The sequence below is a fragment of the Lotus japonicus genome, chromosome 2 (assembly GCF_012489685.1).
Source record: "Lotus japonicus ecotype B-129 chromosome 2, LjGifu_v1.2".
In the NCBI taxonomy this organism is placed as follows: Eukaryota; Viridiplantae; Streptophyta; class Magnoliopsida; order Fabales; family Fabaceae; genus Lotus; species Lotus japonicus.
This window is the reverse complement of record NC_080042.1, coordinates 53068524-53140612: the sequence shown is the minus strand read 5'-3', so window position 1 is coordinate 53140612 and position 72089 is coordinate 53068524. Positions and strand designations below refer to the sequence as shown.

General features: G+C 37.5%; 4 protein-coding genes, 2 long non-coding RNA genes and 2 pseudogenes across 6 annotated transcripts; 5 read left to right on the top strand and 3 right to left on the bottom strand.

Annotated features, from left to right (window-relative positions):
• Window positions 1-2871: 2871 nt before the first annotated feature.
• Window positions 2872-6122, top strand: LOC130738321 (uncharacterized). Its single transcript, XR_009019332.1, has 3 exons — window positions 2872-3058; window positions 4080-4310; window positions 5088-6122. It is a non-coding gene; the product is annotated as an uncharacterized LOC130738321 (long non-coding RNA).
• Window positions 6123-7908: 1786 nt separating this feature from the next.
• On the top strand, window positions 7909-9582 carry LOC130736622 (putative pentatricopeptide repeat-containing protein At1g12700, mitochondrial; annotated as a pseudogene).
• Window positions 9583-9738: 156 nt separating this feature from the next.
• Window positions 9739-12252, bottom strand: LOC130738319 (uncharacterized). The gene is made up of 2 exons (XR_009019331.1): window positions 11576-12252; window positions 9739-10049 (listed from the first exon to the last, which is right to left on the bottom strand). It is a non-coding gene; the product is annotated as an uncharacterized LOC130738319 (long non-coding RNA).
• Window positions 12253-33232: 20980 nt separating this feature from the next.
• On the top strand, window positions 33233-36010 carry LOC130738316 (pentatricopeptide repeat-containing protein At1g12300, mitochondrial-like). The gene has a single exon (XM_057590288.1). The coding sequence runs from the start codon at window positions 33295-33297 to the stop codon at window positions 34933-34935; it is 1641 nt and encodes a 546-aa protein (XP_057446271.1). The 5' UTR covers window positions 33233-33294; the 3' UTR covers window positions 34936-36010.
• Window positions 36011-40860: 4850 nt separating this feature from the next.
• Window positions 40861-41271, bottom strand: LOC130736621 (protein MAIN-LIKE 2-like). Its single transcript, XM_057588431.1, has one exon. It carries the CDS (start codon window positions 41269-41271, stop codon window positions 40861-40863), a length of 411 nt encoding a protein of 136 aa, XP_057444414.1.
• A 1075-nt stretch (window positions 41272-42346) lies between these two features.
• Window positions 42347-43650, top strand: LOC130736620 (uncharacterized). The gene is made up of 5 exons (XM_057588430.1): window positions 42347-42496; window positions 42651-42855; window positions 42946-43032; window positions 43378-43406; window positions 43498-43650. The coding sequence occupies exons 1-5, from the start codon at window positions 42347-42349 to the stop codon at window positions 43648-43650; spliced, it is 624 nt and encodes a 207-aa protein (XP_057444413.1).
• A 6873-nt stretch (window positions 43651-50523) lies between these two features.
• Window positions 50524-63494, bottom strand: LOC130738317 (1-aminocyclopropane-1-carboxylate oxidase homolog 1-like; annotated as a pseudogene).
• Window positions 63495-67157: 3663 nt separating this feature from the next.
• Window positions 67158-70524, top strand: LOC130736619 (pentatricopeptide repeat-containing protein At1g12300, mitochondrial-like). The gene is made up of 3 exons (XM_057588429.1): window positions 67158-68174; window positions 68212-68828; window positions 70404-70524. Exons 1-3 carry the CDS (start codon window positions 67158-67160, stop codon window positions 70522-70524), a joined length of 1755 nt encoding a protein of 584 aa, XP_057444412.1.
• Window positions 70525-72089: the final 1565 nt, after the last annotated feature.

Sequence of the window (72089 nt, the reverse complement as noted above, 5' to 3'; positions counted from 1 at the left end):
TGAGGCTTATTAGAGAAGGTAGTACTCCCTTTCAAGATCCTACTCTCTATCGGTCCACTGTAGGCGCCCTACAATATGTCACTATCACGAGACCAGAACTGAGTTTTTCTTTAATAAAGTCTGCCAGTTCATGGCACAGCCTCAAGAGAGTCACTGGCTGGCAGTGAAGCGCATTTTGAGGTATCTCAAAGGGACACAACATTGTGGTTTGATTCTGAAGCCTGCTCCATGCAGCATTCCATTGTCCTTAATTGGTTATTGTGACGCAGACTGAGCTACTGATCCAAATGATCGCAGGTCTACTTCAGGAGCTTGTATCTTCCTTGGTCCCAATCTAATTACTTGGTGGTCAAGGAAGCAAACTGTTGTTGCTCGCAGCAGTTGTGAGGCTGAATACAGGAGTTTAGCACATGCTACAGCAGATATGCTATGGATTCAGTCTCTTCTACAAGAGCTTAAAGTTGCAACTACTGTCCCTACTGTGCTGTGTGACAATTTAAGTACAGTCATGCTTGCACATAACCCGGTTCAGCACTCTCGGACTAAACATATGGAGTTGGATTTGTTCTTTGTTCGTGAGAAGGTCCTAGCAAACCAGCTGTTAGTAAAACATATTTCTGCACCAGACCAGCTTGCTGATGTTCTCACCAAACCCCTCAGCTCCACTTTGTTCAAGGATTTGAGAGACAAACTGACTGTGACAGATCTGCACAGTTCAGTTTGTGGGGGGAGTATTAGAGATAATTAGTTCAGGGTTATTTTTGTAATATTCTATATTTTATATTTTATGTTTTACTTATCTAGCCTTGCCTATGTGGCGGCTACACTTAAGTGACAATCTAGGGTTTACTTGCTTGCTGTGCAAGCACTTGCTGTCCTAGGTCTCTATATATAGAGAGCCTCCCTATTGTATCTTTTCACGTGAAAATAATATAAGTTATTCTACGTTTTTCAACACTTGGAAGCTTCTTGATGAGATGCATGTTAGAGGTCAACCAGCCAATATAATCACCTACAGTTCTTTATTGGACGCTTTATGCAAAAGCCAACATGTTGACCAAGCCATTGCACTAATCAAGAAAATTAAAGACCAGGGTATTCAGCCCGATGTGTGGACGTACAATATACTTCTGGGTGGACTGTGCAAAGGTGGAAGATTGAAGGATGCACAAGAGATTTTTCAGGATCTTTTGAGAAAAGGCTATCATATAGATGTCCATACATATACCTGTTGGTAAATCCGCAAGTGTACGGAATCCACCCGGTTTTAATTATCGAACCACAGGGATTGTGAGTGACTAAATTCAGTTTAAGTCTTGAGTATGAAGGTTTGCTTTATTGAAATAGAGATATGTCGATGTAGTAAAGATTAAATAAACAAAAACTCAGAAAAGAACATGCTTTGGGTTCTTGTTCAACTAGTCAATTTAAGTACATCATCCTATGCACATGTTCTCATGGATCTCTCCTTGATGATATAGCCTATGTACTTACTAGTTGATTCCTCACAAAAGCAATTCTCTCATACTAAAAGCTAAGCCCAATTCCTTGTGTACTTAGTCATTTATATGAGGTTTTAGATCATGCAATTTCAGGCCATCAAACCCCAACCCTTCCTCTATTCCTAGTAGCAAGTATAGAAGGGGTAATCCCAAATCGGTTCCCTAATCTATAACAAACTTCCGTTCTGATTATAGAAAAGCATAAAGCAAGCATGCATACAAGCTTAGATTGAAATTCAGAAAATGGGATTCAAGGGAAGAAGAAGAACATGTGGGAAAGAACTTAAGATTATAACTTAAACATGAAAAGTATTACATGAAAACCAAAGCATAAGAAGAGAGATTAGCGAAGCATGGCAAGAGCCATGCTTGGCTAAGAACCTTGAACACAAGCTTGGAAGCCTTCTCTCACTCTCCTAGATGATCCTCTACCTCTGAGTTTATGTAGAAATGAAAGTAGTATCAAAGATTACAAAGGAAAATGACTAAAATCCTATTTATAGGCAAAATAAGCGAGGCTGGGCTGTTCTGGGCGCTCAGGCGCCAATTCAGAGCGCCTGAGCGCCAATTCCATCTTGAAAACATGCTCTTTGGAGCTAATTGGCGCCTACCCAGCCCTGCCAACGCCTAGGCGCTCCAGCTCGCTTGAAAAGGACTTTTTGGCTTCTGAAACTCCTCTTTTCAATCCTCTTTAAGTTCTCCATCAATTCCATGCTTCTTGGCCTTCTTTCTCCTTCAGTTTCTGCTCTCCAAACCTAACCAACAAGTCAAGGAAGATTCTAGAAGCTCCAAGAGCTCATTAGCACAAGAGGTCCTTCATAAAACAAAAGAAAATCATGCAAGTCCTAAACTTAACTTAAAATGCAAGAAAGCTCCCTATAAAACTACAAAATTACCAAAACAAAACAAAGACTCAAGAAAAGATAAAAATGCATGAGAATGCATGAAACACTACATGAGACACAAGAAAAAGACTCAAAACCTACCAGTAAAAACCCTAAAAACATCATATAAACCCGGGTCATCAATACCATTATGATCAATGGGCTTTGTAAAGAAGGTTTGTTTGATGAAGCGTTGGCCTTACTGTCAAAAATGGAAAATGAGGGTTGTATTCCTAATGCTATAACTTTTGAAATAATTATTCATTCACTCTTTGAAAAAGGTGAGAATGACAAGGCTGAGAAACTTCTTCGTGAAATGATTGCTAGAGACCTATTGTAAGAGTAAAACTGGGTAAGATACTTTCTAGTTACACATTTTTTATTTTGATGACAATCATCAAATCTATTTTATTGTCTTTCATTTTATAGATACACACAAACAGGATCATGGACTACACAATGGGCTCACTAGCACCTTAGTTTTTATTTTAAGTCATGTGGTGTTAGATTCGTTTTGATATTGTAACAATAACAATGGCTTATTTGCCTTTTTGAGTCTTCACATGAGTATCCATTTTGAAGGGGGAGCTTTATTGCGATGGTAGGAGTTGCTGCGGTTTCTGATTATGGAGGCCAAATGTTCAAGTAGAATAAACCAATTGCAGATGCAAGGTATGGAGGCTGCTTACAATAGATGCACATTGGGTACCATCATTCTCTAGACCTAGGTGTTGCGGGATCTTTTATTCTGTATCAGAGTTTTCATTAATCTTAAGTAATAGATTCAAAATATTTGTACTTTTAACTTCATGTGACCCTGTTTCCTACACATTTATTGTTTTGAATTTTCAGCAGCTGTGCTATGATGATAGATGCCTTATATTCCCTTCATAAGTGAAATGGGAAGCTTATAAACACCTGCTGAGTTGTTCCAACTTTTTTAATTGTCCTCTAAAAAGGGGCCTTTGAACGTTTGACTGGTTCATGGCATTAGAGTTTCCCACACGTGGAAGTTGTAATGGGTTTTGTGATTTATTATATTTACGGAATTTGAGCATACAACTGGAATGATATAAAAATTGTGTATTGAAAGTATTATCAGGCTTGTCAGGCAAACTGGTGTTTAGGCATTTAATCTATAAGTTGGTCATGACTTGTGAATGGATTGTTATATTATCACTATTTGCAACATAACTTATGACAGAGAACAGCTTATCTTCAGCTTCCTCAGAGACATCAGCAGTCTGAGTCTGCTCTTTTTGTTGCTTTCTTTCACTCCTGCACTTCTATAATGTAATAAATACCGAGAACAAGTGTTATGAAAGAAATGGAGAAAAAAGAAGGAGGTTATGCAGCCAAGGCCTCATAAATGCAATGATATCTGTTGCTGAATATATTCAAGAGTTCTGCAGCAATGCACTAAAATTAATTTTGCTACTGAGCAAAGTTGGTTTTACAATTTTACAATCAAAAGTCAAAACTACTCACAAGTTGCATTTACCAATTGCATACCAAGAAAATCAGATTTTAATTGTAGTTACACAAGCTAAGCTAATCTTTTTGACCTTTAGAAAAGTCTCAAACTTTAGCAGTCTGCAACATAGAGAATGTCATAAATATCATAACATCGGATTGCAAATAGGAACTGATTATCTTTTCCCTCCTAATATTGTTAAACATTATTTACTTGCAGAGACATAATGATCCGGTACTCAAACTGGGGATAATTCTGTTTGAATTTCTCTGTGAAGCATTAGGCCTCAATGCCAGCTACCTTAAGGACTTGTGCAACAAGAGTTTTCTTAATTTTCCTGAGCCAGAACTTCCCTGAGCTCATTCTGACAGTAGCTTCCATGGAAACCAGTGGGTTGATGTCAAACGCATTCCTGGTGCTTTTGTCTTTAAACTGGGTGACATGATGCAAGTAAGTTCATCCATTTTCTGGTAGAGTTGATACATTTCATAAGAGAAGCTTTTGAGCTCCTGAGAAGACAAACATAAAATGAACAACCAGTATTCAAATTATGATGCTACACTTGACATTCAAAAATATGTCTTGTACGTAAGATAATTTTACTCAAAATTGTGGCTCTCAACTGCAACATCTGCTTGACGGCTGATAGGGCACTGTGTTAACAGTGAGCGTGAACAGTGCCTGCAGTAGAAGTTGCAGCCAGCAGTAGCAGTTAGAGGTTGTTTTTATTTAAATTGGGACAGTTATTATTTGCTAGTTGTGTGCTTGTAACTGTCTAGGGGTGGTTATTAAATAGGGGTTGTGTTTGTTTATTTGTTTCATTCAGAAGTTGTGGGTTATGGTGGGAGAGGTCTGGACTCTCGAATTCCAGAACTAGGAGAGGCTGGCTCTCGAAAACCAGTGCTTGTACAATTATTCTATAATATAATTCTATTCCTATCAACGGCTTGCTGGTATTTCTTATTTTTCATGTGAAGTTCCAACCAAACATAAATGTTATCTAACTTTACCCATTTTATGTTTTATAGAAATTTGTTTTGTGGATTATAACCAGGCCTAGAACAAGGAACTACTTATTGCTGGAAAAAATAAGTTGTTTGTAATGTTATTGCTCGAAAGTATTTGCAGCTTTTATAATAGGGATAGATAGCATTTTCTAGTAACTTAATGTGTCAACAAAATTTTACAGCTAATCACAACCAGTATGTTTCTCTGCATTAACCACAGAGTTCCGGCTCGAAAATCTGGTCCACTATTTTCAGTTGCTTGCTTTTTCCGGCAACATCTTCCACCTGAGAATTCAAACTATATGGACCTATAAAGGAGTTGGTGACTCAAGAGAGGACCATTGAAAAATAGATACTGCAAGGCTATTTGGAAATGTCTGGTTCATTCTAAAGTGGTGGCTCTAGCGTGGAGGATTGCTCATAGGAGACTACCGATTGCGGACAACTAGATAAAAAGAGGTGTGGCACTTGGTCAAAACAGGGAGGGCCATTGCTACTTCTGCAAACGACATATGGAGGATGCGGCTCATGTGTTCTTTGGTTGTGTTTTTTCCTATATAGCGTCTGGATGGTATGCTATTCTTGGCTGGGGGTGAAAACTGTGCTCCCTTCGGAATGTAGCTCTCATTTCTTGCATCGTGAGTCTTGGGGGAGAAATAAAAGTCAGCGAGCGATTTGGAGTGTTATTTGGTTTGCTGGAATTTGGAGCATTTGGCTTCATAGAAATGCTGTGGTCTTTAAGGGGGAGCAGGTGAATGCAGAATCTGTTATGGACATGATTAAATTGAGGTCTTGGGTTTGACTTAAATGAAATCCTTGGTAAAGAGGTTTAACTGCTCATTTTATGATTGGGAAAAAGAACCATGGATTGGGTTATCTAATACATGATGGGAGCATGAAAAAGGCATGGTATTTACTGCTATAACTTGCTGTATTGTCTGCTATGGCATGTTCTGTGAGACAAAGTGATGCAGTTATTAAAGCTGAACTACTGGAGGTGACTTATTGCTTTGAGGATTGACTAGATTTATATTAAATATGGCAGGTCCCTTATGAGCTTTAATCATATTTTGTGCCTCATGGTGGATCTTTGAATCTACTTGTACAAGATATATATGTTTTTGATAGAGTATGCTTTCTTATTGGGTGGGTTTTGGTTTGTTTGTATCACCATCCTGCCCAATCTGTTCTGTATCTTTATATACTTGGGTTCTAGCACCCCTTGTGCTAGCTTCTTAATTCATTTGACTTTTCAAAAAAAAAAGTATCACAGCAGTTACCTGCAGAATATCTCCAATGTTTACAACAAGAGCTCTCAGTATGCTTTGTAATGCCCATGGTAAGTAGAGTAGGTATCTTTGACTTGTTTTGAATATTCTGCCATAATGATGTCAGCAAACAAAAGAAAAGGTTATCTGCATATGAAATTCAAAAGTGACCATTGACTAAATACCAGTTAACAAGTATGAAGTACAGAAAATTTGCATAATGTTCAATTACTAGAATCCTGCTAGGACTGACAATAGAATAGCCCTGATTTAAGTAACATGCTAAACTTTCTTAATCAATGAAAACATTGTATTACCCCCTTAAGGGGGAGGAGCCTTAACTCATGTACTAACTTGTCTGACATATAAATATTTCAAGGACTTGGTATATGGTTTGAAGAATTTGAAGAATGATAAATAAGTATTATTTTTCTTTTCAGGGAAAGAAACTAGCATTTCAGGACAAAGCTTTGGGTTTTAAGAAACCAATGACTGTTTTGACAATAACAACAATATTCAAAGGCTTTTTCCATTGGATGGGATGGGACCGACTATATGGATCAAATGGCACCATTTCTAATGTTCCATCGTGAATCTTTGCTATTAACAGATCATTTAACTCCAAATCCTACAAAATCATTTGGCCTATAAACAATCAAATGAATAATGTGAATTAAAAGGAATTTTTCACAAAGAAAAAATCAGTGTTTATCATAAAACAGCCAAGAATTGTAATTTTCTCAATTCTTAATTGAATGAACCACTTAAAAAAAACTTTAATTTTCTCAATTTGCTGAAAAAACAGATAAACACCAAAATCACCTTCAAGCTGGACCATGTGCAAGTTTTAGTACCAAAGCTTTTATTAGAAACATTACCTGCATACTGCTGGAATATCCTGTGTGTTTGCAGGATCAAAATTTGCAGCACAATTGCAATAGTGTGAGTTAAAACTTAAAAGGGTTTCCTTGCATCAATTTTATAATTTTATATTAAATTACTTATCTATCTTAAAATCATTTTTTAACAGCGTAAACAAACCAGGCCTATTACTAAAAGAGAGTATTGAAATATAGGAAACAAATAAAACATGTTTAATTTCGATGCACTTTTTTACACTGGCATCCAATCATTCAATTCCACATATTATAAAAAACAATTACATTCTTTTCTATCGTAATTAAATTAAGGGTTTCTTCAGTACAATCTCGAAGGCAGTAGACTAAAATTTATAACATGCAACCGTAAATAGTCAAATGATAGAATAAGAAAACGTAAAATGACTCGAAACTTACAAATTGGGTAAAGATAATACCCATACCATATGAAATCCCGTGACATGAAAGAAGCCCCTTAAGCTAAAGACTTAACATGACTTCCAATCATTCAATGTGCGGGTAAAAATTAACATCGATACCATGTGAAATCCAGGTACATTTTCTATGTTTGGAGGATCAAGATTTGAAGCAATGTTGCAATAGTGTGAATAATTTTTTGAAATAGTAAAGAAACTAGGCCTACAATGTCAGGTGAAAAAAGAGTGAAAATTGAAATATAAAAAACCAACAAAACAACCAAACAAAGTTAAGAGATATATTGAGTGAGAAAATGATGGAGAAGAAACAAAGAATAACCGGCCTTTGGCGAAAATTAGGTTTGGCACCCCACCTATTGAGTTTGGCACCTCACTTTATTCATTATGGGATTTAAAGTTCCATATCAATACGAAATTTAAAATTCCGTATTTATTTTAGTATGCAATGAATGGTTGAACATTGCCACATATGCTTAAATACAGTACGATTTTCTAAGTTCCGTATTGAATACGGAACTTTAAATCCCGTATTGAATAAAGTGAGGTTCCAAACCCAATAGATGGGGGGTGGCAAACCCAACTCCCACCTTTGGCCCTCCAATTTATCAAAAAAAAAAATGAAGAATAACCAAATTCGTATCTCATAGCGAGAGAACTTTTGTTCAAAACTGAGAAAATGCACCGCCCCATTCCTTCAATTTGGCCATTTTTAAGGTTTAGGAGCTTTCTCTTACTTTCTCACTCTCACTCTCACTCTCACTCTCGCTTTCATTCTTCCTTTCACAATTCTGATGATGTCGTCTCACACTTCAATCGCTTGCTCCGAATGCGTCCTACCCCTTCCATTGTCGAATTCGGTAAGGTTTTATTTTCCCTCGTTAAGATGAAACATTACACCACCGCTATATCCCTTTCTCGCCAAATGGAAATCACTGGAATTACGCCAAGCCTTGTCACTCACAATATCCTCATCAATTGCCACTGCTACCTAGGTCAAACCACTTTCGCATTTTCTGTATTGGCCAACATTCTCAAGAGAGGTTTTCACCCAAATACCATCACCTTCACTACTCTCATCAAAGGTCTCTGTCTTCACGGCAAGGTTCAGAGAGCTCTGAAATTTCATGATGACACGGTAGCCCAGGGGTTTCGGTTGGATCATGTCACTTACGGGACCTTGATCAATGGCCTATGTAAAATGGGGGAAACAAGAGCTGCTCTGGAGTTGCTTAGGCGGATTGAAGGGCGAATGGTTAGGCCTGATGTGGTAATGTACAGCGCAATCATTGATAGCCTGTGTAAAGATAAACTTGTAAGTCATGCTTGCAATTTATATTCTGAAATGCTTGCAAAGAGAATATCTCCTAATGTTAGCTGTGATGATGAAACAAGGTGTGAAACCTGATGTTGTTACTTATAGTTCCTTGATGGATGGGTATTGCCTAGTTAATGAAGTGAATAAAGCCCAAGATGTATTCAATGCTATGGCTCGGAGGGGAGCGACTCCTAATGTTCAGAGCTACTCTATTATGATTAATGGTTTGTGTAAGATTAAAATGGTGGATGAAGCCTTGAATCTCCTTGCAGAAATGGATTGCAAAAATATTAGTCCTAATGCAGTAACCGACAATTCTCTTATTAATGGTTTATGAAAATCAGGGAAAATCTCTCATGCTTGGGAGCTTGTTGATCACATGCATCATAGAGGTCTACCTCCCGATGCAATCACTTACAATTCTTTATTGGATGCTTTATGCAAAAACAATAATGTTGACAAAGCCATTGCACTTGTCAAGAAAATTAAAGATCAGGGTATTCGACCGAATGTGCGCACATACACAATACTTCTGGATGGACTATGTAAAGAAGGAAGACTTAAGAACGCACAAGAGGTTTTTAAGGATCTTTTGAGTAAAGGCTATCATCTAATTGTCCAGACGTATACTATTATGATCAATGGGCTTTGTAAAGAAGGCTTGTTTGATGAATCGCTGGAATTACTGTCGAAAATGGAAGATGACGGTTACATTCCTAATGCTATAACTTTTGAAACAATTATTCAGTCACTCTTTAAAAAAGGCGAGAATGACAAGGCAGAAAAACTTCTTCGTGAAAAGGTTGCTAGAGGCCTGCTGTATGTAACGCCCCGATTTCTCGAGTGTTACACAGTAACTAATTAACCAATTTTCGTAAAGAGTTTTCGTCGATTCACTTATTAATCTTGAATTAATGATAAAAGTTCAATTTTACAAAATTCTCGAAATTTAACCATTTCAAACTTGCGGAAATAAACATCAACCTAAACCTCAAAATTTATTAATCATTGAAAAGAGTATGAAATAAATATCCGGAAGAAAACTTCAAAGTAAATTACATCAAGTTAAACTATCTCAACTAAAATAAAGTAATGGTTCAATACTTCCAAAACTCGGTACTCTCAACCCAAAAGAAAAATGGATGTCTCACAACCCAACCATATCCTTGGCCCCTTCCTCTTTATCTTCTTCCTCTTCATCAGAAGTGTAGTCGTCATCTGTAGTGGCTCGTCACGTAGCATCAACTCCTAAGAATGAGTCGTCGCCATTATCTTCACGACCATCTACCCCCCCCAAATAAACACATAGCAAACAAGCAGGGTCAGGTCCAACAAAAAGAATGATAATGACAAAATCAACAACAACATATATAATATAAGTACATTATATGTCTTTTATGGGAAAGAGTCAGTTACTAACGGAATCTCACTTCACACAACCCACCAAAACTTCCATGGCCATCTTCGTGCTTCCGCAGAGGCACGGTTATCACGGTGACCGCAGTCAACCAAATCACGTGGAGCCGCAATGATCCACAAAAGTTCACGGTGACCGCAGTCAACCAAATCACGTGAAGCCACACCGGCCCACAAGGTTCACGGGAGACCGCAGTCAACCCAAATAACTCCCTCGCGTGCAAGGTACCATCGTTCTCATGGACCATAGTCTACCTGACCTATGTCCAAATTATTCACATTTACTTGCAAGCGAGTTATAAATTCATTCTCTTGGTGTTTAAGGCTCTAATGTCAATCCTAGAGTCTTATGAGTTAATATCGTATCAGATTACAACGTCAAGAAATAACAGTCACACTAGGAGGAATTACAGCTGGGTGAGCGACCTCCTAAAAAAGTCACAACTAAACTTCATGCAAAGCATAGAAATAATCAGGGCCTCCCAAATTCACAAATTATTTACAAATTCCAGAGGCTCAGTTTACAGATATCATCATATAAAAATCTCACAAATGTCCCTAATCACATGTTACTAACATTTCCAACAATTTCTCAAATTTAGTGTTTCTGGACAACAGGTGCAGCGTGTACTAAAACTGGTCTACAGACCGCAATACTTAGCCACAAATTTCACATGATACATGACTGGAAAGATAAGTCGAAACTCTACACTTTTATAGTTTATCACTTTTCCATTTGAGATCCAGAATTAGGTGATATTAGGCCTTAAAGCTTGCTGTCCGGTACAGGAAGAACAGCAGGTGCAACAGTCACTAAGATCGACCTCCAGACCTCATTACTAGACCAAAAATTATGTTCTTTATATGCATAGAAAGCCAATTCGAAAATCTACAATTTTCCAGTTTATCCCTTTTTCATTTGAGACCCCGAATTAGGTGATATTAAGCTCCGAAACTCGCTGTCCAGTACAGGAAACTGGCAGAGATACTTTTGCCTTCAAATTAATTTTTCAACCATTCAAGTCCCAGAGTTTTAAACCATATTCCAGCAGCAAGAACCACATATCATATATCATATATCATGCTTAAATTTCCAGAACCAAGATAACCATCAATTCTAGCACAAAAGGCAGATCTAAGCATATAAATCTTCAATCATTTTAATCAAGCAAAGTCATAGAAGAAACGGTAGTTGTAGTGATGATTAATGGAGAATCATGGCATCAACATTTCATCTCAAATCAGAAGCAAAACATCAAGATCTCAAGGCAAAAAAAACAGCAAGCATCATGAACACAAAACTCTTGCAAAAGCAATCATGTTCGTGGCTTTTCTCATAGTAAAACATGGCAAATACCCTAGGCAATCTACCCAATCCTAGGACCAGCCCTTACCTTGGGTTAATGGCCTGAAAAGAAAGAAAAGATGAAGATTCAAGATCAAAAAGCTTGCTGTCCACGTCCTTCTTCTCCCCCTCTTCGCGGTTCCCTTTCCTCTCGCAGCTCCTCCTTCACGCGCAAGGTGTTATGGGTGGTGATGGTGGCCGGCGGTGGCTTGGATGGTGGTGGTTCTTGGAGCAAGATGAAGGAGATGGGGGTGTGTTTACGTGATTAGCTTCTGTTTTTCTGAAGTGTGAAAGAAAGAAAGAAAATTTGGTTTTTCTCTCCCTTTTTCTCACAAAACTGGCGGTCAAGGGGAAAATAGTGGGCTAGGGTTGTGGTTTTGGGTTTAATGCTGTTTTAAGTCAGAGGGGACAGGGCTTAATTGGTACTAATCACTCTTTACTGCAGAAGAAAATCAAAATCTCCCTCCCTTTTCTCCTTGCAAGGCTGCGGCATCACCACTAATGGGCTAGGATTTTCATAACCCTAGCTCCTTCCTTCTCATCCAAGTCACTTGGCCCACTTAGCCTCTTCTTAATCTCCTGATCATGACCTCATAAGTTCACTAACCGACCCAAATAACGCATTAACCAAGGCTTAAGCCCAAAGTTTTAAGTTAGAGCTCGTAAGGTCTGGGCAGCTGGACCTTTGCTCACTAAAACGGGGATATCTGAAGCTACAGATATCGGATTGACTCGAAACCACTTGGAGAATTTTCTAGACTTAAAGGGCTACAACTCTCATGAAGGAAGTGTTCCCAAATGAAGTCATTAAGACCCTCTAAAAATTCACCCAAGTTGACAGTTCTAATCTGCCAGCTATCAAACATTAACTAAAACTTCAATTTTATTCGAACTTCCATAAAATTGTTCCAAATTGAACTTAGGGCCTTACACTGTAAGAGTAAAACTAGGTAAAATACTTTCTAGTTACACTTTTTTTTTATGACAAGCATCCAATCTATTTTATTTTACTTCATTTTATAGATACATGCAAAATGATCATCGACTTCAAATTGGGCTCACTAGCACCTTAGTCTGATTTGAAGTCATGTGGTGTTAGGTTCATTTTGATATTGTAACAATAACAAACTGATTTCTTTTTTAGAGCCTTCACATACTATCCTTTTTGAAGGGGTAGATTTTTGGCAATGGTTGGAGTTTCTGCGGTGTGACTACGAGGCCACGTGTTTAAGTCCTTGAATCAACTATTTGCAGATGCAATGCAACGTATGGAGGCTGCTTACAATAGATTCACATTGGGTCTCATCATTCTCTAGACCTCAGCATTGTGGGAGCTTTATAGCACTGAGATATAACAATCCTTTTTTTTCACTCAATGTATTATTAATCTGCTTCATCTACTCTAATAGTTTTTTCCAGTCAGCAGTCCTTGTTAGTGCTTCAGATGAAAAAAAAAAACTGACGCAGACATGATTATTTGGAAAGCTTTATCTTTTATAGTTGATTCTGTTTACCCTAAATTAGATAATAGAGCTTGAATTTTTATTTTCTTCTTTTCTGTATATTTCTTGTAGTTATTTTATAGAAATGAAACCCAAAGAGTAAACAAGAAATATATTGCGTTATATAACAGTTTAGACGGTAGACTATATGCTGATGAGCAAAGTGCTGTCATCATCAGGTGTAGACCCTATACTGCTATACCAGCTCCTTTATGGTTATTAGTTGTGGCGAAGTTATGGATAACGATTATGTTTATTTAGATCACATGATTCAATGGTAAATGTTGTTTGGGGGTGAGGTTCTAAGTCATTATATCCATAAAATTATATCCCGTATCAGAGTTTTCATTAACGTTAAGTATATGACTCTGTTTCTTACACATTTATCGTTTTGAATTTTCAGCAGCTGTGCTATCAGGATAGGTGTCTTATATTCCCTTCATATGTATAATGGGATGCTTATAAACACCTGCTTGGCTGTTCCAGCTCTTGCAATTTTCTATGTAACTTAAAGTGTCGACATTTATACAACTAATCACAAATAATAAGTTTCTCTAACCATAGTGTTCTGCCCAAAACATTTGTCCACGAGTTTCAGTAGATCGCTTTTTCAGGAAACATCTACCACTTGATAATTCAAGACTATATAGACGTATGAAGGAGTTGCTGATGCAATAGAGTCCTCCAGTTTATAAGGAAACATCAGTATCTATGTGAAGGAATAAATGGTACTTCAGCACTAGAACACTTCAGGTCGTAAAGCACGGGTAGCTGCAAGGAATCTTAATTTTCTTGAATGTGAAAGTGAGAGACTCAGGTATGTCCTGTTTGCAAACTCTTCAATCTTGGTTGAGTGATTCCGAGCGCTTATTTTGCATGCAATAACTTCACTCTCAAACTACTTTATTTTCAAACTATACACATAAAGTTTCAGCATAACATTTGGACTTTTCTATGAAAGTTGGTTGTTTTGTTAAGCTCTAAGCTTAAAATTCTCATTTAGGTATGATGTTGTGGCCTACTAGTTATTACGTTAAACTATCTCATTTTTTGTATTTGGAGTTAAAATAAACGTTTAAATTGGCTAAGGTATGTAGTTTACTTGTTTAGTAAGCTACATAATAACTACGTTGAATCATCTTTTCATAGTTTTTCTGGATTGTTTGATAAGTAACATGATATTGCTTGTTGCTGCCTATTTAAAATTCACTAGTAAGCCCACTCCAATAGAATCAGGAGACCTCTTTTATAGTAGCTTCCCTGCAGATTGGTGGGTTTTCTTCTGATAACAATTCCTTTATTGGACCCATAATTGTCCATGTACCCTGTGATGACATGCTTACAAAGAAGCTCGCTATGGAAATTCTAGGGCCTTTATGCCTTGATAAAACCTGGTGATAAACACTGCTAAACTGGTCATTTGTTATAAGCTGCACCAATGAAAGTGAGATTCATAGATAATCATCAAAAGTTGTGTATGTGAGCATTTATTTTTGCTACATCATAACATTAGATTGAAGCAGAAATTTGACATGACGTATTTTGACATTCTTACGGGTAAATAAAACTAACTAATTACTTAATGCTAATTAATAGAAGTGCTGAAAATATTTAAGGTCACTTAGTTGTATCATGCCTTATAAAAAGTTTCTGATTTTTTTGTCATTGCTTCAGGATAAAGATCAAGTGAGCATTCATTCTCTTCCTACTGCAAAAAGATATTTTTCTAGCTTTTTAGTAAGTCACTTTCAGATAAATTTTCTGAGGTAGGTTCAATGACGTGCAAAATTTTGTCTAGTAAATTGTCATTGTTGGATATTTCATGTTCGGCTTCTTCAACATTGTCATGAGTTTTCAGCAAGGTAGTCAGGATCGGGATCTGGATCGTAAGATCCTACGATCTGCAATGGCAATTTCGATCTGGATCGTGACCAGGATCGTAAATCTAGTGGATCGCATTAGGATCGGGATCTTTGAGGTAGGATCTTCGGATCTCGATCTGATCCTACTTTTAATGGATCAGATTTTAATTGAGTTTTTTTTTTTTAATTTTTTCTGGTTTGACCCACTAGTTTACCCAATAGTCAATACCCATTTACCCACCCATTCCAAACCCTAGTCCTAACAGTGAAACGACTGAAGAAGTGAAGAATGAAGACTTGAGTCACCATCACCTACTCACCTTCACCGCGCGTTCACGCCCCTGGTCGCCGGCGCCGCTGCCTCTTCTTAGCATTTGTGATCTCACGTACATTCATTGATGTTGTCAAACTTAGGTCATTGCCAACGTGCTTTTCTTTCCAATGGTTTTCTTTCTTTTTTGTTGTTATTTGGCCTATGTGCCTCTTGTTACAGGTCCTGTTTTTCTCTACTGGTAGGTCAGTGGAGGGGCGGGGTAGCTAGTTTTTGGTTGGAGGTCTCCTCCCAAGTCTTTGTTTATTACTTCTGTTTCTGGTGGTATCTTTGTACTGATTTATGACCATTTTATCTATATAATTTGAACTTAAAAAAAAATTATGGATATATCATTATGTCTTTACTCATATTTTAATAAACATAAGAACTTGTGTTTCTTATGGTTAATCATGAATCATTTTTGTTCTATATGTGACTTTTTGTATATGTATATTTTATCAAATACATATTAGCGTTTCTTGTAGGATCTTACGATCCGATCCCGATCCTCCGATCCCGATCCTCCGATCTTCGATCTTTTCTCCCCCTCTCGATCCTACGTAGGATCCCGATCCTGACTACCTTGGTTTTCAGAGAAGACACACCCCTAAGCTTTTGACAGTTTTAGCACTTGATGAGCTTGAAGGTTTCTTGACGTTATGGTTTGAAGACAATAAGAATATGGTGCTTGCTGTGGTACCTTAAGCCAGATTAAGGCGTGGTACCCAAAATGAGTTCGTTCGATAATAAAGACTCAATATACCGATTCAAAGTTTGATTTTATTCTATCGTATTAATGCAGCGTTGCATTCTTAGGAACGTGAGATTTGCGAATTATGTTTTATGAGCTCATTCATCCATCTACTATGGTCATTTTACGCGCATCTTCATCACCATCATTCGTTTCCACCACTCATTGATTTTTCATTAAAATATGAATTTCATAAGATAAAGTTAACTGATAAGTAAAATAAAATCTAAAGATGCAGTATTTACCTTGAATAACATGATAATAATATATTAAATTACTTAATACGGGTACCATACCCAAAGAAAATTATGGGTACCACAGAATTTACCTGAAATATTTGGTGGTGTTTATTTTCCCTTGCCTTCACTTAAAATCTGTTTGCTTCTTCTTTCTAATCCCTTTCTGCTACTTGAACCAAAAGTGATTTTTTTTCTTCACTATGTTTCTTTTGTTTGACTTTGGGAACATCCTTGCACTTTTAGAGAGATGGCTCAGAACCATCTTGCCTTATGTCACTGTTATGAGGTTCCATAGAAACATTTTTTTTTCACTGTGGTGATTTTTTCTATCTTCCATCTGATAGTTCTTAACCGTCTTCATAACACGCACGGTGTAATAATTTGGATCTATTTGTGCCTAAAATTATATACAATTAATAAATTGCAAATAAAGTGTGTAAACGGTTGTAGTTCTTGAAACTAAAGTTATTCTTCAAATGTAGGGTAAATAGCCAAGTTGGTCCCTGAATGTGTCCCCCGACTTCAACTTCATCCCTAAACTTTAAAAATGATGCCCGTGGTCCCCGGATGTGTCAAATCTCCCTCATCAGTAGTCCCTGGAGTTAAAATCGTTGACGGACGTTAATGGAATGCTGACGTGAATTTTTTTAAAAAAATATAAGCTTATGTGGCATTTGTACCAAGAAAATATAAAATAAAATAAGTTAAGTAATTAAATAAACAACTTTAGTAACTAAACAAACTCTAACCCTAAATTATCTTCATCACCCACACGTACTAGGACCAGGCCATAGGGGTGGAAATAAGTCGGGCAGCCCAACAGGGGCTCGTGGCTTGGCTCGTCAGAGGCTTGCCTTGGCTTGGCTCGTTTATTAAAAAAGCTAGGCTTAGGATTTTTAAAAGGTTTAATTAACTAAAAAGGCCAAGCCAAAGCTATCATAAAAGCCTATTTGGCTTGATAAGCCGGCTTGTTTATTTATTATTTTTATTATAATTATAAATAAATATTATATAATAATATACTATATTTTTTTCTTAAAAACAATATTGTATAAAACATAAAGCCCTAAGGCCCTAATCTAGATTAGAAGCTTTTCAGAATTTTAGCACAGCACAGGAGGCACAACAACAATAGGCAAGCACGCAGGCCGGCGGCCACAACCAGCCACCAGCCACCACTGTGGCGCCCAAAGTCCGCCTGTTCTCCACAACTGTGAGTCATGACCACCACCGTTTTAGATAAATAGGCTTTTAAGTAGGCTTGTAGGCCAAGTCAGGCTAAGCCAAGCCAGGCCTTAAAATTTGGCTTGTTGACAGGCCACAAGCCAGGCTTGAGCCATGAAAACACAATGCAGGCCAGGCTTGGGCCACACAAAGCTTGGCTTGACTTGGCTTATTTCCACCCCTACCAGGCCACCATCTTTATCACCCACACCCTGTGCAAATTATCTTCCTGGTCTGTCGTGTGCAATTCTTGTTTTGCTCTTGTGCAGAAGAAGGTTTTGTGATGGGTGATAGTCACCTTTGGTCCTCTGTTGGTTTGAATATTCTAAATTGAGTACAATAATTCCAATTAGGATAAAGTTTGAGAATTTGAGGAAATGGAAGATGAAATTCAGAGGTGCGAAGAAGGAAGCTTCACCTAATCAGATTTGAGAATTTGGGATTTTCCCCTAATTTTTAGGGTTCTTCTTCATATAGACTAAATCAAGGACTAAATTGAAAACTTTAAAACTTTCCCAACATTTAAATGTCACATAAGCATCAGCCTTTACAAAAAAAATTGAGGTCAGACTTCTGTTAACGTTCGTCTACCTTTTTTAACCCAGGGACTGCTGATGAGGGAGATTTGGCACATCCTGGGACCACGAGCGTCATTCTTAAAGTTTAGGGACGAAGTTGAAGTCGATGAACACATTCAAGGACCAACTTGGGACGAAGTGTATGAAACTCTACGCGTGTATCCACACTGAGACTGCTATCAACTCTTGATCCCTTTTGTGTGTATTTTGTAACAATTGAGAAAATAATGTGTATTAAAGAAGAACCAGACGAATTAAATTCTTTTCCTTTCCCTTGTTTCCAACGTGCAAAGGGATGAATGTTATTATTGTATTTCAGAATAGGGTTAATCATCAAATTGGTCTCTGTGTTTGTAAGGCTGTTTGAGATCGGTCCCTCCCTGAAAAAAATTGTGTTTATGGCCCCGACGATTGCATCATGTTTGTGTTTAGTCCTCGCCGGAAGGTGGAGCTCCGGCGAGCTTGATGAGTGGCATATTGAAGTTGACATGGACCGCTGACTCGATTAATGAGCAATTACCTGGAATTAATTTTTTTTATTCAAAAAAACATAAGAGTTTTAATACATTTTAAACCAACAAATTATCTTAATCATAAATCACACCCCAAATTAAATTAAACCCCCAAAATCTAAATCAATTCCCAAATCCCAAATATCTAAGAACAGAACCCGTTTCATGTTCTTCTCCTTCCTCTGAACATTTTCTCCCCCTTCGATTCTCACCTCCTTCTTCTTCTTCCTTTGATTTTCGTTTTCTTCTCCTTCCTCTGAACATAACCCAATTCACCTTCTCTGAAGTGTTCTTCTTCATCATCTCCTTGTTCGACTCCTATAAGACTTAGGTATATTAAGGATTTAATTAAATAGTTATTTATCGGCTTAAGGGCGAAAAGCGCTATTAAGCTTAAGTTGATGTGTTGTTTGTATCTTGTGTGTTTATATAAATGATTGAATTACTAATATTATTATTAATTTCTTCCTAAAATAAAGAAGAAAACCAATTAAAAAACAAAAAGAAAAGAAAAGATTAAAGTTGAACAAAGAAAGAAAAAAAAGGGGGTCACGTGTTTGGCTAATATATGTATATGTGTGTAACTTTATATAATATCTAGTTAATATTTTGTTCCTTGATCACTTAAACTTACTCAAAGTGATCCTATATTATATCATAGAGTCCCTAATAATTTTTAGGATGATGATTCATCTCTCTAATATTTCTCTATAGCTCTATGAGTTAAATCCTACACTACTAAAATCATCTCATTACATATATATTCACCTTCATCACTAGTATATTATATAACTTCAATTTTTCCCTTGCGAGGCACGGTCACAAGTGTCATTAAGCATGACACTTCAATTCCCATGCTGAATCATTTTCCTATTTAAGCATGACAATGCAATTCAAGTGCTGAATCAATTGCCATTCTCTTGACAATCCCATATCCCAACAGCTCATGCTTTTGTCTTTATCTCGTAGACATCCAGTTCTTGGGATTTCTTCATCATTAAATTTCACTATTTTATTAGATTTGAAAGCCTATAAAAGGCAAGCCATGTAATGAGTTAGGATATCAATTTGTCATCAGTTAAAGGGCTGAGGAGGGAAACTACATGTCCTTGTCCAAAAACAATTAGTTTAGGCCGTGAGCTTGGTTTCATTTTGACCATACAAAAACTGAGAGCTTGTTTTATCGGAACAAAGAATGGAAGGAAAGCGAGTTGGTACAAGGGGCGATGACGTGATTGGTTCAAAGTCGCAACTTAGGAAAGAAAGTGGCTAAGGTGATGGCACTTCTCTTCGGCTATTATATTGTTTGATTTTATGTGCTATATGCTTGTTTTGAAGGTAACTTACTTGCTAGTTAAGGCTTTAGGTGTTGGGAATCGACATATATTTATTATTGATGATTGTGATTGACTGAGGCTTATGCCAATGCTATTTGCTGAAGCTTCAGCCGATTTGTTGTGGTTCCTGTCAAACTGGATTGTATGTTATTTTATGTCAAATTCTTGATATCTATGCATATGCTTCTCCTGGATTATACTGACTAGAACTGATGCATTTGTTATGCAATTGCGGAGTGTGGGTAACACTGGGTTATGTCATGGTGATGGCAGTTTTTGAGAGTGTTGTTGGGCAAACTGTGACAATAGGTCTGAGCCATTGCCGTGTTGAGAATCAAGGCTTTTCCCGAGGATGTCACTTGGGGTTATTGGGTATCTTTATTTTGATAGGTTTTGAAAATAAGAGAATAAAGAGAGCTGGTATTTTTGTAAATTAATGACATAATGTATTAACTCATGAAAGAACCTTTTACTTAATAAGAGAATAATTTCAAAGGAAACTTAGGTTGTGGAAAAGAGTTTGAAAACGGGAATTGCCGACGGTGCGGGTTTAACAAGGTTGTGAACCTAAGTGTGGACATCGGGAGGATGATCTGCCGTGTCGGGAAGGTCACAGAGTGTGGATGGAACTCCTGATTGTTAAGTGTTGGTTCGGTCATAAAGAGATGAGCCGTTATGACGAGAGGTCACTGAGTGCGAGTAGTATTCTCTTCGCTCTTTGAGTAGATTCTTTGGCCATCGTGAGGGTGAGCCAGTGTAACTTCAAAGGTCACTGAGTGCGAGCAGCAATCTTTTGCTCGTTGAGCAGTTTGTTTGGCCATCGAGAAGGTGAGACAGGGTGACTTGAAAAGTTACTAAGTGCGGCTAGCACATCTTTCTTGTTGAGGTCTTAGGGTCGAGGGATCGACGTTTACCTTAGGATGTTGTAGAGACAATGTACTCTAGCTTGACACGCGTATCCGGTGAGGACAACTCGTTGTTTGGCTAACCATATTGCATTCATGCATACATTTTGTGGGGAGCGTGAGGCTTTCCGAAGGACGATATCAGATCAGACTTCAAAGAAGCGAGATGCTTCAAGGAGCGAGATGCTTAGGAGGAGCGAGATGCTTCAGTGGAGCGTGCTGCTTCAGCGGAGCGAGATGCTTCGAGTGACATTTTCTCCGGATCATATTTTGAGCATGACATTGCATGTCATATCATGCACTTAACTACTTTGATGATTTGATGTCATATGATTTGGGATATGTCCTTTGGAGCGTTTGTCATGGACAACCCTCATATTTTACGTAACTCACGTGATCGATAGATCTGCGTGAGTGAGCGTGAAACTTATAAGTATGTGATTATGTGTATATTGTTTGACCTACTATTATTTATATACCTATATTCTGGAAGTTGACCCTCGCACGCCATTGTATGTATTGCTTGTGTTTGGGCGGCCGAGCGAATGTCAGGCGATGGGTGACGACATTATCAAGTACCAAGCTTTGGGGAAGTCGCAGTGGTGCTGCTGATGTGGAGGATCCATGATGATTTTATGAAGTACCATGGCTTTGTATCAGAGTTCGGTGGAGTGCATTGTGAGTCGTTCGTGAGATTGATTACATTTTTTTTATGTCAGAACCCTGTTGCAGAACTTATTAGAGATTGATTGTTCGACCGGCGGGGAGACTCACTCAGAGGAGAAGTAGAGTCTTGTATAAGGCTAGAACCTTTTGGGTAGAAAGCTTACCGTTGTTGGTTGAAGCTTGTAGGATGATCAAATGAGTTTTTGTTCTTTTTTTTATTCAAGGAACAGGCGGATGTCAGGCGTAGAACTATGTACGTGTTTTATTGGTATTATGGTTTTGGGTTGGTACTTGAGGGTGAGCCGAGTTTTCTTGTATGGTTCGAACCTAACCTAGAGACCTTCTTTTTGTGTTGGCTCAGGAACGGTTGAGCATTAGTTTACCCTTATGTTTTTCAAATTGAAGGAAATATTTGTAATCAAGATTTTATTAATAGAATGGAATTATTCAGTCCATTTACTCCTTCAGTTGTCAAGTTTTTTTAATTCCGCAAAATTCACGCACATTTTTGGGAAAGGTTACTAAATTAACCCTCGTGAAATCGGGGCGTTACAATGTGGTATCAGAGCTTTGGTTTAGATTACCAGAGCTTGTTGGGAAATAGGTCTTCTGTGCTAGGTTGTGTGAACTATGTAATTGATTGATTGGGTGTTGATCGATTGACTGAGTGTTGATTGAATGATTGTCCCGTATGAAGCAAGATTACTTCTAATATGTGAATTGTTTCCTATGGAAACAATGTGTGTTGTTATAGGCGATTGTCTGTGAAAGAGGTATATGGGACATGTTCCCTTGACTGTTGCTTATGTGTTTTTTTTAGCAGTTATACATGGTTTAGGGAACTTGATAAGCTTAGAAGCTTGTTTTTATACGGATGCGTTAGTAAGGAACGAATCCTAGTGGAGTGTCTTATGAGCTCCAAAAGTGAGATGTTGAGGACGTATAACTTTTGATGTGGAATTTTTAAAGATTGAATAAGTTGGATTTAATCTCAGGTTATATGCTTGGTGATAATAAGTTGAGAAGATTTGACTTTGACTTAAAGGTTGTAAGATGAGTTTAAGAGATGAATTGATGTTAAGTACTTGATTTCTATGTGGAGAAATTGTAGTGCTAAGAGATGGGTTTTCGCTTGAGAAGTGTTGAATAGTTAAATGACAGTACAGGTCCAAACTTGATGAAGGCTTAGATTCTAAACTTATGAATTCTTTGTGTAAGACTTACACTATGTCAGGTTTTGGTCGAGAGGCTAAGTGTGAATGAATCCTTGAGATTGATTTTGGAGGAAACGTGTTAAGGTTAGAAAGTGATATTTACTAAGTTGAATTGGAATCTTAGGGTTAAGATTGACCTTGTGAGTAGAGAATCATGTTCGAATAAGAGATTTCGTGGCTGTAGTTGTGACGATAAGAGTTGAATCTTTGAAGATTGAAGATCTAAGGATGAAATGTCAAATGAAATTCCTTGAGGTACAGTATAAGAGTGATTCTGAAGTGCTTTGAGTTGTGCAGAGTGTTAGAACTTGAGATAAGTCAGTGATTCGATTGTGACTAAGTGGAAAGTTAATTTTATAGTTTCAATTGGGATGATATTCTCGAGCTTTCTCTGACTCCGAGTTTCGAGGGCGAAACTCCATTTTAGGGGGTAGTATTGTAAGACCCAGGTATATTAAGGATTTAATTAAATAGTTACTTATCGGCTTAAGGGCGAAAAGCGCTATTAAGCTTAAGTTGATGTGTTGTTTGTATCTTGTGTGTTTATATAAATAATTGGATTACTAATATTATTATTAATTTCTTCCTAAAATAAAAGAAGAAAACCAATTAAAAAGAAAAAGAAAAGAAAAGATAAGGGCTTGTTTGGTTTTTTGGTGCTTAACAACAAAGAGAGGAAAAAAAACAAAAACCCACAACCCCTACTGCATAACTGTCACAAACCCCATAGAGTCTGCCATAAGAAGATACTCCATTCCAGGAGGGGATATTAAAAACGGAAAATAATAAAGAAAATATGTTTGCTTGAGTTTTTGAAAATGTTTTCACATAAAATATTTTCCAAAATGAGCTCAAATATGAAAACGTGAAAATCTCATTTTCACCGTTTCCACCGTTTCTTGTTGAAATTCTGGAAAATGAAAACAGCTTGTACACGGTGGCATTTTTGCAAATACTTGGAAACACATTCTTTTTTCTCGCACAGGTCGCAGGTTCTACTTCAATTGGTGGCACGGATTATATAATATTTATAATTTGGTTCAATCAAAAAAAAAAAAGATTATAATTTGGATTGAGTACATATATTCTTATAAAATAAAACTATACTAGATTTTTCACCCGTGCGTTGCACGGGGAGCATATATCAATTAATTCATACTTTATAAACAAATAAATAAGTATAAATCAGCACAATAATATGACGACGGCTTTTAAAAAGACATAAATTTACACCAATTGACCAAAATATTTAAACGGTTGCCATAAATAGAAGAACATACACCTGTATAGATTAAATCATGCACTAAATGATATAAAAATTGATAATAAACCATCAAATAAGAACAACTCCATTATGAAAAGAATTTGAGGTTCTACACAGTTTCGCAATGAATGATATAAAAAATTGATAATAAATCAGCAAAATGATGTCTAGTTGATCCAAGCTATTCTCAAGAAAAACTCCTCTATTTTTTCTTGGACTTGGGCATTGTAAATGGAAAGGAATTAATTACTCCAACTTACAATTAAAAATCAAACACATAAATCCCATTATATATTGTATAATAACATGAAATTCGATTTAAAAAAAGCATTTACTGAAGACGAAGATAGATAGACGTATTCAATCTACTACAACAATTTAACAATTAAGTTTAAACCTGCAACTATAAATATTAAAATAATGATAAACTAATCTGCCATCCCAAAACATACTAAGAGATTTGGGTATTGAACTATTGGGAAATGGAATTTATATCATAATTGAATAGTTGGAAATATGAAAGTTTATTAATTTAAAAATAAAAACCCACTATCATAGCGAGAACCCACGGCTGATAAAATCCCACTATCAAATATTAATTGGAAATAGCATTAGATAAGAAGCCCAATGATTTAAAATTTAATTCATGACTCAACACAACTATTTTAAATTTGAATTAATACAACGTAGGAAAAATAACAAATAAACAACTTTTTGTAAAAACTTTATTTAAGAACAGATTTTGATATATAACTCAACTTTTTGTAAAAACTTTATTTAAGAACAGATTTTGATATATAACTCTTAAAACAAAGATATCTAATGGAATTAATACTCAGATTGATACATAAATCAAATAAAAAATGGGTATTCGAACCATTGCATCAAACAAAATGCTGAACATAATATCAATTGAAACATTCATTACATCCAGGTACCCAACTCATAGAGCAACTTGAAATAAAAAACAAAGAATAATAGAAAACCTAAATCAAGGATCTTAAAAGGGAAACCATGGCTCAAAGCACCAACAAAATACATCAAAAACTAAAACCAATATCAATAACCAAACTATCTTTCACATTTCCCCCCTTGACAATCTTCAATGGCTTCTTGCTTGCTAATTCAGTTGCAATGGCTTCAGAGGAGGAGAATCATGATCCTCAGCCTGAAGGGGTCCTGAGAGTTGCCATTGTCAGGGACAACAACTTTGATATTTCCATCAACTTCAACTTCCTTATCCTGAGTCTGCAAACATAAGGGAAAAAAATTAATAGGTATATAATGTCTTGCAAAAATTAAGTAATTTGAAAACATAAGTAATTATAGGACCTGCTCGTTTTTCTTAGCAGAAATTCCATTCTTTTTTTAAGCTGAGGATCCATTCTTGTCACCAACTGATTTCATTTTATAATTAACTTTAACCTCCTTATTCTTATCTAAAAAAAACCTTTAACAGGACAGGTAAGTTCGCATTTGGAGATGAACATCCCTGCTATTTTAATCTGGTTAAAAGCAAGAGGAAAAACACAAAATCTAATTAGTAAAAAAAGAACATACCTCCTATTCAAAGTATTGCAGATATATTAATTAAGCCATAAGAAGAAAAAGTAACAGATTGAAGAATGAATTACCAATCAACTCCAAATCAAATTTTCCCTCATAGATCGTATAACTGATCAGCCATATGAAATTTACCCGTCTTTTCGAATACCCATTCTCTACATTTCTTCAATGCAACCACTTGCACTTAAGGTGATACATCCAATAGTGCCTGAGACAGAATACGTAAAAATAATCTCAGCCCACACTCATTTAAAACATACAAACAGATAAAAACACATACTTTTTCATGTTCTTGTAGATAATAAATTTAAGAAACCTCAACCAAATGATTATAGAGAAGACATTAAAAGAATGGGTTTTGCATTAAGCCCATGCGGAGATTTAATTGAGGGGATTAACCAACTAACCAATACAAACATGAGGTTTGAGGATGCCAAGGATATTGCTTCCAATTAAAACACTTGCTAGTAGTAGATTTGGAGTCTTTCACCAAATTCAAGCTTTGAGCATCCTACAGCAACAAAAAAAAAAGTTAAACCTTATATATTGAAAAATATCATATATATGCAGGTTGGAAATTAAATTACTCATCTACTGCGACCACCAAACAAATAGCAAAGAAGGATTTGATAGACCACCAACGATAATCAACCTAATGAGATAAACAAATCCAAAGAGAATTCATGGAAAATACTTGAAAAAAGCTCAACATGTGTATTGATCTTCCTATGCATTCTTTGTAGTGAGAATGATGAATGCTTCAAGGGAATATGATCATGAATTTACAAACAACAACTAAAACTTTCAAAGCATGTCACTATCTTCCTCTTCAGAGATATCGTCCTTTGCTTTGAGGAAACAAATATGTTCCACAACTTTTCTACACAAAATTGAAACAGAATTCATATTTATGACAACAGAAAATTGGGGAATTTGAAGCTAATGATAATAATAATGAAGAATACCTTTTCTTCTGAGAACTGAGATTAGAGTTGAATTATCTTCCCTTCATCTGGGTCGTCCAAATCGATAGTGGTTACGCTGTCTTCTTCTCACAAACACGATCTTCTCAGGTTCATCATTAAAGCCCTCGAACAATGAAAAACGCAGGCTACAAAATCCATAGAAGAGACCATAGATTAGAATAGGAATTCAGATAACAATCCATTACAAACTGGCAAGACTCCCAAGACTAAAAAAGTTTTCATCAAACATTCAGAAAAATATCAGTAAAAATATAGAGATAAAAAAAAGGAATCAACCTAACTCAGAAGATAAAGAAATCCTATGACAGCCATCAACACATGGTCTCGAGAAACTCTGGGTTAGGGCCTTGGGTTCTCGGAGTCTCGGACTACGGGAACAGGAACGAAGATGGAATCAACGGAGCGGCGCTGAGATCGATTTGCTATTTCTATCCCTGCAAGTGAATCGATTTATCAGATTTGTTCTCTCAAGATTCAATTTCATTCGGGACAAAGATGGAGAAGAGAGTCTGGGAGAGATGTTGAGAAAGAAACATAGAAGAAGCTGCTGAGTAATAGGCTTCAGCCATCAATGGTTAGGTGGAGGTTAGTGGGGATGCACAATTTTAATTTTAACGTGATGGAGGCTGCTGAGTAAATGAAGCCGTGCGATTGGGCAACAAAACGGCTCAAGTCTCTGGAAGATTGCAAGGCCTAGGGAAATTTCAAATGATGGAATATGAACAACCAGATAAGAGGAGTAAGCGTGTTATGTTTAATTGCAGGGAATAAAGAGGAGAGAGGGTAAGAGATCAGAATTTGAAATGAGGGTATTGAAATGTGATAAGAGATTTGATTGGATGAGGCATAGGCTTTGTTAAAGAAAAGATTTAAATGAAGGAATTTGCAATTCAAATTCAATTGGTTTAGTAAATCATTAAATGAAGTTTAAAAAAAAAGAGGGTCTTAATTTTGTATTTCAAATTTGAAATTTGAAAGAAAAGTAGGTAGGCATTAGTAATTGAAATTCTAGGTATTGCAGATTATTAATTGGTCTTGGAGAAAGAAATAGGAAGATTGGTATTTTCACACATGCTTTAGAAGTGATAGTGGGTATGAAATCATTTGATTGGCTACGATTGTTGTAAAAAAACTCGTGGAACGTGCGCATAGGAGAAGATGGAAGAACATTAGAGGATGGATGGATTTAATGAGGCTTTGGGTGGGAGAGAGAAAAATAAAAATGAGATAGTGGGAGAGAGAAATGTGGTGAAAGAATGAATAAAAACTAATAAAATAATAGAGAAGGGAATAAAATATTGCTGTTTATTCAGGGTGGGGAATAAAATATTTCCAAATATTTGAGGAGCTGACACATCAGCTAATCACTTCTTTGAGTGATTATGTTTTAATATAAGTATTGATTGATTCATTGATTATAATTAAGGTACAGATTTATACCAAGAAAAAAAGGTACAGATAAAATTTGATTGATAAAAAAAATGCCATGAAAGGCTTTATCGAGAATGGGGGAGTAATTTTATGTATTTTAAGAAACAAACAAAATAGTGGGAGAGAGAATGAGTTCTTAATAATGAAGGAAGATAGTGGAAGAGAGAATGGTGAGTGGAGCATGATAAAAAAACAGAAAAAAGAAGGAAATGCCACGTGTAGAGTAAAAAGGAGATAAGAGCTTGTAGAAGGCCATGTGGAATACCACTAAGTCTAAGATTGCATGAGAGAGCAGAATGCTTGTGGTTGCGACACATCAGCATTTGGTCCTTTGAACCTTTGCTCTTTTAATAGTATTATTGATATCATCTCGTAAATATCAGAGATGAAAAATGTTAAATATATACTAATAAAAAATGTTAAAAATCATTTCTGAACAATCAATAAAAAAATTGAAATTCATATAAATTATAGTGATGGTATAGATGAAGCTAAATCTATCATTCAACTAATTTGAAAATAAAAGAAAATATCAATATACATTTAATATTATCTATATGAATTTTAAAATCGATGCTTATGTTTAATCATCAATTTTTGTTATGCATGTCTTTTTTCAATATTTATTTTATAACTTCATTGATCAAAATATGAATGTACCATAAATTGGTGGAAAATAATATTCAAATTATTATATATACAAAGATTTTATAAAAATAATTAGGATACTCAAAATTATAAACTATGACAGACCTTAGTGAGTGTATTTTACTCAAAATTATTTCATTGAAAATAGTTGAATCAAACACATTTTCATTTTTTTCATTTTCAGAAAATGGAAAACATGAAATTAAACCAAACACGTTTTCTAAATGTTAAAAACTTGAAAATGAAAACTATTTTTAGAAAATGAAAACCGGAAATGAAAATAGGAAATGTTTTCTCAAACCAAACAGGCCCTAAAAGTTGAACAAAGAAAGAAAAAAAAGGGGGTTACGAGTTTGGCTAATATATGTATATGTGTGTAACTTTATATAATATCTAGCTAGTTAATATTTTGTTTCTTGATCACTTAAACTTGTTCAAAGTGATCTTATATTATATCAAAGAGTCCCTAATAATTTTTAGGATGATGATTCATCTCTCTAATATTTTTCTATAGCTCTAAGAGTTAAATCCTACACCACCAAAATCATCTCATTACATATATATTCACCTTCATCACTAGTATATTATATAACTTCAATTTTTGCCTTGCGTGGCACGGTCACAGAGTGTCATTAAGCATGACACTTCAATTCCCATGCTGAATCATTTTCCTATTTAAGCATGACAATGCAATTCAAGTGCTGAATCAATTGCCATTCTCTTGACAATCCTACACGTATGTAACTATCCCAACAGCTCATGCTTTTGTCTTTATCTCGTAGACATCCAGTCCTTGGGATTTCTTCATCATTAAATTTCACTATTTTATTAGATTTGAAAGCCTATAAAAGGCAAGCCAGGTAATGAGTTAGGATATCAATTTGCCATCAGTTAAAGGGCTGAGGAGGGAAAATACATGTCCTTATCCAAAAACAATTATTTTTGGCCGTGAGCTTGGTTTCTTCATTTTGACCATACAAAGACTGAGAGCTTGTTTTATCGAAACAAAGAATGAAAGGAAAGCGAGCCGGTACAAGGGGTGATGACGTGATTGGATCAAAGTCGCAACTTAGGAAAGAAAGTGACCAAGGTGAGGGCACGTCGCTTCAGCTATTATATTGTTTGATTTTATGTGCTATATGCTTGTTTTGAAGGTAACTTACTTGCTAGTTAAGGCTTTAGGTGTTGGGAATTCGACATATATTTATTATTGATGATTGTGATTGACTGAGGCTTATGCCATTGCTATTTGCTGAGGCTTCAACCGATTTGTTGTGGTTCCTGTCAAACTGGATTGTATGTTATGTTATGCCAAATTCTTGATACCTATGCATATGCTTCTCCTGGATTATACTGACTAGAACTGATGCATTTGTTATGCAATTGCGGAGTGTGGGTAACACTGGGTTATGTCATGGTGATGACAGTTTTTGAGAGTGTTGTTGGGCAAGCTGTGACAATAGGTCTGAACCATTGCCGCGTTGAGAATCAAGGCTTTTCCCGGGGATGTCACTTGGGGTTATTGGGAATCTTTATTTTGATAGGTTTTGAAAATAAGAGAATAAAGAGAGCTGGTATTTTTGTAAATTAATGACATAATGTATTAACTCATGAAAGAACCTTTTACTTAATAAGAGAATAATTTCAAAGGAAACTTAGGTTGTGGAAAAGAGTTTGAAAACGAGAATTACCGACGGTGCGGGTTTAACAAGGTTGTGAACCTAAGTGTGGACATCGGGAGGATGATTTGCTGTGTCGGGAGGTCACAGAGTGCGGATGGAACTCCTGATTGTTAAGTGTTGGTTCGGTCATAAAGAGATGAGCCGTTGTGACGAGAGGTCACTGAGTGCGAGTAGTACTCTCTTCGCTCTTTGAGTAGTTTCTTTGGCCATCGTGAGGGTGTGCCAGTGTAACTTCAAAGGTCACTGAGTGCGAGCAGCAATCTTTTGCTCGTTGAGCAGTTTGTTTGGCCATCGAGAAGGTGAGCCAGGGTGACTTGAAAAGTTACTAAGTGCGGCTAGCACATCTTTCTTGTTGAGGTCTTTGGGTCGAGGGATAGACGTTTACCTTAAGATGTTGTAGAGACAATGTACTCTAGCTTGACAGGTGTATCCGGTGAGGACGACTCGTTGTTTGGCTAACCATACTGCATTCATGCATACATTTTGTGGGGAGCGTGAGGCTTTCCGAAGGACGATATCAGATCGGACTTCAAAGAAGCGAGATGCTTCAAGAAGTGAGATGCTTAAGAGGAGCGAGATGCTTTAGTGGAGCGTGCTGCTTCAGCGGAGCGAGATGCTTCGGGTCATCGTGATGGTGACATTTTATCCGGGTCATATTTTGAGCATGACATTGCATGTCATATCATGCACTTAACTACTTTGATGATTTGATGTCATATGATTTGGGATATGTCCTTTTGTGAATTAGTTGATTTGTTATGGATATTGGAGGGGTTTGTCATGGACAACCCTCATATTTTACGTAAGTCACGTGATCGATAGATTTGCGTGAGTGAGCGTGAAACTTATAAGTATGTGATTATGTGTATATTGTGTGACCTACTATTATTTATATACCTATATTTTGGAAGTTTACCCTCGCACGCCATTGTATGTATTGCTTGTGTTTGGGCGGCCGAGCGACTGCCAGGCGATGGGCGACGACATTATCAAGTACCAAGCTTTGGGGAAGTCGCAATGGTGCTTCTGATTTGGAGGATCCATGATGATCTGATGAAGTACCATGACTTTGTATTAGAGTTCGGTGGAGTGCATTGTGAGTCGTTCGTGGGATTGATTACATGTTTTTTTATGTCAGAACCCTGTTGTAGAACTTATTAGAGATTGATTGTTCGACCGACGAGGAGACTCACTCAGAGGAGAAGTAGAGTCTTGTATAAGGCTAGAACCTTCTGGGTAGAAAGCTTACCGTTGTTGGTTGAAACTTGTAGGATGATCATATTAGTTTTTGTTCTTTTTTTATTCAAGGAACAGGCGGATGTCAGGCGTAGAACTATGTACGTGTCTTAGTGGTATTATGGTTTTGGGTTGGTACTTGAGGGTGATCCGAGTTTTCTTGTATGGTTCGAACCTAACCTAGAGACCTTCTTTTTGTGTTGGCTCAGGAGCGGTTGAGCATTAGTTTACCCTTATGTTTTTCAAATTGATGGAAATATTTGTAATCAAGATTTTATTAATAGAATGGAATTATTCAGTCCATTTACTCCTTCAGTTGTCAAGTTTTTTTAATTCCGCAAAATTCACCCACATTTTTGGGAAAGGTTACTAAAGTGACCCTCGAGAAATCGGGGCGTTACAACTCCGAGCATCTTCTTCTTCCTTTTCTGCTTCTTGTTTTTTTCAACTCTTCTGGTTCTTCTTCTTCGCAATTTCTGTCGCTCGCTGGGTTTTTGTTTGGAACACATTTTGTTTGGGTGTTCAGCATCATGAAGAATGACTGCTTTGGGTGGGTTGTGTTTCTGGTTAGGGTGTGTAGGGTTTGGGTGGCTCGCGGGTTTGAGATTTGTTTGGGTTTTGGCTGGGTTTAGGGTTAGTTTTGTACTAATACTTTTACAAATTGGTAGAGGTTGAGATGGACTTGGATTTTCATAGATGTATTCAGCATCATGAAAGAGGTTGGGAATCGATTTTGATTTTGGGGGTTTAATTTAATTTGGGATGTGATTTATGATTAAGAGAATTTGTTAGTTTAAAATGTATTAAAATTCTTATGTTTTTTTGAATAAAAAAATTTAATTCTACGTAATTGCTCATTAATCCAGTCAGCGGTCCACATCAGCTCCGATATGCCACTCATCAAGCTCGTCGGAGCTCCACCTTCCGGCAAGGACTAAACACAAACATGATGCAATCATGGAGACCATAAACACAATTTTTTCCGGGAGGGACCAATCTCAAACATCCTTATAAAGACAGAGATCAATTTGATGATTAACCCTTTAAAGCTGAGGTGTTCTTATAGAGTATTTATGATAGAATTACATCCTAAACCTGAAGCATCACACTTGTATGAGTTCATCAAACAACACACCTCTTCTATTAAAATAATATTCCATATAATTATTTATTTGATCAAATTAAATTCTCTTGATTTAATTCTCAAATAATATAATTATTTAACAAAGATTGAGACACTCGTTTGTGTGTAACATTATAGGTTTAATACTAAACTGATAGTAAATTAATCTAATTAATTTACTAATGAAGGTTGGCGTCTAGCAACACTTCTTAACATCCAGATAGTATGAAGTAACATATTATTGTCAAACTATAATAAGTTGCCACAATGATTAGAGAAACTCTTCTTTATTCATGTTAATACATTGGCCAAGGTCTTTACTAGAGCTCAAACTCATTACCAAGAGTTGATGAATTCCATCTTGATTAATCATTAATTCTACAAGCATTTAATCATACCCAATATTCATTCAAGTAACGTCCTAGGATATTACAGTCCGAAATAAAAATTTTAATAAATAACTTGTTAATTATTAGGATAGTCTCAGGTCAAAGGAAATTATTTCATTTTTTTTGAAAACTAGTCAATTGAATTAAGCTAGACGTTTATTCCATGACTAATTGACTATATCATCATCTAAATTAAATTTAAAAAATATATAGCTGTTGGTTATTCCTTAATTTATGTTAGAATATAGTACTCGTCCATGTCTGTTTGTAACCCCAAAACTAATCAATGTACAGTCAAAACCTACAAAGTAAGAAACGAAGCTGTCCGCAAAACTGAGAAATGCGGCGCTCCATTCCTCCAATGTCGCCATTGTTAAAGTTCAGGAGCTTTCCGTTTCTTTCTCACTCTCACTCTCACTCTCGCTTTCATTCTTCCTTTCAGAATGCTGATGATGCCGTCTCACACTTCAACCGCATGCTCCAAATGCAACCTACCCCTTCCATCATCGAATTCAACAAGATTTTAACTTCTCTTGTTAAGACCAAGAAGCATTACCCCACCGCCATTTCACTTTCTCACCAAATGGAACTTAAGGGAATTGCGCCAAACATTGTTACTCTCAGCATCTTGATCAATTGTTACTGCAATCTAGGTCGAATCACCTCTGCATTTTCTGTATTGGCCAACATTCTCAAGAGAGGTTTTCAGCCTGATACCATCACCTTCACTACTCTTATCAAAGGTCTCTGTCTTCGCGGCAAGGTTCAGCGAGCCCTCCAATTTCATGACGATGTGATAGCACAGGGATTTCGGTTGGATCAAGTCAGTTACGGAACCTTGATCAATGGCCTATGTAAAATAGGGGAAACAAGTGCTGCTTTGGAGTTGCTTAGGCGGATTCAAGGGCGAGGGATTAAACCTGATGTGGTAATGTACAGCATCATCATTGATAGCCTGTGTAAAGATAAACTTGTAAGTGATGCTTGCAATTTATATTCTGAAATGATTGTCAAGGGAATATCTCCTGATGTTGTCACGTACAATGCTTTAATATATGGCTTTTGCATTGTTGGTCAATTGAAACAAGCAATTGGGTTGCTAGATGAAATGGTATTGAAAAACATAGACCCAGATGTTTATACTTATAATATATTGGTCGATGCTTTAGGTAAGGAAGGGAAGGTGAGAGAAGCTAAGAACATGTTAGCTGTGATGATTAAACAAGGTGTGAAACCTGATGTTGTTACTTATAGTTCCTTGATGGATGGGTATTGCCTAGTTAATGAAGTGAATAAAGCCCAAGATGTATTCAATGCTATGGCTCAGAGGGGAGTGACTCCTAATGTTCAGAGCTACAGTATTATGATCAACGGATTATGTAAGATTAAAATGGTGGATGGAGCGCTAAATCTCCTTGCAGAAATGGATTCCAAAAAGATTATTCCTGATATAGTGACTTACAATTCTCTTATTGATGGTTTATGCAAATCGGGGAGAGTCTCTCATGCTTGGAAGCTTCTTGATCAGATGCATGTTAGAGGTCAACCAGCCAATATAATCACCTACAGTTCTTTATTGGACGCTTTATGCAAAAGCCATCATGTTGACCAAGCAATTGCACTAATCAAGAAAATTAAAGACCTGGGTATTCAGCCTGATGTGTGGACGTACAATATACTTCTGGGTGGACTGTGCGAAGGTGGAAGATTGAAGGATGCACAAGAGATTTTTCAGGATCTTTTGAGAAAAGGCTATCATATAGATGTCCTTACTTATACTGTTATGATCAATGGGCTTTGTAAAGAAGGCTTGTTTGATGAAGCGTTGGCCTTACTGTCAAAAATGGAAAATGAGGGATGTATTCCAAATGCTATAACTTTTGAAACAATTATTTATTCACTCTTTGAAAACGGTGAGAATGACAAGGCTGAGAAACTTCTTCGTGAAATGATTGCTAGAGGTCTACTGGAAAAAATTTAGATACACATGGAAAAGGATGATGGACTACACAATGGGCTCACTTTCTCCATAGCTAAAAACCATGTGTTCTTACTTGTTAGGTACATTTTGATATTGTAACAATAACAATGATTGATTTGTTCATTATGAGTATTGACATAACTATCCTTTTGGTAAGAGAAGCTTTGTTGCAGTGGTTTGAGTTGCTTTAGTGTGACTAGGAGGCCACATATTCAATAGAACCAACCAATCCCAAATGCAATGTAAGGAGGCTGCCTATATAGACGCACAAATAACCATCATTGTTTTTCCTCAATGTACTGTCAATGTACTTCATCGACTTTATGAGGTTTTTTTCAGTCAGTGCTCATTGTTAATGCTTCTGATTGAAAACAAAGCTCAAACAGGCATGATTATTTGGAACCAGAAATGATTATAGTTGATTTTATTCCCCAAATTAGATACTAGAAGTTAGAACTTGATATTTCTTTTGCAGTATATTTCTTGTATATATTTTATAGAATGGGAACAAAAAAAGTAAACATCAAGTTTATTGTTTTAGTAATAGTGTCGACTATTGACTGATGAAAAAAGTGCTGCCATCATCTGATGTAAATCCTGATGCGGCTATAACAGCTCTCATATGGTGCATAAAGATTGTTCATTCAAATCACACAATTCAATGGTAAAATTAATTTGGGGGGAGGTTCTAATTAATTTATTATATCCATAAAATACGTCCCGTACCAGGTTTTCATTAAGACCAAACTGACAGTTTGGCGATAGTGAAAATAAGCCATTTGGAAATGGATTAGATTCCATATATTTGTACTTTTTAAAGGTATCTGAATCAGAATTTGTAGCATTATGCATTTTGTCCCTTTTCTTTATTTTACCTGTTTTAAACTTGCTATTTTCTTACTAAGCTGCATAACAGTATATCAGAATCACTGGCTGAAGCTTCCTTCCGTCCACTATACTTATGATAATTAGCAAGTAAATTTAAGTTCTTGACTTGGAGGGCCTAGATGGCTTATTATTGCATGGATTGGCAGCATTTGTTTTAAAAAGAAGGGTCTTCCAGAGATATGCTCTTAAATCTTTAGCCATTGGTAACTAATCCAATGATTACTATTATAACATATTTGTGCCCTGTTTCTTGTATAATGTATTGTTGTGAATTTCAGAAGCTCTGCTATAAAGATAGATATCTTATATTCGCTTCATGCTTGGCTCATGCTTTGGTAATTAATTCAGCTGCTCTCTATCATACTCCTGAATCATATTATTCACATTTGTCATCATTGCATACCTATAATGAAAACAAAAGTTGCAATTCTACACAAATGACCCTTGCCATTTTCTGTTTAACTGCAAAGTCAGATTGCTCATGTTATTTCTTCTCATGAAGCAATTATATGACCAAATACACACTTAGTAAATATGGTTTTATCTGAAACATATGAAAAGAACCATTAAAATTGGTTAAATTTTGTATTTAATCATTATAAGGTATTGATAGTTGTTCACAAATGTTTCCCCCCACCCCCGCTCATTATGCTTCTTCAACTTACATTTATTTAGCTTGAATTGAAAGTAAAGATTTATGCTTCTTTTATTTTTTGGTTTTGGATATTGTTTTCTGATTTCCGGTTTTTGGTCATGGTTATTCCTCTTTATCATGGTCTTTAGCACTGATTTAGATTTTTCATTTGTTCTTGTTTGTCAATGCTCCCAAATCATGTATGCCTCATTGGGCCTTGATGTCGACTAGACTTCAAGAGGTATTAGGTTGAGAGTTTGACAGGAAATGAATTCTGATTGTTTGGTTGTGTACAATAGTGTAACAAATATAGTAGAGAGGGAGTAAACAGGAAGTTATACTGGAGGCTAGCTCTAATAAATACTAATAAAGTAGTATTTTACCATAAAATAGTGAAGCATGTTGCTTTTGGTCACAGGTTTCAGTTGTTTCCATGGCAATAATTCTCGCCATCTAATTTCTCCAAGATCGCATGCACTGAGAAAGTCATCAGAACTGAAGTAGACACAACTCCTGGTGACATTCTCTCCGCCGAAGCCGCAACCCCGTGGTCGTCCTAGGAAAAATCATTCGGTGAAGAGTGGTTCTGATGGACCTCTTGTAGGCCTCGAGGGCGTCCTAAGAAATCAGAGAGCTTGGAAAGTTCAGGTATGCCTCCTCCCGTCGCCGCTCCTGCTCCCTCTTCTGGCGGCTACTTTACTCGCGCTACGAAGGCCTGGTTATTGGGAAAGTCTGTGGGTCCTGTTTCTGGGAAGCGATAAGGAGGCTATTCGTGGTTTGGCAGAGGAGCTTAGAGAGAATTGGCCTGTTGGCTTGTAGGCGTTTAGTGCCCGGCTCTTGGGTTTTGCTTTTGGTTTTGGGGCTCTTGTGGGTGCTTGGTGGTGGGGTAGGTTTTTTGGCTTGAGCTTGTCTTGTTTTCTCGCTGTTGGGTTTTCTATGTTATTTGGGGTTGGTTTTGCGCCTTTCTTTTTTCTTTCCTTCCTTTGTGGGATTGTTCTTTCCTTTGAATTTGGATAAATCCTTTTTGCTCTCAAAAAAAAAAAAACTCCTGGTGACATAAGGAGAATTAGAAATGTGAAAAAGGGTTTGAGCTACAAATCCTGTAGGTGGAGCACACAATTTTGATAGACAGACTTTGAGGTTATTTTCTCATCCCAACAAGTCCTTACTTTTCTCTGCAACATAGTATCAATGATTTTTCAAATTTCTGCAGGATCTCTCTAATGTACTGCATTACTGGTTTTATAGTGCTTAGACTTTGGCTTTGAAATTATAGTTTGGCTTAAAACCGTAAGGAATAGTAGCATTTCCCAAACAAACATAACAATTCAGCACATAAGATTTGGATTAAGATTCTTTATTATTCCTTCATTCAACTTGTGGATAGTTAAGAACTGAACTCTGATATGCATTTTCGGTAGATTCCTTAAAAGTGTGTAGAAGTCCAAAGACATGTTTGGATTTTCCTTTTATAAGTTCAGCTTATGTTAAATCACAAAAGTTTGTCAAGCTAATAGAAATAGTTAAGAGTATTTCTGTTTTTAAAAGAAATGGTTGTGTGTGCTAAAGATAGAGTGCTGATTGAATGTTCTGGTCCATCTTAATTTGCTACTTTGCCACTGAACGTTTGACCAGGTCACAGGGAAACAATTGTTGGATTGTATGGCAATTGGCAACATTAAACTATGGTGTGCACATTTATGCATTTTTTTTCGTGCCCGTAGTTCTACAAAGAGTGATCCTTGCCATTTTTTGTTTAAGATGATAATCAGATTTTCCATGCCAATTTGATTGTGTTTTGGAGCACAATGTGAAATGATGTTAGAACCAAGGGAAGTAGAGTGTAGCCTCTCTGTTTACTCATCTCAGGACGCGTGCTACCTCAGAAACAACCAGAGTTTTTTTCTTGTTAGCATATATCTTTATCATGAAATCCAATTCTTCTCAAGTGCTTCTATATATTCCATTTTCTTGATGGCATACAATAAATCTGGGAGATTTTAATGGTTAGATGATTGTAGCACAATGATAGTTGACATAGATGAACCTGATTAATTAGTTTTCAATCTGTTAGGGCTTCGCAGATTGCATAAATTTGGCATTTTATTGTGCCACAAAGACTAACACTGTGGTTTCCCTGTAGTATGGAAGATGATCATCTGTTTGTAATTCCCTAACAGGTTTCTCCTAGGAGTTATCTTAATTCTATTGATGGTTGTTGCCATAAGATTTTTTTTTACGGTTTCCTTAATATTTTTTTTCCCAAGTTATCCCACATCCCGTAACCATGAGACTAATCCCTCGAAGCTCTGAGATCACGTTAAGTGAGAGACGAAATTGTCATGAAAACCAAGAAACATTGACAATTAGGTTTGGCTCTATAATTTTATTTTACTTCAACTCTTTTTAAAAAAATTGTATAATATAATATATCTGCGTATGGTTCTCTGTCACATAAATATACTTTCATTCAAATATTTACTACAAAAATAATTTTATCCAAATAATTTTTTCGTAAACAAAGATAAGTTGTATAATAATTTTTTAAATATGTAAATGTGGGTAATTTTATTTGGATTGGATCTCATAATATTTTGAATTAAATCCGAAATCCCATCTATTTAATAAAAAAATCAAGTTTTTTCCAGATTTTAATAAATTGACTTTTTTGTTTTGGCTTAATTGTACTTGCCCTCTATTGTAGTCAATCTGTGCTTTGGGTCAGGTGCAAAATCTGGCACCTCATCAATTAAAAAAAAATTCCAAGCAATTTAACATCCCACTTTAATGTAATAATTGTTCAAAATACTTCTTAAATTATGTTCGGGTTGATGCCACTCAACAATGTGGAAGGATATCATTGGTGTTATAGATCTCCACAAATGGCTATTTTGCAGATATTGTTCGGGTATCATCTGGAGAAGCCGCCTATAAAAAAAAAAAAATTCTGGAGAAGCCTATCATCCACACAAACTGTGCATACAAGAAGAAGAACAACAAGGGGCTGCATCTACCGTGTGTCAGTTTAAAACTGACACACGGTACCTCAGTTTGATTTTACCTGGAAACGTAGGTTGCCTAAGTTGGTTGACCGGTCATAATATCACATTATTTCAGTTCAATCCCTCCTCCCTAAATGTTGAGCGCGGGAGTTGACAATGGTGCCGAGGTAGAGAAAATCTGAGCTCGTGGAAGAGACGTTTCTCGTCTTGCGGCTGCCGGCGGTTCCGGGAGCTTCACGGGGGAAGAGGCGGATGCTGCTGTCGGATCTGAGAGTCTTCTCGTCGGCGTTGTAGTTTTTGCGGCGGCGTCGGCAGTAGACGAAGGCGGAGACGGCGACGACGGCGATGGCGCAGGAGACGACGGCAATGGCGACGCCGAGGAGCTTGTGGGAGGATTTGGGTTTGGAGGTTTGAGGGAGGATGAGGGAGGAGATGTTGGCGGGGAAGGAGGCGAAGGAAGAGGGAGAAGGATGTGGTGGTGGAGATGGGTATGTGGGGAAGAAAGGTGTGGAGGCATTTTGGGTGGTGGTGGTTGTTGGGGTGGAGGAAAATGGGTATTTTGGGTTTGGAGGTGAGGGAGAAGGTGAAGGTGGTGGTGGGTTTGGTGGTTGAGAGGGATGGAGGATTGAACAAAGATTGGGTACTAATTCTTCCATCAAATGTTTGAGGTTAGGGAACGAACTCTGACACCATAGAGAAAGGGAAAGGGAAGGGACCTAATCAGACTTTAGCTTTTGTATTTTGAGGTCTCAGATTGCAATTTTTCACAATTGCCTTAATCCTCCTATGTCCATTAACAGGTAACACACCCTAACCATTGGATCATTTTAATTGCGATCTGACGGCCAGGAAAAAACTGAGGTACCGTGCGTCAGTTTGCGTCAGTTTAAAACTGACGCACGGTAGATGAAACCAGAACAAGGAGGTTAAGTTGATAAACGTCTTTTATATTAGTATTACTCTAATGATAAGAGCTAGTTGACATAAGAGTTAAGAGTTAGGGAGGGGAAGGTCCAGGGTTCGAATCCTGATAGGAAAATTTGAAGAGATTTTCTAACTTAGTAATAACTAATCACTAACATTTGTCAATAAAAAAAATATTACTCTAATGATATTAACCCACTTCTTCAGTACTAAATATTTCTAATTTGCGCTGGTACCAAGGTATCATTTACTTTTTCCATTCAGCCTGTCCATTCCACCAACGGAAAATAAAAGAATAAAGTGTACACGTAAGATTCATGTAAATGACACAAGTCTTCAAATTTTAAGTAGTAATTATGTTCATACCAAGCTTGAATAGGGTGTCCGGGAATGATAGGCAAGACAACTTGTGGGCCAATTCCAGGAATTCTAGCCCAAGCCTAGAATTGGATCGATCACTTGTACACAACCGCCGATCTATATGCGGGTGCTGTTGATTGCCTTGCACATTTTCCAATATAAATTGGCAAGTACTATTGAACCCCAACTGTATGTTCCAGACTCCTCAAGTTCTTCTAGATGGGGAAGATATCTCAACGTAATATGACAATCAGTGTGGTCACCTAACAAGCAACCTCCAATCTTGCACATGATATATGCTCGTGCCAAATGAGCCAATGCTTCTACATTATTAAAGTTAGGATTTAACCAGTTCATTCTCAATAAACCCCATTTAATAACATTGACTGGTGGAGCCACTATCAACAAGTGTTGTACGACGGCATACCATTTATAAGACGTTGCCTCGTTGACAAGTTCTCCATCAATCTTCAGGCCAAGATGTAATGCAACATCTTGGAGAGTGATGGTGCATTCACCAAACGACATGTAGAACGCGTGAGTCTCCCCCTACCGTTCGACGAGAGCTGATATCAAATGAGTGTCTGGATGAACATCTTCAACTAACGCAAAAGTTCCAGTTGAAACTAACTTGCAAGCAAAGAAATTGAGGAAGCAAAATGGGGGGGGGAGGAGGGGATCTTAGCCTCCAATCCAAGACGCCTAGAATAAGTTCCTTTTTTAGTCACATAGAGAACTGAAGATGGAGGAAGGAAACAGTGGCACACAAAAGGAATAGAAACGAACGCAAAAGAAGGAGGACGAACGAGAGCGTTTGAGAGAAGTGAGCGAGAGTGTGAAAGAGGCAGAAGATTTGATTTTGGGAATTTTGTGAACCCTAAATTGAACCATGTACCTCTCATGTGTCATCCAGGTGTATTAAAAATTAAGTGGGCCCCACTCTGCCATAATACTTTAAAAGTTCAAGTGGAATGAGTGACTCAACTTTCTCCTTGACATCTCTATAAGATACAATACGGGAAACGCTGAGAGAAGCCATTGTAGACGTGTCTGTTTTTGAGCCTGTCCACGGAAGATCCACGGAAGACGAGCTTATGTGGCATACTCTCAAATTTCCGCTATATTTTATTCAATCTATATTGGTTTCAAGAGCAATGGTCTTGAGGTCACGTGTTATTGTTACTAGACCATATGTTGCAACCGATCTTTATTCTGCTTTTCTGCACCCGACAATTCTCTTGGTCCTCTATGTTTTTGACGTTATTCACTTTACATGCATTTTTTATTAGTAAGTGTCATACGTTCTTGGTTCTTCTTATTTATTTTTTTCTGTCTGCACTCTGTCTATAGCTTGGACTTCTGCATGCATTTTTTCAGTTGGTGATGACTTACTCCTTTGCTACCAGTTTACCATTGGTTTTCACCAACTATCTTTTTCGTTTTCCCTCCTTATTTTGGTTGATTTTGAATTTGAAAGTTCTTTTGTAATGTTGTTTTGAATCCGTCTGTCATCTTGGCTATAAATTGTTGTATTGAGTGGTTCTTCTCATCAGTCATCTTCGTTTGCATCTTAAAGGTTATCTGAGGTTATTTAGTGTTTGTTATGGCTTCTGTGTTCAATGATCTTGCTAACATTGATAGTTCTAAAGTTTCATGGAAGATATTGGTTAAAGTTGTTCGTTTATGGTCTACAAGGCGTTTCAATGGTTGTAAGATCCCCCATGCTATTGAGCTAGTTCTTATGGTTTCGAAGGTTGTTATTTTTTTTTTTGATTCAATATTATTATTTTGTATCATCTTTCTCATTGATGTATCTAAGAGGATCTTTGTGTTACTGTTTACATGGAGCTAAGATTCACGCTACGATTCGGAAGACTTTGGTCTATAAGTTCCAACATTTGATTAAGGAAGGTGGTGTTTACTCCATGTCTTTCTTGGCTCCTGTGGTTAATAGTGATGACTATAAGACTACAAAGTACCAGTACAAAGTTAATTTTCTCTACAACACTGAAGTTCATCCCATGAACCAGAACCCTATCAATTTTAGTCCTTTCTTATTTGTTCATGTCCGTTCCATTTTGAATCACGCTATTGATGTCAATTATTTAGTGGGTATGTTTGAGATTTTTCTTTGCCATTTGTCTGTTGTATTAACTGCATAATGTTAGGCCTACTGTGTTGTGCTAATCTTTCACTATTCAGATGTTCTTGGAATTCTTACTGGAGTTGGGAATGAAAAGTCTTATGGGAGTGATCGTGATAGTATTAAGATGAATGTCATTGAGAAATGTTCTTTATAATCCTACATGAATACTTTAACTTTTCAAAGCATGCTCTGTAATGTAATTTGGATGTTGATCTTCAATTAGATGTCATGTCATATATGAGGTACTGTCAAAAGCAAGTTGTGACTTTGATCTATGGCTGCTACTAGTTTAGGCTTGGGTGGCTATTGATAGTGTGGGTGGTGGATTTGGCTGACAGAGATTGTAGGTGTTAGTTTGGTCACTTCATTGCTTCCCGTTTCTCCTTTGATGTTCCTCTGCTGCTTCTGATTATAATGGTGGCTACTTGCTTTGCTTGTTTGTTATTACATTTGTTCTCTTGTTTCTTCTATGGTAAAATTGTTTTAAGGCTCTGTTTTGTGTCTCACTCGTGGTATGGTAATGTCGCTTTATATTTACCTGGCCTTTACTTGTACTGTTTTAGTTTGATATTATGGGTTGTAGCTTTAACTTGAGTTGTGATTGTTAGGTACCAAGACAACAGAAAATGAAATCTTACAAGATGTCTTCGTTAGAGTTAGAGGAGAAGATTGGCCGATTTGATATTGTTGTTGTGACTGTATGGTGTAGCTTGGCCGATTTGATATCGTTTAATGCTGTTGCTGAAACTACTGGAGTTTGAGTTGGTACATTGAAGAATGTTCTTTGCACTAAAAAAAAATATTAAGAGGCAATTTTAAGCTCCTTTAAGACATACTGCATTGCTCTTCTTAATGAATGGAAAAATAACAATGGTATGCTAAGAACACTTATACAACTCTGGTTTTTTGTTCAAATTTAATAGGCATATTGGTTGATGCATTAAGGAAGGAGGGAAATGTCGAATTCGGAAGGAATATGTTTTCCTTCATCCTGAAGTTAATGAAACCAACAATTGTGGTTTACAATTATCTAATGGATGGACATTGCTTGGTGAATGGAGTAAGCAAGGCTAGGTATATATTTGACACTTTGCCTCAAAGATTAGTCACTCCAAATGTACGGAGCTATAGTATCATTATCCATGGGTACTGTAAGATTCAAAAGGTCAATGATGCATTGCATCTCTTATACCAAATTCCTTTTAATAACATTATTCCAAAACGTATAATCTACAACACTCTTGTTGATGGTTTATGCAAGTCAGGCCGGATCTCCTACGCTTACAATATAATTGATGAGATGTATTTTACTTGTCAACCCCCAGATTTGATCTCCTACACTTCCTTAGTGCATGCTTTTATGCAAAACGAATATTATTGACAAGTCTCTCGCTCTAATTAATGCAATGAAAGACTAAGGTGTTCTGCTTGATGTTGATGCGTATAATGTGCTTATGGACAGAATGACCAAATCTGGTAGATTCGTGGATGCAATAGAAATATTTCAGATGCTTCAAACCAAAGGGTATCCTCTAACTGTTCCTTCATACAATACCATGATCCATGCCTTTTGTAAAAAGGATTTGCTCGACGAAGCATTGGGATTATTTTCAGAAATGGAAGTCAGGGATTGCCTTCTCGATGCTATAACATTCGATATTATTAATCGCACCCTACTAGATAAAGGAGAGAAAGTTAGGGCGGATGAGTTTATTCGCATTATAAATGAGAGATTTGGTATATTGAATAGGTAAGAGCTTGTTCCAAAACTAGGGCACATGCCAAACATCATTCCGGTTAGCTCTTAGATTTGATTATTGACCTGAACCGTTTAATATTCTATTATGCTCTATTCGATTTCAGTGTTTTTCTTCTTCTTTGAGTTGATTATAGAAGCCCCTGTTAAATTGTGTAGGTGTAGAGGTTTTGAGTAAATATGAATCTTGTGTTCTGATAGAACTTTTTTATGTCAGGACATTATAATAGTTTTTTTCTTCTTCATTTGCAAGAGAGACCATCTAAGGTTTTACTCTTTAACTTAGTCATAGTGCCTCTTATGTGATTTCAAATGCATAGTTTCATATTGATACATACAACTGCTATTCTCTCCTTTCTGGGCACATTTTTTGTGCATTTATTTTACTTCTAGCATTTACTTTAAGCTTGAAGCTGGGCCTTGAAATTGACAGAGTTTCAATGAATGATGAATATTTCACAATTGACCACATTTGACACTTCTACTATAATCTTACATGTCTCTTTTTGTGATAAGATGTATCTTGTTGCTTATAACATGTAAGAGGAGTTCAACTAAATAAGCTGCTTGTTTTTTTATAAACTATACCACCACATATATTGGATGAAGAAAGTAAGTGATGTATAGGATATGAAATTGGAAAGTTGGTAGGGAAAGTTAATCTAGGAGCATCTTGGGTAACTATTCATTGTGATAGGATCAATAAATTATTTTGATCTACAAGGGTAATGAAATAAGGTGATATAACAATAAAATTTGACCCAAGAGATAGTGTGATTCATTTTTTAGAGCAGTATTTATATTCATGGTTATGTTCTCTCATGCAAGAAAAAGTTTTGATTGGTCCAGAGCAAGACCTTTTACCTGATTTGTATGAGTGATAAAATCATTTGATGGTCATGATAGTAGTTTCATTCTTAATGACATGACCCTGTCTTCATGCAAAGTTAATTTAGATATAAGAAATTTGGAGTGTTTTTAGTTTCTTTTTCTTTTTTGGGGGTGGGGGATAACCTTTGCAACAGAAAAGGTTTTCAAATGTCTGAAACATGTTCTTTATGATCCTACCTGAATATTTTAACTTTTCAAAGCATGCTCCGTAATGTAATTTGGATGTTGATCTTCAATTAGACGTCATGTCATAGATGAGATACTGTCAAAAGCAAGTTGTGACTTTGATCTATGGCTGCTACTAGTTTAGGCTTGGGTGGCTATTGATAGTGTGGGTGGTGGATTTGGCTGACAGAGATGGTAGGTGTTAGTTTGGTCACTTCATTGCTTCCCGTTTCTCCTTTGATGTTCCTTTGCTGCGTCTCATTATAGTGGTGGCTGCTTGCTTGCTTGTTTGTTATTACATTTGTGCTTTTTGTTTCTTCAATGGTAAAATTGTTTTAAGGCTCTGTTTTGTGTCTCACTCGTGGTATGGTAATGTCTCTTGATATTTACCTGGCCTTTACTTGTACTGTTTTAGTTTGATATTATGGGTTGTGGCTTTAACTTGAGTTGTGATTGTTAGGTACCAAGACAACAAAAAAGGAAATCTTATAGGATGTCTTCGTTAGAGTTAGAGGAGAAGATTGGCTGATTTGATATTGTTGTTGTGACTGTATGGTGTAGCTTGGCCGATTTGATATCGTTTTATGCTGTTGCTGAGACTACTGAAGTTTGAGTTGATACATTGAAGAATGTTATTTGCACTAAAAAAAAAATATTAAGAGGCAATTTTAAGCTCCTTTGAGACATACTGCATTGCTCTTCTTAATGAATGGAAACATAACAATGGTATGCTAAGAACACTTATACAGCTCTGGTTTTTCGTTCAAATTTAATAGGAATATAAATGCCTTCTGAATAACATTTTTTATCCTCTGTTTTTTATGAATGATAGTTCTTTGCTTTAGAGGAAAAGAAAGCTTTCATACCTGTAGCCTAAAAAAAAACCTCTCTTACTTTTTTATATTTGCTCCACCGGAGGACTTCAATGGACCACCATATGTGCTTAAGTCCGGTAACCTTTTGCAACAGAAAATATTTTCAAATGCTTGAACCATGTTCTTTATGATCCTACCTGAATGTTTTAACTTGTCAAAGCATGCTCCGTAATGTAATTTGGATGTTGATCTTCAATTAGATGCCATGTCATAGATGGGGTACTGTCAAAAACAAGTTGTGACTTTGATCTATGGTTGCTACTGGTTTGGGCTTGGGTGGCAATTGATAATGTGGGTGGTGGATTAGGCTGACAGAGATGGTAGGTGTTGATTTGGTCTCTTCGTTGCTTCCCGTTTCTCCTTTGATGTTCCTCTTCTGCTTCTGATTGTAGTGGTGACTGCTTGCTTGCTTGTTTATTATTATATATGTGCTCTTGTTTCTTAAGTGATGGCTGGGTCTTTAGGGTGTTCTCGAGCAATTAAACGAGTTGAGTGCTATCACAGTAGGCCCCAGTGAGACGCCAGAGTGGATCCTCAATTCAAACCAGCGTATGCGGGCTATCATACTGCAGAGTTTGGAGCAAAGGGCTGATGATGATGATGGCAGTGGCAGTGGAGATGCAATTCATGGTGGAGGTGGCCCTAACAAGAAGAAGAAAGGAAAAGTGTCTGATATCTCTACCTCCAAGAGTAGTTAGGAGTAGAGACCTAGGATTGATTTCAGGATGAATGTAATATAAGTACAAGTAGTTGTAACTTAGTTTGTGTTTAAGACCAATTAGCCATGTAGCTTGAATTTTAAGTACCTATGTTATGGTGTGTTCTACATGACCTATGGTATGTTAATTAGGATGTGTTTAATTCTGCAATGTTTCTATTTTCTTCTGTTCTGGTTTATGTTTTGCTCTGCCAAGTTACTGTTGTAGGTTTCTTATTTCCCGCACCATTCAGGTGCGTCTTAGATGCACGTTGGAGGTGCGTCTAAGACGCACATTGGATGTGCGTCTAAGACGCACGTTGAACGTGCGACATAACTCTCACTCATTCAACATGCGTCTGAGGCGCACATACATAGTGCGTCTGAGACGCACGTTGGACGTGCAACTTATTTTAGGATTCCATAAACTTGTAGTGATTTCAGCTTTTTGAATGACAAGACTTGTAGTGTCACGCACATAAGACATGCGTCCCTGTCACTTATTGATCATGCGGTGTAGACGCGCCCTTAAGGTGCGAGTTTTTAGAAACAGAAACAGTAACAGGAGCAGAAACAGAAACAGAAACATAAACATGAAGAAATGCGACATGATACAAAACATATTTATTATTAATGGTGTTTGATGATACATGATACATGAAAATTTCCTAACATACAAGTACAATGACCACTAAACCTAAGGCCTAAACTTAGTACTTGAAAATTTCCTAACATACAAGTACAATGACCCCTATGGGATACAATCAGGAAGATTCCAATCTTCCTCTTCTTCCGGTCGTCTTCCTTGTCTTCTGCTCCTTCTCTTTCTTCCGGTCCGGCTCCTCTTCTGCCATGTTGGGGAATTTAGCAGTGCAGCCAACTGAGCCTAGATGTTTCCATCATCACAAACAGACTCCAGATAGCATTCTCTACATGAGCATGGTCTCATTCTATTTAGAAAGTTTGGGTACTTTGAATAACCAAGGATGGTCACCCCTACATTAGCAAGTTTGGCACTCTGAATTTGAAATATCACTCTCAAAGTACACAAACTTGCAAATGCAGGGGATAATATCTGCATCACCCCAACCATTGACAACTCTAAACCATAAGAGGTATGAAAAAGAAAGAGTATAAGAGGAAGAAGAGAGAGAATTGTGTGAAAATGAAGAAGGAAGAGACCCTATTTATAGTGCTCGACTAGCATAGGTTGTAATGAAAAACATAGGAATTAACAGATGCAATTAATGGCTTTTACCGGTTGTTGAGTTATGGTCAATGACCGGTGCGTTCTAATCGCACTCTCAAGATGCGTCAATGACGCACGCTCCAGAAGCGTCACTGATACGAGGCTTAAAGAGCGACAGAGACGCAATTTGAGGGTGCGTTCAAAAGAGGTAATTTCGGATTTCACAAATTTCCTTCGGTCTGAATAGATTTTGGGGGGGGAGGGGGGGTCTAAATAACAATTCCCCAAATTTTATGGAAGTAGTTATAATTTAGATATGATGGTTATTTTAGTAGACCTCATACTCCTAGGGAAAATTTTTCTGTTTGTAATTTTATTGCTATAGACTTTTATATGGGAACTAAAGTTATGTATAAAAAAAAGAGATGAGATTAATTTCTATGCACCGACGGTGTAAATAAGTTTTACACCATCATTCAATCACATTCTTCCATTTTGTTAGCTCACAATTAATTTTGAATTTAAGAATATCTAAAAATAGGAAATGGAAGGTTGTGATTGAATGATGGTGTAAAATCTTTTACACTGTCGGTGCATAGAAATTAATCTCTAAAACAAATGGGAAATAAGTTGGGCTGATGGCATTATGGCATATTCTCGGATTGACTTATTCAGTTTGGTTACCAATAGAAAAGTATAAAACCAATAACATATCTCGAGACACATTTTCTTCACAAAAAGGGAAAAGACTTTAGAACCAAGCCTATTTTTTTATAAGCACGAATATATATTGAAATGAAGTATAAGGGTAATTCAACCCAATACAATAGAGATATAAAGAAGGAAAGAGTGAGATGGTAACATTATCCCATCACTTCTTGGAGGAAGGATTTTAGAAAAAAACCTCATTAAACCCTTATTAGAAAAAACTCATTCGGGAAAACCTAGTGAAGGAAAAAGAGGATAAATTTCTAAAATCGGAAAAAACCACTAAGAAAAGTTACAAATAAACCAAGAAAGACAAATGCCAAATTCTACCACTCCACCACCAAGCCAGATCAGATCTGTCCGCAAGTAGAATCACCAAAAGCAAGCACCAGAAAACATTGAAATGTGTATACTTCCACACAACCGGATGGAAAATCTGCACCAAAAGGACCCCGCTACCCCTTTCAGTCAAACCGTAGCGGCAACAAAACACCGTCAAGTCAATTAATCCCCAAAAACTTCAACACCACTCCCATAGACCACTCAAGTCTCATTAAAATCTTACTAGGAAAAACTCCCTTGAGAAAACCTAGTAAGGAAAAAGAGTAACCAAGAGCTAAAACCTAGACGAAGCACTAATTGGTAGTTACTATATTATCTTTCGATGACAAAGTTACTCCATCTGTTTCATAATAACTGTCCACTTAGAGAGAAAAAGTTTGTTTCACTATAATTGTCCACTTAGAATTCTAATGAAGCATTAATTGATGTTTACATAGATTGCCCCTATGAGAAGAATAAATGGGGAGAGATAAAAGTACAATATAAAGGGTAAAATAGGGAAACAAATGATATGTTTTAAAAAGTTAACGATATTAATTACATTTATTTATATGTGTGCATCTTCTGTTTCTGGACACTTATTTTGAAACAGAGGAAGTACATAAAAATCAATAAATGTCAGCAAAAGAATTTGAAGTTGAGAACCAACAAGTTTCAGCTGATTTTTCTTATAAACAATATATTTTGTATGTTAAAATGCAGCAATTTTTTTGTCTATAACTAGTTCCCCCCACTAATCAGATGGAGGACCATTACAAAACAACAACAAAGCTAGATCCCATTAAGTGAGATCGGCTATATGAATCACCCAATGTCTGTCGTGTTTGATCCATATTAAAGATACTGGTTAGTTTTAGTTGGCTGCCAAAGGCCTAACACACCATTTCTCCTTCACCTAGGCTTAGCAATGGCTATGAAAGCATATACAGTCTGTCGTCCTTAACCAAACTGGATTTTAATCATAACCACTTTCTAAAAGTAGTTTAGTTCTTAAAACCAAATCCTAAATACTGGTTATGAAATGGATATGGTTTAGTTATTACCATGAACACCCCTGTATACAGAGTTTGCAGGATAATTACGATTTATGATAAACTAAGAACTGGTAATAAAATATCTTACAGTTCAATATTCACTGCTGTAACCGAAAATGAGCAAGAGCTGATTTCCCATCGAGTCCTTTGTTATCATAGTAAGCAATGAAATCTTTCAGCAATGTTTCCCTATAAACTGGGGGGTTCTCTTCTGACCATAATTCCTTGATGGGGCCATACATTCTTGTTGTTGGATATAGATGGAGAGTTAAAAAGCATGCCACTGATACTCTAGGCCCTCTATGGTTTGCAAGAACACGGTGCTCCACGCTTAAGAATCTGTCATTGGATATTAGCTGCAACATTGCAGCATAAAATCAACTTTCAGCCTAATATTTCTTCATACCAATAACTAAATCCACACAAATGTACATGATAAACCAACAAGAGAAGGCAGAATCAACTTTAGTACTGCAAATTATGTTGACAGACAATTTGGAAGAGCTTTTGCACAACTTATTTGAGCTTATGCTATAAAATAAGCTCTTTTTGGCGCGTTTGGAAGTGCTTGTCAAAATAGCTTATGAGCCCTCTATAAGCTCTTTTTAGCTTATTTTCATAAGCTGATAGAAACAGCTTATACAGAGCTTATACGGAGCTTATGAAAACCTTTTAGGCCCCGTTTGGAAAAACAACTTAATTAAGCGCTTATGGTCATAAGCGCTTATGACATAAGCGCTTATTCATAAGCTATTTTTAAAAATTTATTGAAATAAATTAAAAATAAGCTGTATATAAGCATAAGCTGTTTTTCATAAGCTGTCCTGATTAGCTTATGAAAATAAGCTAAAAATAGCTTATGGCAGGCCATAAGCTGTTTGCATAAGCTCTCCCAAACATTGGCATAAGAGCTTATGCTGTCAGATAAGCTCAAATAAGCTCTTCCAAACTGGGCCTTAATGAGATCCCCACTTCGAATCCTAGTGACCCCAGTTTTTTCACACTTTTATTATTTTTTTCCTCTATACTTAGAAACCCTAGCATACGTTCTTCTCCTCTCCACAGACATCGTTCATCCACAACAGTTGCGCACCTCCTTCCTCTCCTTCGGCGGCGCGCCTCCTTCCTCTCCTCCGGTCGCGCGCCCCTCCATCTCTCTGGCCGAGCCTCTCGTTTCATAAAAGTTAAGCATCTTGTTGCTTTATCTGGTTTGGCTCAAATCTCTGAGTGGAACCCTAATGGAGATTGACATGTTTTGATGATATAATACTATGTCTGATTTGTGCCTCTGTTTTGCATCTTTGAGCTTTATTGTCATTGGTGGCCATGGGTTTTTTTTCTTCTCGTATGGTTCTGTATCAGGGTGGGTTCTAGATTTTACTTTTGAGTGCCATATGGTTTTGATGGTGTGCTTATGCCTTGGGTTCTAGATTAGGTTGTGATTCAATTATTGTGCTGTTAATTTGTATATATGTTGGCCTTGATTTGTGTCAAATGTTGCTGCCCTGCAATGTCAAATGTCAAATGATATTTGAATCTTGTTTGTATCTTGCTGTGTTTGAGTAGCTCTAAAAATGGACTCAACCCAATGTCAAAAGAATGGAAACAAAGATGGTAGTGTCAAACGATTAAAGGCTGATTGGAATGATACAAACTTGGACATATTTTTGAAGGCTTGTGTTGCGCAAGTACGCGCTGGGAATAGGCCACATACTCATTTTAATAAACCGGGTTGGGAAAATTTGATAGCAGATTTTAACAGACAAACTGAGTTATCTTATGAATACAAGCAATTGAAAAATAAATGGGATATTTTGAGAGGAGAATGGAGAGCTTGGACAAAACTTATTGAAAAAGAGACAGGTCTTGGATGGGACAACACTAGGCAAACAGTTGCAGCAAGTGACGAGTGGTGGGCAGCCAAGATTAAGGTGAATTCATATCTAATAATGTAATTATATCTTTATCTTATATCTTCTTTGAAGTTTAACATATGTAATGATTTTTTTTATTTCAGGAGTGCCCTGAGGTTGCAAAGTTCAAAAATAAGGGTCTAAGAAATTTGTCTGAAATGGAGATCCTTTTTAAGGATACTGTGGCAACTGGCCATAATGCATGGGCACCATCTGAGGACCTAAGAGATGATGGGGGAAGAGTTGAAGTAAATAGTACATTTGATACACAAATGACAGATGAGCATGACATTCACGGTTTAGGAGTTAAAACTGAAGAATGGGATATCTGTAGCTCCAGATATCCCCGTTTTAGTGAACGTAGTTCCGGCTGTACAGTGCCAGCGGGATTATTACATTGTTTTTCTTCTAAGTCCGAATTTAATTATGAATTTACCTTTGAGGGCTTAGGTTTTAGTAAGTTTCAGGTCTGATTAGGTAATTAGACTGGTGGGTTAAGGTTGGACTTGGGTCGGGCTTGTGGAAAACAAAACCCTAGCCCACTTGTGGGTTGCATGGGATTTTAGCCAAGGGGGGGAAACCCTATTCTTCCACAATCAGAAAACAGAGATACACTACAGCACCTTCACGTGAAAAACAAAGAGAGAGCAGAAGAGAGAAAAGAGAGAACGTGTGAGAGAAGAGAAGGGAGCCGCCGCCCAAGCCACCACCATTGTCGCCGGTCACGCACGCGAGCAAGGGAGAGAGCGCGAGTAGAGAGGGATTCGCGAGGGAGAGGAAATAGAGAACGAGGACAGCAGCTTTTGAACCTTCTTTCCATCTCCAAACTTCTGTTTTTCCATCACCAAACAAGGTAAGGGCTGGTCCTAGGACTTGGGTAGTTTATTAGGGACTTGTTGCTATGTTTGTTTGTGAAGAATCTTGATTGTTGAGGGTTTGCATGAGGGTTTGGGTTGAAGGTTTGCTTGCTGTACTATTATCATATGAGACCTATGTGATTTGATTTTATTGCTGGAACATAGCTTAAAGCCTTGGGCTGAGATGGTTTATAGCTTAAACTAGAGGTGGAAGTTTCGCTGCCAGTTTCCTGTACTGGACAGCGGACTTCAGAGCCCCTTTTTACCTGTTTATGGTCATCAAATGAAAAAGTGATTAAAATGAAAGTTGTAGATTTTCGAAATATCTTTCCAGACATATAAAAATCATAATTTTTGGTTTAGTAATGTGATCTGGGGGTCGTGTTTAGTAACTGTCACACCTGCTGTCTTCCTGTTCCGGACAGTTAGCTTTAAGGCCTAATATCACCTAATTCTGGGACTCAAATGAACAAGTCTGTATCTAGAGAGTTGTATATATTTAAAATAGCTTTCTAGAAAGGTATCATACGTGATTTTTGGTTGAAAGATGCATTCTGTGGCTCTATTTTTGTGAAAGTTGTTTCTGCTGTCAATATGTTGAAGTTGCGATGATATATTATGCATGAGTGAATGTTCTTGCGTTCCTTTACGTGGATTATATTTATTTTCTGAGTTAATGGTTCAAGGGTCGCTCACCTAGCCGTAATTCCCTTGTAACCCGTGAATGTTGTGTTGTGAAGGTTGTTGTATAAAGAGTATGATAAGACTCTAGGATTGATTTTAGAGACTTAACAAAGAGAAAAGTGTAATAAACTCGCTTGCAAGTAAATGTGAATAATTGGACATAGGTCTGGTGAGGACTATGGACCATGAGAACGATGGTACCTTGCACGCGAGGGTGTTTTGTGGGTTGTACGGTGAGTCCCCACGTGATTGGCTGACTGCGGTCGCCTTGTGATTCTGTGGACGGACGGTGAGTCTGGCGGACGGTGAGTCCCCCACATGATTGAGGGTTGTACGGTGAGTCCCCTCCGAGATTTGTTCATCTGCGGATGATCGTGATTATGGCCATGGAAGTTTTGGTGGGTTGTGTGAAGTGAGATTCCGTTAGTAACTGACTCTTTCCCATAAAAGACATATAATGTACTTATATTATATATGTTGTTGTTGATTTTGTCATTATCATTCTTTTGTTGGACCTGACCCTGCTTGTTTGCTATGTGTTTGTTTGGGGGGGGTAGATGGTCGTGAAGATAATGGCGATGACTCATTCTTGGGAGTTGATGCTACGTGACGTGCCAATACTGGAGGACGACTACACTTTAGAGGAAGAGGAAGAGGCTAAGGAATAGGGTTTGGGTTGAGAGTCTTTTGTTTTCTGTTGGGGTTGAGAGTTTCCGAAGTGTTGGTATCGAACAATTTTATTGCTTAAATTCGAATGAACAAGTTTTGATGTAATCTTTATTTTCATTCAGGCCTTTGTTTCGTACTCTTTACAGTTGGTTATTTAAAAAGTTTTACGAAGTTGGTTACTTCCGCGTGTTTTTTGGAAAGGTTATGTTTCAAGAGTTTTTGTAAAATGAAAGGTTTGTCATTAATTGAAGATTAATAAGTGAATCGACGAAAACTCTTTACGAAAATTGGTTAATTAGTTACTGTGTAACACTCGAGAAATCGGGGCGTTACATTGTGGTATCAGAGCTCCGGTTGAGAAACCAGAGCACTAAGGGTTTTGGGTTTACGAGTTTCCGAACTCGTTGGTGTTTTTGTTTTTGATAAAGATGTTTTCAAAGCTTCACGGTGAGATTGGGTAGACTTGTTTGCTAAGATGTTTGCTTGGCTGTGAGATTGTCTGTAGTTAGTATCATTGACGTGATACTTGAGACTAAGTGTTTGATTATATTAAGATGTTTGAACTCTGAGATCGATCGATGGAATGTCAATCGAAGGAAGAGTGGGCTTTGGATTCCCTTTTGCGCCCCAAGGTGTACGCCTGTGTGCGTTTGTGTGCACCAGTGCTGTTGGTGAAGCAGAAGGATGGAAGGTCCAGACTATGTGTGGACTACCGACAACTCAACAAAGTGATCGTGAAGAATCGTTATCCGATGCCTCGGATAGACGACTTAATGGATCAACTTAGAGGAGCGGTGATCTTCTCGAAGATAGATCTTAAGTCAGGATACCATCAGATCCGAGTCAAGGAATCTGACATCCAGAAGACCGCATTCAGGACTCGATACGGGCATTATGAATATCTTGTGATGCCGTTTGGGGTTACTAATGCACACGCAGTGTTTATGGACTACATGAACAGAGTGTTCAGACCATTCCTGGACAAGTTCGTGGTGGTATTCATCGATGACATCCTAATCTACTCGAAGAGTAGAGAGGAACATGAGGAGCATCTACGCCAGGTGTTGGGCGTGTTGCGAGAGAAACAGCTATATGCTAACGGCTCAAAGTGTGAGTTCTGGATGGAGGAGGTGAAATTTTTGGGGCATGTCATATCAAGTCAGGGTGTGGCAGTGGACCCTAGCAAGATCGAGACGATTCTGTCATGGGAGCAACCTAAGACGGCAAGCGACATCAGAAGCTTTGTTGGGCTTGCTGGCTACTATAGACGATTCGTCAAAGATTATGCAAAGTTGACTTCGCCGTTGACCCAGTTGACAAAGAAGAATCAACCGTTTGCATGGACGGAGAAGTGTGAGGCTAGTTTCCAGGAGTTGAAGAAGCGGCCGACCACGGCACCCATACTAGCTTTACCTAAGGAAGGAGAACCTTATGACGTGTACTGTGATGCGTCACACAATGGTTTGGGGTGTGTAATGATGCAAGATAAGAAAGCAATTGCCTATGCTTCAAGGCAGTTGAAGACTCATGAGAAGAACTACCCCACACATGACTTGGAGTTGGCTGCCATAGTTTATGCTCTCAAGATTTGGAGACACTATCTCTATGGCAGTATGTTCACGATCTACAACGATCATAAGAGTTTAAAGTACTTATTTGATCAGAAGGATCTGAACATGAGGCAACGGAGGTGGATGGAATTCCTTCAGGACTATGAGTTCACTCTACAGTACCATCCGGGGAAAAGCAATGTCGTAGCCGACGCTCTCAGCCGGAAGGCTATACATGTGTCCTTAATGATGGTCAAGGAGTTAGAACTGTTCGAGGCTTTCCGAGATATGAGCTTGGACGTTAAGCTCGCACCAGGAAGACTGAGTTTCGGAATGGTGACGGTGTCAAGTGGACTTTTGGAAGAGATCAAGTCTAGACAAGAGACTGATGAAGGGATAGCTGAGTGGCGAGACCGTGTGACTCAGGGAAAGGCACCAGAGTTCTCTATTGGGAATGACAATATTCTGCGATGCAAGGGACGGATATGTGTGCCTAACGATGCAGAAATGAGAAGATTGATCCTGGATGAAGGGCACAAGAGTAGGTTGAGTATCCATCCCGGAATGAACAAGATGTATCAGGACTTGAAACTTCACTTCTGGTGGCCTGGGATGAAGAAGCAGGTTGCTGAGTATGTTTCTACTTGTTTGACATGTCAGAAAGCGAAGATAGAGCATCAGAAGCCCGCAGGGAAGCTGCAACCACTAGATGTCCCAGAGTGGAAGTGGGACAGTATTTCTATGGACTTCGTGACGGCTTTACCTTTAACTCGGAGGAAGTTCGATGCAATTTGGGTTGTTGTTGATCGTTTGACAAAGACCGCTCATTTTATCCCGATCAACCTGAAGTACAAGGTGGAGAAATTGGCGGAGATTTATGTGGCTGAGGTTGTGCGTCTACATGGTGTACCGACCAGCATCGTATCAGACAGAGTTCCGAGGTTTACCTCTCACTTTTGGGGAGCCTTGCAGCAGGCCCTCAGAACTAAGTTGAGATTGAGCTCTGCCTATCATCCGCAAACCGATGGGCAGACAGAGAGGACAATCCAGTCGCTGGAAGATTTGCTACGGGCCTGTGTGTTGGATCACAAGGGCAGTTGGGATGAGACGCTGCCATTGATCGAATTCACTTACAACAATAGTTTCCATGCGAGCATCGGCATGGCACCTTACGAAGCTTTGTACGGTCGGAGGTGTCGTACGCCCTTATGCTGGCATCAAGATGGGGAAAATTTGGTGATTGGCCCGGAATTGGTGCAACATACCACCGAGGAAGTCAGGAGAATTCAGGAAAAGATGAGAACCGCGCAGAGTCGCCAAAAGAGTTACGCCGACAACCGACGGAAGGAGTTGGAATTTCAGGCCGGAGACCATGTCTTCTTGCGGGTTACCCCGATGACAGGTGTCGGAAGGGCAATCAAGTCCAAGAAGCTTACTCCGAGGTTTATTGGGCCGTACCAAATCACGGAGCGAGTTGGACCGGTGGCGTACAGGATCGCCCTACCACCGTTTCTATCCAACATCCATGACGTTCTTCATGTGTCGCAGTTGCGGAAGTACATGGCAGATGATTCGCATGTGATTACGCCAGACGACATACAGCTGAGAGATGATCTGACAATGGAGGTGCCACCCATCAAGATCGTCGACCGAAGCATAAAGCGCTTAAGAAACAAGGAGGTGCCTTTAGTGAAGGTCGTGTGGAACCAAGAGACTGGTGACGCGACCTGGGAGTTAGAGGATAAGATGCGGGAGTCACACCCCGATTTATTTGTAAACCCTTAAGTTTCGAGGGCGAAACTATTTTTAAGGGGGGTGGTATTGTAAGGCCCTAAGTTCAATTTGGAACAATTTTATGGATGTTTGAATAAAATTGAAGTTTTAGTTAATGTTTGATAGCTGGCAGATTAGAACTGTCAACTTGTGCGAATTTTTAGAGGGTCTTAACGACTTCATTTGGGAAAACTTCCTTCATGAGAGTGGTAGCCCTTTAAGTCTAGAACAGTGCCAGCGTGTCGATCCGATATCTGTAGCTCCAGATATCCCCGTTTTAGTGAACGTAGTTCCGGCTGTACAGTGCCAGCGGGATTATTACATTGTTTTTCTTCTAAGTCCGAATTTAATTATGAATTTACCTTTGAGGGCTTAGGTTTTAGTAAGTTTCAGGTCTGATTAGGTAATTAGACTGGTGGGTTAAGGTTGGACTTGGGTCGGGCTTGTGGAAAACAAAACCCTAGCCCACTTGTGGGTTGCATGGGATTTTAGCCAAGGGGGGGAAACCCTATTCTTCCACAATCAGAAAACAGAGATACACTACAGCACCTTCACGTGAAAAACAAAGAGAGAGCAGAAGAGAGAAAAGAGAGAACGTGTGAGAGAAGAGAAGGGAGCCGCCGCCCAAGCCACCACCATTGTCGCCGGTCACGCACGCGAGCAAGGGAGAGAGCGCGAGTAGAGAGGGATTCGCGAGGGAGAGGAAATAGAGAACGAGGACAGCAGCTTTTGAACCTTCTTTCCATCTCCAAACTTCTGTTTTTCCATCACCAAACAAGGTAAGGGCTGGTCCTAGGACTTGGGTAGTTTATTAGGGACTTGTTGCTATGTTTGTTTGTGAAGAATCTTGATTGTTGAGGGTTTGCATGAGGGTTTGGGTTGAAGGTTTGCTTGCTGTACTATTATCATATGAGACCTATGTGATTTGATTTTATTGCTGGAACATAGCTTAAAGCCTTGGGCTGAGATGGTTTATAGCTTAAACTAGAGGTGGAAGTTTCGCTGCCAGTTTCCTGTACTGGACAGCGGACTTCAGAGCCCCTTTTTACCTGTTTATGGTCATCAAATGAAAAAGTGATTAAAATGAAAGTTGTAGATTTTCGAAATATCTTTCCAGACATATAAAAATCATAATTTTTGGTTTAGTAATGTGATCTGGGGGTCGTGTTTAGTAACTGTCACACCTGCTGTCTTCCTGTTCCGGACAGTTAGCTTTAAGGCCTAATATCACCTAATTCTGGGACTCAAATGAACAAGTCTGTAACTAGAGAGTTGTAGATATTTAAAATAGCTTTCTAGAAAGGTATCATACGTGATTTTTGATTGAAAGATGCATTCTGTGGCTCTATTTTTGTGAAAGTTGTTTCTGCTGTCAATATGTTGAAGTTGCGATGATATATTATGCATGAGTGAATGTTCTTGCGTTCCTTTACGTGGATTATATTTATTTTCTGAGTTAATGGTTCAAGGGTCGCTCACCTAGCCGTAATTCCCTTGTAACCCGTGAATGTTGTGTTGTGAAGGTTGTTGTATAAAGAGTATGATAAGACTCTAGGATTGATTTTAGAGACTTAACAAAGAGAAAAGTGTAATAAACTCGCTTGCAAGTAAATGTGAATAATTGGACATAGGTCTGGTGAGGACTATGGACCATGAGAACGATGGTACCTTGCACGCGAGGGTGTTTTGTGGGTTGTACGGTGAGTCCCCACGTGATTGGCTGACTGCGGTCGCCTTGTGATTCTGTGGACGGACGGTGAGTCTGGCGGACGGTGAGTCCCCCACATGATTGAGGGTTGTACGGTGAGTCCCCTCCGAGATTTGTTCATCTGCGGATGATCGTGATTATGGCCATGGAAGTTTTGGTGGGTTGTGTGAAGTGAGATTCCGTTAGTAACTGACTCTTTCCCATAAAAGACATATAATGTACTTATATTATATATGTTGTTGTTGATTTTGTCATTATCATTCTTTTGTTGGACCTGACCCTGCTTGTTTGCTATGTGTTTGTTTGGGGGGGGTAGATGGTCGTGAAGATAATGGCGATGACTCATTCTTGGGAGTTGATGCTACGTGACGTGCCAATACTGGAGGACGACTACACTTTAGAGGAAGAGGAAGAGGCTAAGGAATAGGGTTTGGGTTGAGAGTCTTTTGTTTTCTGTTGGGGTTGAGAGTTTCCGAAGTGTTGGTATCGAACAATTTTATTGCTTAAATTCGAATGAACAAGTTTTGATGTAATCTTTATTTTCATTCAGGCCTTTGTTTCGTACTCTTTACAGTTGGTTATTTAAAAAGTTTTACGAAGTTGGTTACTTCCGCGTGTTTTTTGGAAAGGTTATGTTTCAAGAGTTTTTGTAAAATGAAAGGTTTGTCATTAATTGAAGATTAATAAGTGAATCGACGAAAACTCTTTACGAAAATTGGTTAATTAGTTACTGTGTAACACTCGAGAAATCGGGGCGTTACAGCACTCATGTGAAGTTGATAGTCCCGGTTGAACATCAGATTCCTTACACTTCTAGAAAGGGCTATACAACAACTAATGTAATGGCTGTTTGCGATTTCAATATGTGCTTCACATTTGTGTTAGCAGGATGGGAAGGATCTGCACATGACACTAGGATCTTTATGGATGCTTTGCGCACGCCTAGATTGCATTTTCCACATCCTCCTCATGGTTAGTTACTTGTATTTTTTTTCTTTAAATTTTATCACCAACATGTGTATTTAAATCATTGTACACTTTATTCACAGGTAAATATTATCTTGTTGATGTTGGCTATCCCAACTTTATGGGCTACTTAGGACCCTACAAAACCACCAGATATCATCTCCCCCATTTTAGATTAGGGCCCAGAGCTAGAGGAAGAAATGAAGTGTTTAATTTTTTGCACTCTAGCCTCCGAAGCACAATTGAACGAACATTTGGGTGTTGCAAAGCTAGATGGAAAATACTCAACAACATGCCTTCTTTTCCATTGAAAACCACAACTCACATCATTGTTGCTTGTATGGCTTTACACAATTTCATAAGAAGGACTGGCACGGGTGATAGAGAGTTTCTTTTGTTTGATGAGAATGTTGATTTAGAGTACAATGTTGATGCTCATAACACTACCCCCGAAGATGTGACATGGGAGGAACCAACTCAACAAAGTGTTAGGCAAATGGAGCGAGTTAGAGATGCTATCAGTTTTATTTAGTTTTATTTTTATGATTGTTGCACTTTTCAAATTTATGCATTTATTACTATGAACTTTTTGAACGTAGTTACTATAAACTTATTTTGGTGTACTGTAGTGATTGGTAGTTTATTTTGTTTGTAATGATTTTAGTTACTATTAACTTGTGTTTTTTTTATCATGGTTTAATCTTTAAATTTTAATAATTTTAGTTCTACTATTTTTAATTTAAAATATTAAATTCATTTATAATAATTTTAGTTCTACTATTTTTAATTTTTAATTTTTTAATCTCAACTACGGATAAGTGCTTATGTAAAAATACATCCAAACGCTTCTATTTGATATAAGCTGTTCTCAAATGCGCGCATCCAAACGCAAACAGCTTATTAAATTTAAGCGCTTATGACATAAGCTCTTATACAATAAGGCCCCGTTTGGATAAACAGCTTAATTAAGCGCTTATGGTCATAAGCGCTTATGACATAAGCGCTTATGACATAAGCGCTTATTCATAAGCTATTTTTAAAAATTTATTGAAATAAATTAAAAATAAGCTGTGTATAAGCATAAGCTTTTTTTCATAAGCTATACTGAGTAGCTTATGAAAATAAGCTGAAAATAGCTTATGGCAGACCATAAGCTGTTTGCATAAGCTCTCCCAAACACTTGCAAAAGAGCTTATGCTGTCAGATAAGCTCAAATAAGGTCTTCCAAACTGGGCCTAAGCGCTTATCCCATAAGCGCTTAATTAAGCTGGTATTCCAAACGCGGCCAATATATATCATTGCCATGTAACCCCTTTGAGCCTTATTTCCTAATCCTGGCAATAGCATAATATTGATTCTTAGGAAAAAGAAAAAAAAATTATGATGTAATATGCTCAAAATTTTGATTGACTAAGTTGAGGGTCTTAGAGGACAATCATATGCTTAATGCTGAATATTTACTACTGAACTTGGTTAAAAAGATTGAAAGATGTAGTTTGAATATTTAAAGAACTTTTAATTAGACAATATAATATAATGCAATTTAACTAACATCTATAGTGTTCCCTCTTGAGATTTACAATAATCAAAGAATCAACTCCAGCAATGTGGTATGGTGTGCTCAATTAAAGAAAGAAATGGAAAACTTTCTACTTGTCACACATGCAAATCATATTGGACTTCATTAGGGTGCAAATGTAATGCATTTTCTTAACCATCTTTATTTTTTACTCTTCTTCTTTTTCACTTTGAATTAGGTCACACACAGCTACAACATTTTAGAAAGATGAGCATTTCTAGTACCAAACTTTTTAACTAGTAAAAATGGGGGAAAAGAATGGACATACTTGTAGTAGATCTCCAATGTTCACTACTAGAGCTCCAGGAACAGGAGGAACATCAACCCACTGCCCATAGCTCAAAACTTGGAGCCCACCAATGTGATCTTGAAGCAGAATTGTAAGGAAATCAGGATCACAATGTCTGGTAGTGCCCATAGTCAGTTCAGGTTCAGGACATGCTGGATAATAGTGACTAAGAATTGTGTGGCCTTTTGCACAATCCATCCTTTCAAGATGCTCAGGCTTGAGTGCTAGTGCTTCTGACAATAATTCAAATAAAAGCTTCCCCAATGCCTGAACTTCCCTAGAGTATTCCACTGTTACATCCCTACAAATTACAATGAAATTATAAGGTAGCAAAATATTTTCTTTACAATGAATTCATATTTGTTAACAAAGAAATTTAAATTATTCAATGTAGCTTCTTTGCAATTTTCCAATCTTCAAAATTTACCTGCATACAGGAGGCAATTCTTGAGGATCAAGAGGTTCAGGACCCATCACACAGAACAGTGTGTCCCTCCAGTTAGCATGTTTTGATTGATACAAATCAAAGTTGCTCACATACTTCACCTTCTTCATCAGCTCCCTAGTGTAATACTCAGCCTTCAACTCTTGTGGCAGCTCGTGGAACTCACGCGCCGCCGCAACCATCTCCTCCAACTGTTTTACGGGTATTCCATGATTCACCACCTGGAAAAACCCTACCGTTTCCGCCGCATCCCGGACTCCGGCGATAACGTCAGCGCGTTGTCGAGCGACGCCTTCGATGTCGATCACGGGGATCCTGAACTGGATCTACGGTGGCTCGCCGGCGGCGGTGAGGTCCTCTGGCGGCATGATGAAAATTCGCGGGAGTCAGGTGATGCCGGAGTCAACTAAACCCTTGACGCCAGCTTTGGAGTCATCGAAGGACTTGAGTTCCTGCAAACGGTCGTCGGTGGTGGAACTTCCGGCGAGAGATTTACCGGCTCCGGCGACATCCATTGCAAAGTACTAGAAGCTTAGCTTTCTAAATCTAAATTCAAATGCAACCTTACCATTATGTAGGTGGGTTGATAAAGATTGTCTCAATTGTAAAAAAAAAAGTTACCATGATGTCTCTTGAGTTTCATCACCTCACCATTGATTTTTGTGTGTTTAGTAACTGATTTTTACTGTATGTGTTGTGTAAATAAATCGACCTAGTAGCTTTCTATACACAGTTGGATCAACAAGAGCATCAATCAGCCTGAGTTTTCTGAAATTTGGCATTAGAATCCATTGGATCAACAAGAACAACTCTTAGTAAACAATGAAAAATCTGCAATAGATTGTTTGTAACCTGAATCAAGTAGGACACTAGTTAGCTTAGCATTCCATTGTCTGTTGGATTGATTCAAGCCATATAGTGATTTGGCCAACTTGCTGACCTCTGATTGGAGGAGTTTGCCAAGCCTGGGGGAGGCCTCATGTATACTTCCTATGGTAGATCAACATGAAAGAAGGTAGTATTGACATATAATTGTTCCAGAAACCAACCTTTTGTAGATGCAAGAGCCAGCAAAACTCTGGTTTGTAATCTTATCTTTCTTGCCATAAACTTTTCGACTGAGTAAAGTAGGCAGTAAAAGGTTTCTCACCTTACATGAGCATATAAGTCTCTTCTTTAAGCTCATAAATTCAAAAAAATTCACCTTGGTAATAATGATCCTTCAAATCCTTCCACGCCTCTTCAATCATTTTCATTCCACAATACACTCTGAGCATGCAATTGATGGATGTAAGGTCTGATTGATCCCGGAAAGAACTAAGGTATTGCATCTGTCCCACAATGCAAACAATGGAACATCTAGGTTCTGGCCGTGGTAAGGTGCCATCAATGAACTGAAGCTTGTTTTTTCTCTTCAAAGCCATGGTCGTCGCTCTTGACCAAGAGTGGTAATTGGCACAAGTAAGAGGAACCTAGACTAGAATTGCTCCAGGATTTTTATTGATTTGAAGATAGAATGGTGCATGATTGCATTCTCCATAGAAGATCAAGTAACAACATGAAGAATTATCTCCAATGTTGAACAGAAAATGATGAATCGAAGCAAGAACTGATCAAGTGAATGAAGAATTTCCACAAGAACAAACCGAAATTAGCTTTGATAAGAGGAAATTTGAATGGTGAGTGCGCAATAGAGTTCCAATTTGGAGCTGTGATACCATAAGAAAAGCAGAAACTCAGAGTATCAAAGTGAATGAAAAGAGTGAATATATATTAACTGAAGCTTGAGTACAATTTTCACTTATATAGACTAAGAAAACTTGAAGTGAAGCTAACAAAAAAGGAGAGCAAGTATAACAGAAAAAATGGTAACTAACTCTATGCTTAACTAACTCTTAAGCTAAGAATAGTAAAACTAATTACAAGGCTTATTATCTGTCACAGATATTTCAAGGGTGATAACCAGATATGAGCCTTGAAACAAGCACTTAAGTGAAGCACCAATTTGAGAAATAAACGACCATCTTTTAGATATTGCGGTGAGAATAGCAACAAGCCCTCCTGTCTACAACTTGATGATCCATTGCTCAAGAAATGATAATAAATCTCCAAGTGTAATCTTGACACACAAAATAATTAATCTTTTTGAGAACTCTTGCTCCCAACTTTTAGTCAGTGAACTAAACACTTGATTCTGTTAAGAAAGAAACACAAGTGTCACCTTAATACAAATAATGAAATAACCTTTTCATTCATTCTATTTTTAAGGAGCAAATGAACAAATTAACAACAACAATTGAATTGGAATATTTTTGTCTCAAAATTAAAATATAAGAGTAAACAATCAATTAGTAATCACAATGGACTTCAATAGATTTTTAATGTCTAATTTATTTTTTTAAGAAGAATGGAAAAAGAAGTTCATCAAATAAAACTTATTCAAATAGAAGAGATCATTCAAAAATATTTTAAGATAATTAGTGAGAGAGTTACTTTACTGGGTACCGAGTAAAAGAGAGTTGTTTTCGGTCCTTCAAATAAATAAGGGTTAAGGGTCATATTAGTTCATGTGTTTGTAAAAACGTTTGATTTTGGTCCCTCAGTCAAAAAAACCGCCACTAATCGTCATTTTTTGGCTAAGAGACCAAAATCAAACACTTTTACAAACACATGTATGACCCTTAACCCAATAAATAATATAATTGAAAGTTTTGGAGAAGAAAATGAGGCGAATAGAGAAAGTTAAAGAGATAAATTTGAAATATCAGGAAAAATAAAAACAACATAAAATTTATGAAAACAATTAAGAGACAACTTGTATTTTTGGTACAAGAAAAAAAAAACAAACATAAAACACCCGAAACTACTAAGCACGAGAAAAACTAGTCCCTATATCATCCGCCAAGAGATGAAGAGTAAGATCCGCCAAAGGGTCGTGAAAGTAAAGCCAACATCTTGACGAGCCCTGACCTTGGCCAAAAAATCACGCATTGCTTTCTTGCAGAGAATGGGCAACCCGAACCTCCCACTGTCTGTCAAGCAGGTCCCTAATATTAGCAATGAGGACTGCACACACATGAAAGCCCGCAGGTGGAGTTTCGATCAAAGAACAACAAAAAGGGAATATGAGTATTAAATGACCCTTATGTTTCCCCGATCTCAAGCCTCGTGCAAGCCATGGAAAATAGCACTAAGCTTCATATGAAGAATATCATCCTCTGCACCAGCTCCCATAAAGCCAAAATACCACTCCTTAATACTCCATCCGTTCCTATTTAACTGTTCAAGAAGAGAAGAAACACACATATTAAGGAGTGCAATTAATTTTGTTACTTTTCATAAAAGATTTGATTTCTTATTTCACCCTTTAAAATATATATTATCTTTCCTCATTTATTGTTCCTGCAAGGACATTTCTCGGAAAAATATCATTTAATGCTCTCTTGAAACTCTAAGTGGACAGATGTATAAGAACAAATTTTTTTATTCAAAGTGGACAATTAAAACGGAACGGAGGGAGTATTGTTGCGAAGGCAACCGCCAATGTATAGAGAAGGATAGTTGGACTTTTTAAGCATCTAATCCTAGAAATTAATCATTGAGCACTATGTATCAAGAAAGATTTTAAACAAACCAGAATCATAAAAAACTCGTTTCTCATATATGGAGTACTCTCTTAGAGCATCTCCAATGGAGTCCTTATTTTGGGACCTTAAAATAAGATCCGGATCTTATTAGATCTCACCATTGGAGATATCCTACATGGCATGAGATCTTAGCAAAAGCTAAGATCCGTGCCTTAGCTCGGGTACTCTCAAATGTGAGATCTTAAATAAAATAATATTTTTTCTCTCTCCTTCAATACCATAACCAAAGTAAAAATTAGGGAGAGAAATAAATATATTGGGTATTGTGGGTCTAGTCAAAAAGTAAAATAAGATCCCAACCACTAGAGTGAAATGTGTATGAAGACCTTATGAGTGTCTTAAATCCTATGTGGCAATTTGGGCCCACAAAAATTGAGTTAAGTCCCAAAATAAGTTCCTACCATTGGAGATGCTCTTAGGCATTCTTTTTCTACTTTTTTTGGTTCTCTCTAACCGAAAAGTATCCACAAAACCTACAAAGTAACCACCGTCGCGGCATCGACGAAACTCATAGCAGCGTCCACTCCTTCAATGTCACAATTTTTAAGGTTCAGGAGCTTTCCCTTTCTTTCTCACTCTCACTCTCGCTTTCATTCTTCCTTTCACAATGTTGATGATGCTGTCCCCTTTCTTTCTCACTCTCACTCTCACTCTCACTCTCACTCTCGCTTTCATTCTTCCTTTCACAATCCTGGTGATGCCGTCTCACACTTCAATCGCTTACTCCAAATGCAACCTACCCCACCCATTTTCGAATTCGGTAAGATTTTAACTTCCCTCGTTAAGACCAAGCATTACTCCACCGCTATATCGCTTTCTCGCCAAATGGAGATCACTGGAATTACGCCCAGCCTTGTCACTCTCAATATCCTCATCAATTGCCACTGCTACCTAGGTCAAACCACTTCCGCATTTTCTGTATTGGCCAACATTCTCAAGAGGGGTTTTCAGCCAACTACCATCACCTTCAATACTCTCATCAAAGGTCTCTGTCTTCACGGCAAGCTCCCCAAAGCACTGCAATTTCATGATGACGTGCTAGCTCAGGGATTTCGGTTGAACCAAGTCAGTTATGGAACCTTGATCAATGGCCTATGTAAAATGGGGGAAACAAGAGCTGCTTTGGAGTTGCTTAGGCGGATTCAAGGGCGAGGGATTAAACCTGATGTGGTAATGTACAACATCATCATTGATAGCCTGTGTAAAGATAAACTTGTAAGTCATGCTTGCAATTTATTTTCTGAAATGATTGTCAAGGGAATATCTCCTAATGTAGTCACGTACAATGCTTTAATATATGGCTTTTGCATTGTTGGTCAATTGAAACAAGCAATTGCTTTGTTAGATGAAATGGGATTGAAAAACATAGACCCGAATGTTTATACTTTTAGTATATTGGTTGATGCTTTATGCAAGGAAGGAAAGGTGAAAGAAGCTAAAAATGTGTTAGCTGTGATGATTAAACAAGGTCTGAAACCTAATGTTGTTACTTATAGTTCCTTGATGGATGGGTATTGCCTAGTTAATGAAGTGAATAAAGCCCGGGATGTATATGGCTCGGTGGGGAGTGACTCCTAATGTTCAGAACTACTCTATTATGATTAATGGATTGTGTAAGATTAAAATGGTGGATGAAGCCTTGAATCTCCTTGCAGAAATGGATTGCAAAATGATTATTCCTGATATAGTGACTTACAATTCTCTTATTGATGGTTTATGCAAATCGGGGAGAGTCTCTCATGCTTGGAAGCTTCTTGATGAGATGCATGTTAGAGGTCAACCAGCCAATATAATCACCTACAGTTCTTTATTGGACGCTTTATGCAAAAGCCAACATGTTGACCAAGCCATTGCACTAATCAAGAAAGTTAAAGACCAGGGTATTCAGCCCGATGTGTGGACGTACAATATACTTCTGGGTGGACTGTGCAAAGGTGGAAGATTGAAGGATGCACAAGAGATTTTTCAGGATCTTTTGAGAAAAGGCTATCATATAGATGTCCATACATATACCATTATGATCAATGGGCTTTGTAAAGAAGGTTTGTTTGATGAAGCGTTGGCCTTACTGTCAAAAATGGAAAATGAGGGATGTATTCCAAATGCTATAACTTTTGAAACAATTATTCATTCACTCTTTGAAAAAGGTGAGAATGACAAGGCTGAGAAACTTCTTCGTGAAATGAGTGCTAGAGGTTTACTGGAAAAATTATAGATACACACGGAAAAGGATGATGGACTACACAATGGGCTCACTTTCTCCATAGCTAAAAGTCATGTGTTGTTACTTGTTAGGTTCATTTTGATATTGTAACAATAGCAATGATTGATTTGTTCATTGTGAGTATTGACATAACTATCCTTTTTGTAGGAGAAGCTTTGTTGCAGTGTTTAGAGTTGCTTTAGTGTAACAATGCTGGCCATCTAAAAAGGGGCCTTTGAACGTTTGACTGGTTCATGGCATTAGAGTTTCCCAAACGGTGGAAGTTGTAATGGGTTTGGTGATTTATTATATTTACGGAATTTGAGCATACAACTGGAATGATATAAAAATTGTGTATTGAAAGTATCATCAGGCTTGTCAGGCAAACTGGTGTTTAGGCATTTAATCTATAAGTTGGTCATGACTTGTGAATGGATTGTTATATTATCACTATTTGCAACATAACTTATGACAGAGAACAGCTTATCTTCAGCTTCCTCAGAGACATCAGCAGTCTGAGTCTGCTCTTTTTGTTGCTTTCTTTCACTCCTGCACTTCTATAATGTAATAAATACCGAGAACAAGTGTTATGAAAGAAATGGAGAAAAAAGAAGGAGGTTATGCAGCCAAGGCCTCATAAATGCAATGATATCTGTTGCTGAATATATTCAAGAGTTCTGCAGCAATGCACTAAAATTAATTTTGCTACTGAGCAAAGTTGGTTTTACAATTTTACAATCAAAAGTCAAAACTACTCACAAGTTGCATTTACCAATTGCATACCAAGAAAATCAGATTTTAATTGTAGTTACACAAGCTAAGCTAATCTTTTTGACCTTTAGAAAAGTCTCAAACTTTAGCAGTCTGCAACATAGAGAATGTCATAAATATCATAACCATTAAGCTACTCTTCTAGTTTGTCTCCTTCTCGGCAACATCGGATTGCAAATAGGAACTGATTATCTTTTCCCTCCTAATATTGTTAAACATTATTTACTTGCAGAGACATAATGATCCGGTACTCAAACTGGGGATAATTCTGTTTGAATTTCTCTGTGAAGCATTAGGCCTCAATGCCAGCTACCTTAAGGACTTGTGCAACAAGAGTTTTCTTAATTTTCCTGAGCCAGAACTTCCCTGAGCTCATTCTGACAGTAGCTTCCATGGAAACCAGTGGGTTGATGTCAAACGCATTCCTGGTGCTTTTGTCTTTAAACTGGGTGACATGATGCAAGTAAGTTCATCCATTTTCTGGTAGAGTTGATACATTTCATAAGAGAAGCTTTTGAGCTCCTGAGAAGACAAACATAAAATGAACAACCAGTATTCAAATTATGATGCTACACTTGACATTCAAAAATATGTCTTGTACGTAGGATAATTTTACTCAAAATTGTGGCTCTCAACTGCAACATCTGCTTGACGGCTGATAGGGCACTGTGTTAACAGTTGCCTGCAGTAGAAGTTGCAGCCAGCAGTAGCAGTTAGAGGTTGTTTTTATTTAAATTGGGACAGTTATTATTTGCTAGTTGTGTGCTTGTAACTGTCTAGGGGTGGTTATTAAATAGGGGTTGTGTTTGTTTATTTGTTTCATTCAGAAGTTGTGGGTTATGGTGGGAGAGGTCTGGACTCTCGAATTCCAGAACTAGGAGAGGCTGGCTCTCGAAAACCAGTGCTTGTACAATTATTCTATAATATAATTCTGTTCCTATCAACGGCTTGCTGGTGTTTCTTATTTTTCATGTGAAGTTCCAACCAAACATAAATGTTATCTAACTTTACCCATTTTATGTTTTATAGAAATTTGTTTTGTGGATTATAACCAGGCCTAGAACAAGGAACTACTTATTGCTGGAAAAAATAAGTTGTTTGTAATGTTATTGCTCGAAAGTATTTGCAGCTTTTATAATAGGGATAGATAGCATTTTCTATGTAACTTAATGTGTCAACAAAATTTTACAGCTAATCACAACCAGTATGTTTCTCTGCATTAACCACAGAGTTCCGGCTCGAAAATCTGGTCCACTATTTTCAGTTGCTTGCTTTTTCCGGCAACATCTTCCACCTGAGAATTCAAACTATATGGACCTATAAAGGAGTTGGTGACTCAAGAGAGGACCATTGAAAAATAGATACTGCAAGGCTATTTGGAAATGTCTGGTTCATTCTAAAGTGGTGGCTCTAGCGTGGAGGATTGCTCATAGGAGACTACCGATTGCGGACAACTAGATAAAAAGAGGTGTGGCACTTGGTCAAAACAGGGAGGGCCATTGCTACTTCTGCAAACGACATATGGAGGATGCGGCTCATGTGTTCTTTGGTTGTGTTTTTTCCTATATAGCGTCTGGATGGTATGCTATTCTTGGCTGGGGGTGAAAACTGTGCTCCCTTCGGAATGTAGCTCTCATTTCTTGCATCGTGAGTCTTGGGGGAGAAATAAAAGTCAGCGAGCGATTTGGAGTGTTATTTGGTTTGCTGGAATTTGGAGCATTTGGCTTCATAGAAATGCTGTGGTCTTTAAGGGGGAGCAGGTGAATGCAGAATCTGTTATGGACATGATTAAATTGAGGTCTTGGGTTTGACTTAAATGAAATCCTTGGTAAAGAGGTTTAACTGCTCATTTTATGATTGGGAAAAAGAACCATGGATTGGGTTATCTAATACATGATGGGAGCATGAAAAAGGCATGGTATTTACTGCTATAACTTGCTGTATTGTCTGCTATGGCATGTTCTGTGAGACAAAGTGATGCAGTTATTAAAGCTGAACTACTGGAGGTGACTTATTGCTTTGAGGATTGACTAGATTTATATTAAATATGGCAGGTCCCTTATGAGCTTTAATCATATTTTGTGCCTCATGGTGGATCTTTGAATCTACTTGTACAAGATATATATGTTTTTGATAGAGTATGCTTTCTTATTGGGTGGGTTTTGGTTTGTTTGTATCACCATCCTGCCCAATCTGTTCTGTATCTTTATATACTTGGGTTCTAGCACCCCTTGTGCTAGCTTCTTAATTCATTTGACTTTTCAAAAAAAAAAAGTATCACAGCAGTTACCTGCAGAATATCTCCAATGTTTACAACAAGAGCTCTCAGTATGCTTTGTAATGCCCATGGTAAGTAGAGTAGGTATCTTTGACTTGTTTTGAATATTCTGCCATAATGATGTCAGCAAACAAAAGAAAAGGTTATCTGCATAAGAAATTCAAAAGTGACCATTGACTAAATACCAGTTAACAAGTATGAAGTACAGAAA

Coding starts and splice junctions, on each gene's coding strand:
- LOC130738316 (XM_057590288.1), top strand. CDS start 33,295: ATGCGGCGCTCCATTCCTCCAATGTCGCCATTGTTAAAGTTCAGGAGC.
- LOC130736621 (XM_057588431.1), bottom strand. CDS start 41,271: ATGTCGTTTGGTGAATGCACCATCACTCTCCAAGATGTTGCATTACAT.
- LOC130736620 (XM_057588430.1), top strand. CDS start 42,347: ATGGCTTCTGTGTTCAATGATCTTGCTAACATTGATAGTTCTAAAGTT. Junction 42,856..42,945: donor TGATGTCAATTATTTAGTGG/GTATGTTTGAGA, acceptor TTCACTATTCAG/ATGTTCTTGGAATTCTTACT. Junction 43,033..43,377: donor GATGAATGTCATTGAGAAAT/GTTCTTTATAAT, acceptor AATTGTTTTAAG/GCTCTGTTTTGTGTCTCACT.
- LOC130736619 (XM_057588429.1), top strand. CDS start 67,158: ATGTCACAATTTTTAAGGTTCAGGAGCTTTCCCTTTCTTTCTCACTCT. Junction 68,175..68,211: donor AAGTGAATAAAGCCCGGGAT/GTATATGGCTCG, acceptor CCTAATGTTCAG/AACTACTCTATTATGATTAA. Junction 68,829..70,403: donor ATGAGTGCTAGAGGTTTACT/GGAAAAATTATA, acceptor AAATAGGGGTTG/TGTTTGTTTATTTGTTTCAT.